A 72,089-nucleotide genomic window follows, 5' to 3' on the forward strand; every position below is an offset into this window, starting at 1 on the left:
GCCAAAAGGCCTAAACTTTTGCAGCGGTATTTTCTTTAAATGAATGAGTTTACTTATAACCAAAAGTGTGTGGTCTCTTCATTTGAGACTACAATTATTGATAATAAAATCTGAGCTAATCTTACCAATTAGCTTACTATATGTTTCAGCTGAATTCTTTACTGCGTTATGCTCGTATTGATGATTAACAACTTTAATATTTGCCAATTACGCATATTATCGTGCATTACTGAAATCTAAAGCCAAAATATAAATTTTCCTATCAAGTATACGTAATCATTTTTAAACAATATATTTGCAGCAAGAGCGACAATTATTAATTTTAATATTCTCGCAATACAACTTGCAAAAGTTTATTTTTTTTTTTGAATTGAATTTTAATATTTCCATTGCATAATTATAATGAACATTTTATTAGAAACATTTTTATTTACTTGTTGGTGGGTCTTATCATCATCTGCACGAATTTCAGTGGTTCATAATGCCATTGCATCCATTTGATTGACTTATAATGGTATCCTTCAGTTTTAGGGTGCACATAAACTTCATTAGGGTTACTATAGAAATATTTATAATTTAGCAGTGTGTATAATTTTTTAAAGTCATTTATACTTACCATGAATAACATTCATTGAACCACCAACCACTCTCGAATTCTGCAGCACAACTATAAGAAACTTTATCATTATCCCGATCTGGGGTTGAGAATTTCATATTCTTAGCGGTAAATCTATCTCTAGTATCGAGTGCGTTTCCAGCATCTCCAGAATATTCCCCCACACTTAATAGTTCGTAAGATTGCGCTTCAGTCCCAATTCTGAAATTGCTATAGAGTGCATATCGTTTTTGGTTTTTGAAATCCTCCAGCTGTATGTAGAGTTCGTGTGGCCGAAACTTCGTCATCAGATGAAGTTTCTCTAGCCCGAGCCAGAATTCACCGCGCAGGTCCCCAAAGCCATTTTTGTACTCCTCCCAGTTTCTATTGAAGTTCACGGAGCCATCCAACCTGCGTTGGATGACAGTCCATCCGTTGCCAGCGAACTTTGAATCACAGGACACCTGAAAGGGTTCCGCTCCAGGTACACGTAACGTTTGAATATCAACACCAAAAGTTACACACCTAGTCTGTTCAGTTGGATTGATCCGCATTTGTTTTTTGCAATCGAAATTATTCGTATCTTTAAGTGTCGTGATTCGTGTATTCAGTTTATTAACTTTAGTTAGAACCCTTTCAAGTTCCTCTTCGGTAGTGCCAGATAGAGAAGCGCATTCTCTCAAAGCTCCAGGATTAGCTTGCAGATTTTTTATTGTGCTTTCCATCTGTTTAATCTTAGCTTCATATTCAACTAATTCTTTTTGGATGTCTTCCCTTTTACAATCCTATGAATGGAAAAAAACATAAGTTTAAAATAAATAAACAAATGAGTTGCTTACCACTTCACTATCAACTGCTAAATTATATTCCACATAAAGCAGCAAAAACACAAATGATAAGAAACACTTTAATATATTCATGTTGAATTAATAAAACGAACTGAATTGAAATATTGAAGATCAGCAAGCTTATATAGTCGATGTGGTGAAAGTACACGTCAGATGATCTTTCACTATCGTTAATATTTTTAGTATTATCAGCATTATATGTATGCTATGGCGGTTTGATAAGAACTGATCTCTACCTTGAACCTTGATCAGCAAGCTCATTCAAATAAAGAATTGAGCAGCATTTACCGCAGAGTCATCCTGCTAAAGAATAAAAAAATTCATATTAAATTTATGTGAAGCAAACTTAAACTTTAATTTAAATTTTAAATTTAAAAAAATCATCAACGTTATCAACTTAGTTAGGGCCAAGGACACATCAGAATTTGAGCAAATGATCTCATTAACTAAAATTTGCAAATTTGAATGCAGTTAATTTGGGTTGCCTACTCAGGAGTATAACAAGCCATAGAAGTTTAAAATCGGACAGCTTTTCGCTGAGTTAGAGCTTAGGCCAGTTGAATATTTCACACAAATTTGTGCCGTTTGTTTACTCTTTTGTTTATAAATTGGCCAAATAATTTTGTAGAGCATACTTGTTGTAGCTCAATTGACTGTTTTGCCACGCCCAGTTAAACTGAATTTTTAGAATAGTTATAGCTGCTTAAACAAAAGGTAGCATTGATTTTATTGCCATGAATTGTTCGAAAAAGTTTTAAGATTCACGTTGTCAAACAATTTCAACAGAGAAAATAAATTTTAGCAAAAATAATTGCAGCTGCTTTAAAAAAATAAAAATGAGCGTAAATCGGAAATATATGCGCAATTTACTGCTTATAATAATAATCGGCTATAGCTTCTACTACTTTATGCTGAGAGCCACGCAGGAGACGCCGGAGTCTGCACATTCGGATGTGCAGCAAGGATATTTTGTGAACACCACAGGCTGCCACATGTTGGCCCTGAAACCGATGCCATGCAACATTGGTGAATATCTGAAGCCAATGCAGCTGAAGCCTTGCCGCGGCAAGAGTCTCTTTCGAGCCGAGACTGTCGAGGGGTCGCAACTACTTGATGTTGGCCAAAAGCGAAGCGAACATAATCAGCGCATGCAATGTGGCAAGCATCGAGAGCATAAGCTGCAAGTACAAGCGCGTTGAACGCCGCAACGATGCAGAGAACAGTTACAGCAATGCGAGTGTATTCAGGTTGCAGCCGAATGTGGCAGCTTATGCTGTGGCAAGTGGCGCGCTGATATTGCGGCTCAAATGTTTTGGTCGACACGAAGCTTTGATCTATCACGATGTGCATTTCTTTTTGCCTGCTCCAGCTCCGGCAGCGAATCAAACGCATGGCAAGCGACTGTCGGTTATGATCTTGGGGTTGGACTCCATGTCGCATATGCATTATCTACGCATGTTGCCACAAACGGCGTCATATGTGCAGCAGCTGCCACATGTCGAATTCTGGGGCTACAATCGTGTCGGGCGCAATTCGTATCCGAATCTGGTGCCTCTGCTGAGCGGACTGAGCGAGCAGCAGCTGGCGCGCAATTGTGAGAATTTTAATGCCAGCTATGATGATTGCAACTTCATATGGAAGCAGTTCAAGGCGGCGGGCTATAATACAACCTATGCCGAGGACAGTCGTGGCAGCACCTTCAACTACGCCAAGCCGGGCTTCAAACAGCCGCCTGCGGACTTCTATCTGCGTCCTGTTATGGTCGAGATCGATAAGCACACGCGCAGCAGTGTGGACAAGGAGGCGCTGATACACTGCAGCTGGGATCGCAGCTATGGCGCAGTGCTGCGTGAGTTTCTCTACAGGCTGCTGCCGCACCTGGCAGCCGGGCCGCACTTTTCGTTTTTCTGGGAGGTGCAGGGTGTGCACGACTATTTCAACTTTGCCCCACTGCTGGACGCGCACTACACGCGGCTGCTGCAGCAGCTGCAAGCCGCGGGCGTGCTCGAGCATACGCTGGTGCTTTTTATGGCTGATCATGGGATTAGACTTGGCGCGTTTCGCAACACTGGCCAGGGCATGCTGGAGGAGAATCAGCCCATGCTCATTGCGCTCTATCCGCGTTGGCTGGCCGAGGCCTATCCTTTGGCCCTGGCCCAGCTGCACGCCAATGCGCACAGTCTGGTCACCACCTACGATTTGCATGCCACCATGCTGGATCTGCTGGACTTGCAACAGCTTGAGCAGACACAAATCCAAGTGCGCACTGCTGCCCTGAGCAATGCTCGCGGCATCTCCTTGTTCCTGCCCATACCCGATGAGCGTGACTGCCATTCTGCTGGCATTCCCTCGCAGTTCTGCCTGTGCCACAAGCTCAGCAGCATCTCCACCAACGATGAGCGAGCTCAGCGTGCTGCGCGTTTTGTGGTCAAAAGCATTAACAATATTCTAGAGGATTACACGCTGTGTCATCGCCTGAGCCTGCATGAGCTGCAGGCTGCCTATCTCTACGATCTCAGCCTGGACATAGATCAGTTCGAAATCAAAGTGAGACTGCGCACTTGGCCTGGCCTTGGCGGCTTTGAGGGCACCACCAGATTCACACACAATTCGCTTACACTAATTGGAGCCATCATTCGCACCAATCGATATGGCAATCAATCGTATTGTGTGCATAATTATCGCATCGAAATGTACTGCTATTGTTTGTATCAATAAAGTTTAAGCCAAGCTCGTGCATTTATTGAAAATTCATTTTTTTAAATTTGTAAGTGATTTTGCTTTAAGAATTTTTTAATTTTCAATAGCAAATCTATCTAAATAGTTCGTAATTAGCTTTAAAATATTTTATATTTTATGTTATACTTTTGTTAATTATCTAATGCATTACAACAAATGAATCGAAACAAAATTATTGATGCCTTAGGCAATGTTTATTTCTATTGTTTTTAATATATTAAATGTCTGTTGTTTTCTATATTACACTTTTGTTAATTTACAACCAATAAAGTTGATGCCCCATTGTTTATTTTACAATAATCAAAAATAATTATGAGCTCTAATATTTTATTAGCTTGGCAAAAATTTCTGTATAATTTTTCTGATATTTGGCACACAACGAGAGTATTTAATAAAAGTAAAAGAAATAGGATATCTTTTGTTTAAGCCATTGCGTAAAGCTGCGCTTCTGAGCAAGTGCTCGGGGCTTGCGTGAGGCTAGAGCCTGTTGCTCCACTGACGCCTCAAGCGGAGCCTGCGCCAGCGTCACATCCGTTTTGCATATATCTATGGCTGGATTTTCAGCTTTGACCTTCACCAATATATCGCCGGCATAGCCAATGCGCTGATTATTATAGCTCAAGGCAATGCGACAGTCCAAGAGCGTTTCATACTTCAAATACATTAAATTTGATTTCGTAAAACATTTCTCGCCAATATGTCCAATGTCCAGAAAGAAGCGATAGACCAAATAAGCTGCGTCTGCCTGATAGCCACTGATTGAGATCCAGAACGTATTTTCTGCTTCTTCTTCTTCTAGCTCGCGTGGCATGCCACCAGCTGTGTCCGCTTGCTTGCTGGTCAACAACTCCAGCTGCTCACTCGCTGTGCTCTGGGCCAACATCGACGACTGTTGCTCCGCCACGACGCCCTGCAGGGTTGGACTCAACTTTTTTTTGCTTGCACGTGCTAAATGTGACTTAAAGTTCAATTGCTGCATATTGAGTGAAAATTTTCGAATAAGTTGACAAAACTAAATGAAAAGCATGACGTTAAGCCAAAAGCAATGTTTGTTTAGCAACAATAATTTTAAATGTTAACAAAGATAGCTAAATAAAATCTGTTAAAATACAACTATTAATTCCAACTTATCAAAGAATTTTTCTAATATTTGTATTTTTTCTATTTTATTTTTAGCGCACGATATCCGCTTACAATAGTCGGATTTACATCAGAGAGAGAGAAAGAGAGAGAGAGAGAGAGAGAGAGAGAGAGAGAGAGCGTAGCTTAACTGATAAACAATAAACAACAAATTGTTTCATTATTTACATTAAATGCTTTTGGTTTTAGTTTTAATGCCTAGCTGCTAAATTGTACTATTAATCATCAAAACATTGATTGACAATAAATAATATGTTAATATACATAAATGATTTGGCTGCGTTTTATTATTTTATGGAAAAGTAACTAAAAGTGAGAGAGCGGCCTAACTATTGTCATTAATGCAAAGACTACTTAACTTACTTATCTTGTATATCCACCATACTTATTTTATCTATAGTTTAGTTTTTATATTCAAAATTAAATTAGTTCGTTCTAACCAAAGTTATGAGCAAAGGAGTAAACTTTAACAAGCTCTAACTCTGCAAAAGTATGTCCGATTTCAAAGCTATATGCCTTGTTATACTCGTGAGAAGCTTTGCAATTAAACTGCATTGTAAGATTTTCGATATTTTGGGATTGACTATCAAATACCAATGCAATTCTCATATGATCAATGCTTTGATAATAAAAGTCCCATAGACTTTGTAGTTTTTAGAGTTTAAATTTTTATTTGTTATTATATAATCCATCTTTTCATTTTTAGTTTAATAGTTAATTTATATTAGCTGCTTATTGTTATAAAATCATGCCGAAGAGCTACTTTTTGTTTGAACTCAAGCTTTGCGCAGCTATAACTCAACTAAAACACGTCCGATTGGCATGTTTTATACTGTCTTGTGTGTGGGCGTGGCATTAACAATTAAAATGAGCATAAAAACGTTTAGATAACACACTTTTTTGCGCAGTTATGAACAAAATAGCAAACAAACAAGACAAATTTCTGTGAAGTATCGAACTTTGATAAGCCGTAATTCCTTAAAGTGGCGTCCGATGTCAAAGTTTAATGCATTGTTATACTCGTGAGAAGCCTCCCAATTAAACTGCATTAAAATCTGGAAAATCCAAGAGATTCGATTTTTTGACAAAATTCCTGATGGCCAAAAATCGAAAGTTGTAGAATGCAAATTGTAATGATGCAACTTTATTTTTAGCAGCATTACGAGTATAAAACAGTAAGTTGTTTTAAAGTCGGATGGGTATTAACAAAGTTATCGCCAAAAAACAAACTTGATTTTGGTTTATTTTCAAGCTTTGTGAGGCCATAACTCAGCTAAATACAATCCGATCGGGATCTTTTTTGCAAAGTTATGTTGGCGTGGAAAATACAAATAAAACGAGTATACATTTGTATGTTTTAAAAGAATATTTGCTCAAGTTATGAACAAAATACTAAACAAGCAAGTAAATTTATTGTTAATTTCAATCTTTCACAAGCTGTAAATTACCCAAATTCTATCCGATTTTAGAGTTTCATAGAGTTTTTACACTCGTGAGATGCATGAGAATAAAATTGCATTCAAATTCCTTTTAAGATTTTCGATATTTTGCCAAAAGACGTGATGGCCAAAAATCGAAAGTTGTAAAATGTAATAATGCAACTTGGTTTTTAGCATCGAAATAAGCATGCAGCAGTAAAAGAATCGGATGATTTTTGAACAAGATATGGCTAGAAAACAATGCTGCAGACTTGTGTTTGTAACTGATGTTGGTAATGCTTTATTTCACACTTTGTTGAGCTGTATCGCAGTTGAGTAATAATGAAACTAACCCAATTGCATTTCATATAAATATTCAATTTGAACTGGGCTGTGGCATCTTGCAAAACGTAAGTAGGGTAAGTATGATATGCTTGTTATTGTTGCTGTGTTGCTGTCCCAGTGTTGGCTGCAGATCTGTTGCATTGTAAGCGGAGTGTGAGCGCATTCGAGATCAGCAAGTGCAATAATCCCAAGGAATGCTCTTCTCTTTCTACAAATAAAAACACATATTTGTTTTAATTACAAGTAATATCAATAATAATGCTAACAACTGTCACTTGGCAATAAACAAAATTTGTAATTATATAAAAAGTAATGATTAAAGTATTAAATAGTAACAATATCAATGTGGACTGCAAACTATTGACTGCTCTAGATCAGCATTGAAGCTCGTTGTATTAGGTTTTTAGTTATTTATAGTTATATAATAAAAAATAATTGTAAAAATGTTTTTTTTTTTTAAGAATAAAGATGTAGATTAATTGCTTTTTGACTTACTTTCTTGCAGAGTTAGTTCATGGCTTGCGTGTCATTTGTTTGACGAGTTCCAGGGCTGGGGATATTGTAGCTCCTTGCTATAAGTAGCTTTGGTATATGATATGCGAACGAATGATAAAAGACAAACGCCGCTCTCAACTAGAGATCAAAACAGAGTTACATCAATAACAAAAGATTGTTACATCAATTAACAAAGCATGCGTTCTACAAACTTTTAGAAGCTCTAACTCAGCGAAACAAAATCCGATTAAACTGATTTATACCATGGAAAAAACAAATAAAATAGTTGCAAAAATTCATCAATAAACAAGTGGACAGGTTTAAAGTGGGCGCCACCAAACATTTAAATCCTTGACTAGGGTTATCGCAGAAACTACACGCATGCACTACAAACCATACACACAAAACAGGCTTAACGCGTCACAGCTCGCCTTTCGCTGGTAGCGTCAGCAGCGACGCCGCCGCTGCGGTCGGCAGCGACGTTTTGTATGGCGCGTCAAGCACGTGCACCCCGCTGTCTATATTGAAAATTGAATTTAGAAAATAATTCCTAAGTTATTTATCCGATTGTTCTGAAATTTTCTCAATCTGTCGAAAACATGACTAGGCATTTTGTGATTTATTTCAGATTTTTAAAGATTTTTGTACTGCCTTATATATAGTTTTTTTTTTTTTTTTTTTTTCGAAATATGCGGGGAAGCAGCAGAATAAAAAAAAATAAAAATAAAAGCGTAGTGTCTGGAATAGGAGCACCTACATACCAAATTGGTTGCTCTAGCTCTTATAGTTTCTGAGAACACGCACCCATACAGACGGACAGACGGACATGCCTATATCGACTCAAGCTCGCCGAGCTGATAAAGAATATATATTTATGGGGTCTGCCACGCCTCCTTTTCTCTGTTACTACATTTGAGCAACTTCATAATAACCTTTTTTCCATTTTTTACAAAATGTCAAGTGTATAAAAAATACTTAGCGAAGTTATCAACAAAAAGAGCGTACAAACACAGCACATTTCCTGTGAAATATGTTCATAGCTCGAATTCAGCCAAATGACGCTGCGACTTTCGAGTTTCATCGCCTTGTTAGATTCGTAAGATGTATGCTAAAACAAACCTGCATTCAAACTTGAGAGGAGAGAGTTTTTAAATATTTTGGGCAAATTTTTGCCAAAAATGAATGCCCCGTCTTCATTTCTTGCCCATTTCCAAACTTTGAGAAGCTATATCTCAGCCAACAAAAATCGGACTGAAGAAGTTTTAGCTTAATTACCTCATAGAATCTAAATAAACATATGCTGTTGTGTTTGATCAATGAAAAAATATTTTTGTCAAAGTTATGGCAATAGAACCAACTCTGCAGAGTTACTTTGTGTTTAATTTCCAACTTTGCTAAGCTATAACTTAGCTAAAAAAAATCCAATTGAACTGTTCTATACCATTTTATGTTTGTGTTGAAAACACAATTAAAATCAGTGCAATAGTGTATAAAATAAAAATTATTTGGCGAAGTTATGAACAAAATTGTAAGCATGCCAAATATTTGTGCAATACCAAGTTTTGATAACTGTAGAGCTTTATGCATAAAATTCAAAATATAATGATACAACTTTGTTCTTAGCAACAAAACAAGCATGCAGCAGTAAACCGTTTAGGAATCGGATGATTTTTGAGCAAGATATGGCTAGAAAACAAATGCTGCAGACTTGTGTTTTGCTCATTTCAATGCTGTAACTTATGAATAAATGTTTTATTTCAGACTTTGTTGAGCTCTATCTCGACAAGTTAATTATAAAACTAAAAGAATTACAATTAAAAAATAACTAAATTCATTTTGAATGTAATAATTCAATTTGAACTGGGTAAAACTTGCGGCTGGCGTAGCTAAGTATGACGGATGGAACAAGTAAGTATATATATGTATATTTATTATTCTTGTTGTATTTGTGCAGACACCTCCTTGTAAAGATCTTATAAAAAGCGTGCATTTTAAGAGAAGCGAAGGGTGGAGCGCAATTGAGAACAAACCTAAATCCTTAAGAATCCTTTCCTCTCTGCACAAATAAAAACACATATTGAGTTTGTATCTGGCGTAGTATTTTATTAACATTTATTTTTTTGAGTTAAGAATGAATATATACAAATAATATCAATAGAATAATTTATAATAATAATATTAACTAAAATAATAGTAATTATTTGGCAGTAAACAAAATGCATAATTATATAAAACTAATATTAATTGTATTATGTACAACAATAACGTAAAGCTATTACTTTGGACTGGCTTTAAATTTCATTTGTAATCACAATTATAACAAAAGATTAAATGTTAGTTGAACAATTGTTTGTCTATACTACGCCTATTAGTAATCAATAAATACAGCTAACTAAAGTTAAAGTTGCTTCAGAATCATTTCAAGCAGCAAAGTTATCATTGATGTCGACTGATCATTAGTCCAGATGGCTTCCGCTCTCAAGGATGTGGACTGCAAAGCGGTGAGGTCCGCAGCTATTGCCCTTGATGTTCTCCTCAAGCAGCGCAAGTACATTGGGCGGTAAATAAAATACAATAATTGTAAAAATGTTTCATTTTTTGATAATAATAAAGATGGAGTTTAATTGCTTTTTGACTTACTTTCTTTCAGAGTTAGTCAGTCATTTGTTCAACCAGTTCTAGGTCTGCATATTGTGGCTGCCTGCAGCTCATTCAGCCAAGTAGCTTTGATATGCTGGGCTAGCAGCTCCAGCCGTTTATTGGGCTGTTGGCCCCTGATATGCTCAGCGACTTCAAAAGTAAGCACTAAGTCCTCTAACTGCTTTTGTTGATATCTATATATATTTATATGATATATTCAGAAAACATAATGCAAACGAATGTTAACATTCAGTTTGAATTGAACGCCGCTCTCAACTGGCGGAACAAATAGAGTCCAAATGATTGCGGGCTGTAACTGCCATTAAACTGATTTATACCATTATAAACAAAGCAAGACAAACTTATGAAGCAAGACAAACTTTGATAAGCTGTAACTCAGGCTGGGCCAGCACAATTCAAATGAGCATAAGTTGTATTTTTTTTTTAAATATTATTGCTTATTTTCTTTCACTGCGTGCACTGACAACTGATTATTTGGCAATTCCACAATAACAAAAACAAAATATGAATCATTAACAAAAAGAATATATTGAAGCTTTATAAGATTGAACTAAATTCATTGTGAATGTTATAGTTCCATTTTAACTGCATAAAAGTAAATTGTGGATACTTAAGGTAAGGTTAGTATTTTCTCAACAGTTTGCTCACGTTTTATGTCTTCAAAGCTGATCTGGCAGATTTGATATTCGATAGAAAGTCTTTCTAATGGCGTAGCCTTGAAAATGAATTTTATTTAATTCAGCCGTCACCTGCTGATAAATTTTGTTTGTTTGCTAATTTCATTAAGTTTCCGATTTGCAAGTACAACAAAAAAAAAAAACATTTTAACAACAACAATGAAACTTTTTTTGTTGTTGTAAAATTGCTGGCTAATTTGATTGCTGCTAAATTGTTGTTATTGTTGTACCATAAATTGTCTATAAAATTTAAATAAATATTCAAGCTCAAAGGGATAGTTTATATATTATATTACTTATTTATATATATGTCGGAAGGCTCTTATGGCGTTGATTTTTCTGTTTATTGTCAGACATTTTTATGAGCGGAGCGAGTCTCAGCGTGTGCGTCCTTTCACTTTTCACAAATCAAGACCAACTAGGTTCTCAACTACTCTAGATCTTCTCGTTATCTCCTTATCTCAACGCCACACTGAGCCACACTGACGACTGCATATACAGTCCTCTTACTATTTTAGTACTGAACAATTACAAAAGGATTCACCTTTTGTAACACTTAACCATTCGCTTACATAGTTGCGCGCGCAATTCAAATCATTAACTACGCTCCGACATATATTTATATTATTTACCAATTAAAATGCACCCAATACATATTGCTTATCATTCAAAAATTATATATAAAATTCCAATGTATACATCTTACTCTTATTAAGTTATTTTTGCTCAATAACATTGCAGATATTGACAATAATATTGTTAGCATGCGAAAGTTCACTTCGGAGTGTGTAATGCATTTTGCTTTTATATATGTTTAGTCATTTATTTTATGCTTAAGCTGCAGGCCTTATTATACATTTAATTTCAAAATAATCAAACAATATGCTGCTTAGTCATATTTATATAAATGTAAAATATATATTTCTTATCTGCGCTTTGTTCGTCTTATCCATTCCTTTACATATAAATGCATTTATTTAAATTTATATAGCACTTCATCATGTTTATAATTTCGCCGTCTTCATGGCGCAGCTTCAGTTAACTTTAAACCTTACACTGGGAAAGTTCTTTCAATAAATTGAATATGTGGAACTCACATTGTGTGTTATCAGTTATAATGCTGCTGCTTTATATGCGACCCAATTGGGCAGCTGATGTTGTGGTAGGTCAAGTGCAAATAAATCAGTTTAAATATTATTAAGCAGCTAATGCTGCCAATTGCAGCCATGTCAACACTCAAGCGAATCATCCGAGGAGTGCAGGACGTATTGCTATAAAGTCGTGAAGCCTTTATTGCAGTATTTTCATATATCCTCCGCTAACCAGGAGCGATTCCATAAACAGGAAATTGCGTACAAGGAGCAACAAACTAAGCTTGCAGAACAACAAGAAGCTCTGAAGAAAAGCGACAAACTCAAGGATTCTTTAATTAGTGAAAAGGATAAACGCATCGATGACTTGGGTAAACGCATTATAGACTTGGATAAGAAACTAGGAGCTGGCGTTGAGGCACAAAAGGAAACTTTGAAGAAAAATGAGCAGCTTCAAGCGAAAGTCAATGAACTACAAACTCAACTTAAAGTACAGCAAGAAGCTCTGAAGAAAAGCGAGGAACAAGAGAATTCTTTATTAAGTGAAAAGGATAAGCGCATTGTAGATTTGGATAAACGCATTGCTAACTTAAAAGAGCAAATGAACGACATGAATAAAAATAAACAATTCGAAGATAAACTGATAAAATTTGTAGATCGAGCTGAATGGACTAGCTTAATGCCTTATGGCAATGATTTTCAAACGATAACTCTACCTGGTGCGAAGGCCTTCCAGGTGCCCTTTGTCTCAAATTTGCCGGGATGGGTTGTAATTCAACGCAGGATGGATGGCTCCGTGAACTTCAATCGAACATGGGAGGAGTACAAAAATGGATTTGGTAACCAACGAGGTGAATTCTGGCTCGGGCTAGAGAAACTTCATCTGATGACGAGGTATTGGCCACACGAGCTCTACATACAGCTGGAGGATTTCAACAACGACAAACGATATGCCCGCTACAGCAATTTCAGAATTGGGAGTGAAGCGGAATCTTACGCACTAATAAGTGTGGGAGAATTTGCTGGAAATGCTGGAAACGCACTACAAAATAATAAAGTCGAGTGGCGCCATATTTATATGAGATTTTCAACACCGGACCGTGATAATGATAATTTTGCTTATTTTAATTGTGCTGCTGATTACGCGAGTGGTTGGTGGTTTAATAAATGTTTTAGGTTGTAAGTATAAATGACTTTAAAAAATTATACAACCTGCTAAATTATATTTATTTCTATAGTAACCCTAATGGACTTTATGTGCGCACTAACACTGATCAACAACATGATCAGGCAATCAGATGGCTGGAGTGGCAAGATAGACCACTGAAATTCGTGCAGATGATGATAAGACCCACCAACAGTTAAATAAAAATATTTCTAAATAAATGTCAAGTATACTGTCAAGCGAAATACTAAAATTCAATTCAAATAACAAATAAACTTTTGCAAGTTTTGCCAGAATACAAAATTAATAATTGTAGTACTTGCAAATATATTGTTTATAAATGATAACGTATACTTGATAGGGAAATGTATATTCTGGCTTTAGCTTTCAGTAATGCGTAATTGGCTAAGTAGCCAAAGAAATGAAAGGGGGTAAGTAAAAATGCATAATTAGTAAAATATATAAATGTTTATAACAAAAACATAATTGATAAATTTTATACTAATTAGTATAGCATTAGCAAAAGTTAATTAGATGAAACACTAAAATGTGAATAATGAAAATATGTAATTGAATGGAATATAAATATTTTGGATGAGTCATAGCTGATTACAATCAGTGCATATAATTTTTATAAATTATAAGAATTATTATTAAATAAATATACATACATAAAATATATTTTGAGCACACATTTTTATTATTACAAAACACTAAAAAAAAATTATAACAATTTTGCATTTGTGACACAATTTGAAATATAAATTATGCGTTTTATTCGAGTTAAGTTCATGCTGCTGTTTAATTTTCCATATGCACGGCAAACATCAAACGCGCTTTGTGCTGTGTTTCTCTTTATTTACGCCTAATTAGAAACTATTTACGATACAATTGCGTAGATCGTAGATTATATTGTCTGGCTGGCGTACGCAACAAGTTCAAAGCATTTTGAGCTAAGTGCACTAAATAAAATATTAAAAATTGCTATTGTTATGAATAAGAACACATATATTTACGCTCAGTCTGGAGGTGGGGCGACGCCCACCCACATGCATTGGCGGTCTGAGGAGCGCAACAAAGACCATCGATACGGAAGTATCTTTCAGCTGCTCTCAAGATTAAAGGCGGCGGCTGTGGCTTCCTTAAAGCTTCCAACACTTCAAAGGTGTGACGAACCTGTTGCTGCCGCCGTCGCTGCTTATTATGCATAATTATAACAATTGAATTATATACTTGCTGCTGCTTTTGTTTATGTGTGTGTGCCCTTTGAACTTTGCGCTCTATTGTGCTCAAGTGTGAACTGATCCAGTCGAGTTTGCCTTTGGCCTTTCAAGTGTGCATAGGTGTTAATCAGCTGTGAATCATAAACTCTAGCTTAGATCAAAGTTTCTTGCCATTTTGCCAGCTGATAAAATAATATGAGCTATGTGCTAATGAAGCTTGATGCATTCGCCTTTTGTTATTTGTTAATATTTGTACACAGCAGTGTCTAAACATAAAACATAATGGAACTGTAATGTTAATAAAAAGCGTGTGAGAACTTTAATCGTAAGAATTTTGACCTAAAAACAACAAATTGAAAAAGTACAAACAAGCAAATGATAATTAAGCTTTATTAAACAATTAATTTATGTAATATTATTTTATGAAATAATAAAGCACAAAATACAACAATAACTAACAACAATTAATATAATAAAAAGTTTTACTTATTCTTATATTCAAACAAAATTTACAACTTGCTACTCATAATATAGCTTTGTTTTTTAAATATATTTCTTTAATTTAAGGTACACTAAGCAATTGATATCCTAGCATACGAATTTAGTTCTATTTTTTTATTTTTTATATTACAGCAAATAATAAATTTAAAATTTATTTATTTCGTGTTATTAATTTTGTACTTGAACTAATAAATCAAATAAGAGCTGCCTTCAACTATTTGCTTTCATTTGCTAATGCTAATGTTGTTGTTAACGCGTAGCTAAGAGTGTCTATGGCGGGAGGAGGGGGCGCAGCGCAAAGTGTTGATGTGGGTGGGCAAAGTAAACTGCGGCTGGCTTGGCAGTCGTTGTTGGCGTCGCTGTCAGCGTCAAGCGCTGACGTTTGCCGGCACATTGCAGCAACCCACACCAATGCATCGCAGCGCTCAGCGCTTCCGCTCTCTCACTTTGCATGCACTGCATGCATGAAATAGAGAGACAGAGAGAGCGAGAGTTCAAAACAAGCACGCTCTTGTTTTCTTATAAGTCTGAGAGCGTTAAATCCAATTGGCACTCTCTCTCTCTCTCATGCTCGCTCTCGCGCAGTTACATTGCCCCTTTTGCAGACGCTGCGCTGTTTCATTGCCAAAGCGTTCCGCGCTTCCCCTGCTGCCCCTGCTAAGCCAGCAGGCTCTCTTTGCGTTTGTCAGCACGCGCTCTCTTTGTTTTTTGCCAATTTGTGAGTTTTTATTTTAAAATTTTGCTTGGCCGCTTCCCCTTTGTTCTCTCGCACTTGCCGTCTCGCTTGTGCACCCAATGAGCTGCTCTGCACGTTTTTCTAGTGTTTAAGTTTCTGTGTGTGTGTGTGTGTGTGTGTGTTGCTACGGCGACAGCCAAAGAATATAGTTTAATTATAAATGTATTATTTAAAATAAATAAAATACTAACAAAAACCTATTTAAGCAAATTTATTTAGCATAATATTTGTAATAAATGCTCAGTTGATATTATTTATAATTATTGATTATACATATATTTTTAATAAACACTTTGTTTTGTATTACAAATTTAAACTGTCAAAATTTGGAAATATATATCAAGCAATGTCAAGATCGAGAGGCGAATGCGCTCAGCTGTGTGCGGCGGCGAAGCTGCAGCAGAGCAAGAGCACGCCGGACAATTTTCTACACAGAGGCGGCGCCACTTTGCCCCACTGTGGCGGCAATTGTCCGGCCAAGCAGATGAGGCCAAGACGCAAGTGCCGCAAGGCGGCAAAGCGACGCTCGAAGCGTTTGGACTTTATGCGCAGATACCGCATCGAGCTGCCGCATGCGAACAGCTGCTGCTGCGGCGAGTGTGGCAAGAGCACGCACCGGCAGCTGTGGCATGAAAAGAATCGCAACATAATCCAAGCGCTGGCCAAGGCAACCAACTGGTGCGAGAGCGACATGAGCGAATTTCTCTACACGCTGAGCATGCAAAACTTTGCCAAGCTGCTCCAGCCGCGACGCGCGGCAGCAAACACGTGCAATGACGTGCCACTGTGCAACTTCGATAGCTGCGACCACTACATGGGCATCTTCGATTGCCAGGGCAATCTGCGCAATCCGTACTATCCGGAGTCGCTGCTGAAGCTGCTGCGCATGATGCAATCGATGTTGCCACCGCAGCAGCAGCAGCAGCAGCAGCAGAAGCAGCAGCAATCGTTGCCGCAGCGCCAACGCCGACGCAGAGCAGAGCGCGCTGGCATTGCGGCGGCAAGACTGAACGGCCTGCGTCGCCGCTTTGGGTTGCATGAGAAGCACGAGCTGAACGCCAGCAGCTTGCGCTTTGGCCAGTCGCTGGGTCCGAAGGCAGCCAACTGTAGCAGCTACAATGCTTGCAACATGAGTCCGAGCTACGATCCCTACGGTCTCGGCTTGGCGGGCAATATCTTTGGCGCTGGTGGCAGCGTCTGGGCGGGCAAAGCAGCGCCCACTGCGCCGCCGCATGTTGTCGATGCTGCCGAATTGAATCGCTTGATACATGCGCTGGCCGCGGAGCGTGGCAAGCTGCAGCCGGCGTCGCCTGTGTTCGATGCTACAGCGCAGAGCAAGCAGCTGCTGCAGCTGATTGAGGCAGTGAAGCGCAAAATTGGCTTGAACAAGGATATTGGCGCGCTGCTGGCAGCGCTGCGGCAGCTGAACTTGCCACAAGACGGCACCGAGCTGCTTGCCAGTCGCCTTGAGCTCTATCAGCGGCTCAATGGCCGCCTGCCCGACTTGGATGCTGAAGCGGATGCGCAGTCAGTTGACGGCCGCGTTGGCGGCGTTGGCATGCCACAGTACTTGCAACACTACTTGCAACAGCAGCACAACTTGCGTCAAGCCGATTACTACAATCGACTGCTAAGCAATGCGCTGAACTACGAACGTTATGGCAACGACAAAGCGCTGGACGCCGCCGCCGCCACCGCTGCTGCTGCTGAGTTTGAGCAGCTGCGCCAGGCTGCATCCAGCATTGGCAGCCAGTCCTCCGCCGCTTCGTTTGCCGCAGCGCAGCCCAACTTTGAGCGCAATCGCCCAGCGCGTCGTCCATCCAAATATCCAGCGCAGAATCATTATTTCTATGCCGCCGCCGTGCCCGTGCTCGTCCACAAGCCCTTCGATCCCAAGCAGTCAAGCACTTGGCTACGTCGTCATCCGGATGCGGCGCGAGTGAACGATCTCGGAGAAATCATAGCGACGGACAACATCAAGCGCTATCGCCGCAACTCCGTGGAGCGGGAGCTGACAAAGGCGCGTCAGCTCTTCTCCGTCTCGAGCAGCTACTATGGAGAGACGCCGCAGCCGCCAATGCGTCCCAAATTCCAAAGCAATAGATTTCGCCAGGCAACGCGTTGACCAGTAAACATTTGAGGCAAGCCTATGGCACTATATACGATTTATTTAAATGCACATATCGAATGTTTGTTTAAATAAATTGTATAATTGTCATAAGTGCAGCTAAAACATTTTCTTGAGTTTCTTTAATTAATTAAAAAATATTGCCAATTGATTTAAATAAAATTAATATATTTTTTAAAATAAAATATAAGACAACTTTAGCATACAAATTGCAAATTTAAATGCAAATAATTTCGAAGATATTAATACGCTGCGTTTTAGCAATTTTTTTTTTTCAATATTGTAGTTGCGAACTTTTTTTTTGTGATTTACCGTGTTGTTGTTTTGAAATAAAAATAAATAAAATTTGCGCAATTTAGCTTGAGTATAGAAGCAACTATATGCAAAATTTGATTGCTCTAGCTCTTATAGTTGCTGAGAAACAGACGCTCATACAGACGGACGGACGAGCGAACATGTCCATTAGTCTTGCTGTTGCATATTATAGCGTCTGCCACGCCTTTTTTCTGTTTTTAACTGTTACATACATTAGCACAGCTCTCTAATACCCTTTTTCATTTTTCAAAGTGTATAAAAATACGAGTGCTAATTTTTAAATAATTTTTTTCATTTAATGCGCATACTTAATTTTTGATTTGATACTTTGTCTTATTATTGATTTATTTATATTGCAAAATATATGCCATTTGCTTATCAATTTTATACTATATTTCAAAAATCTTTTGGCAAATATAAATACTGATTAAAAGAATTTCATTGAAATAATACTTTTGCTCTCGATTATCATTATCATATAACATTCAATATATATAGCCAACCACAAAGTAAAGACTTATCAGTATTATATATAAAATATATATATACACACAGCTGTGGGACTAAATCATTTTAACTTCGTGGCTTATTTTGAGACTAAATATAATTTGTGATTTGATTTAATGACGTGTAGTAATTTGTTGGCTCATTAAGTTGCTTAAATAGAAACAAAAAAGGAATACAGCAATCAGTTTGGAGCTGATGCAACTTGCAATATAGATATGGCGTATATATATATATACATATTTTTAACGAGCAGCCAGAGCCAGCAACAAACAAAATGTTTTTTATTGCAGCAGCAACACTCAATAAAAGCGAATTATTCGTGTTATGTTTGGCTTTTGTTTTCCCCTCGTTTTCTACACTTTCTTTTCGTTTTTCTTTTTTGTGGCTACATCTACGAATGTGTGTGATTGGTAGAGTTTAATGCTTTAGCCCTTTAGTTTATCTACTAAACTTTAAAACAAGAGCGAGATAGAAAAACTCCATACACTAGGCTATTGTTGTCTAAATGCTTATGGGCAAATTTTTTAATTAATTTTAAATTTTATTTTAGCTGCAAAATAAATGTATTGCAGATTTAAATATTAATTTATTACATTTTTACTACTAACATACGCATACACATAAGCGATTAAGTTAAATATTACTTTTTATTTTCATAATTTATATGCAGTCTTAAATTCTAACATAATATTTCAAAACCATATTATTTATATCAATATAGAATAGATAATATAAGAAATAAAAGGTGAGGGGGGGGGGGGGGGGGGGGGGGGGTGGAGAGAGAGTGAGCACGAATTAATATTTAAGATTAGTTAAGGTTTGGCTTTGGATTATTTGGCTTCGGTCCGGGTTCACACGAGACTTTTATATAAAAATGCTGAAACAACAAATAAATTGTACGCATTTCAAAAAATTTATTTAAATAAGTAAATAAGTAAATAAGATTCCCAGAAAGTATTTATATATTTTAAAGACTATTTTTGCGCATATTCAGGTCAAAGATCACTTAATGTTATAAACGAGCATCCATTATCATAATCTATATTATATAAACCTTTATACAATAATGTTGATTATGCTTTCTTTATTTGAGTGTCAAAGATCATTTCCGCAAATGAAAATTCTGACGTGTACTTTTACCTCATCAACTATATGCTTGCTGATCCTTGAATACCAATTTAGTTCTTTTTTAAATAGTGCTCTGAATTCACAACATGCGTATTCAGTGTTATCAGTTATATTGTTGCTGCTTTATATGCGACCCAATTCGGCAACTGATGTTATGGTAGGTCAAGTGTAAATTTATGTTTTAAATATTAAAAGCAAATCAATGCTATTTTTGCAGTCATGCCCTGCAACAAGAGAACCAAACGAGGATTGCAGGACTTATTGCCACAAAGTCGTGAAGCCTTTATTGCAATATTTTCGTATATCCGCTGAAAAGAATGATCAATACGAAAAGCAACAGGGAAAGCTGGAGCAACAGCAAGCCACTATAAAGCGGCTTGAGGCAGAAAAGGAAATTTGGAAGCTTCAAGCGACAATTCATGAACAGCAGCTCGTTATCAATAAGTTTGAGTACAAGGAATTACTCACCAATTACACCAAGCAACGGGAGCAAACTACCAACGTTGAGGCCCAAAAGGAGTCTTTGATGAAAAGCGAGCAACTTCAAACTAAAATCACTGAGCTACAAACTAGACATGAAGCACAGCAAGAAGGTTTGAGGAAAAGCGCCAAACTAATAAGTGAAAAGGATAAGCGCATTGTAGACTTGGATAAGGAACTAGAAGCTCGCGACGAGGCACAAAAGGAAACTTTGAAGGAAACTCAACAACTTCAAGCGAAAGTCAATGAACTACAAACTAAGATTGAAGAAAGCGACAAACTCAAGGATTCTTTAATAAGTGAAAAGGATAAACGCATTGCTGACTTGAAGAGCAAATACAGAACATGAATAAGAATAAACAATTCGAAGATAAGCTGATTAAATTTGTAGATCGAGCTGAAGCGAGTTCCTGTCTCCCTTTTGGCAACTCTAATGACATTCAAACGATACGTGTAACGGGTATTGAAGCCTTCAAGGTGCCCTGTGATTCAAAGTTCGCTGGCAACGGATGGACTGTCATCCAACGCAGGTTGGATGGCTCCGTGAGCTTTGATCGAAACTGGGAGGAGTACAAAAATGGATTCGGTGACCTGCGTGGTAACTTTTGGCTCGGGCTAGAGAAACTTCATCTGATGACGAAGCTTCGGCCACACGAGCTCTACATACAGCTGGAGGATTTCAAAAACGAAACACGATATGCACGCTATAACAACTTCTCAGTTGGGAATGAAGCACAATCTTACGAACTCTTAAGTTTGGGTGACTTTACTGGAAATGCTGGAAACGCACTCGAATACGGTGATTGGGGGGGAGGTAAGGCAAAGAATATGAAATTCTCAACCCCAGAGCGGGATAATGATAAAGCCGATAATTATAATTGTGCTGCTGTGCATGCAAGTGGTTGGTGGTTTAATAAATGTTATTCATGGTAAGTATAAGTGATTTTAAAAAATTATACAAACTGCTAATTTCATTTATTTCTATAGTAACCCTAATGGAGATTATTTCAATACGAAAACTGATGAAAACCATATTCTATCATGGGATACATGGCATCATAAACCACTGAAATTCATGCAGATGATGATAAGACCCACCAACAATTGAATAAAAATGTTTCTAAATAAATGTCAAATATAATTATGCAATCGATTAATTAAAATTCTATTAAAATAATAAATAAAGTTTTGCAATTTGTAGCCTCAGATTAAAAAAAAATAACAATTGTCTGCTGTTTTTTATTTGGAAAACTGAATTATTGTTGCTGTTTGACACAGATTACGTATACTTGATATAAAAAAAGTTCACTTTGGCTATAGCTATCATTATTTTTCAAGAGCAATGAATAAATCAAAGCAATTGAGAGATTACTAGGAACGCAGCTTAATATGATGAGTATATATTATTAGTGCATAAATTGCTTGAACATTGTTAAAGTTGATGCCAAACATTATTTTAACACATGAATTTACTCAAATCGTCATAGCATGCGCATAATGCTGATAATACTAAAAATATTAATGATAGTGAAAGATCATTTGCGCAAATTCTGACGTGTACTTTCACCACAATACTTAAATTCATGAATTTATTAAAATGCGGGTTATCAGTTATATGGTTGCTGCTTTATATGTGCAGTCATGCCCAGTTTCCAGGGAATCAAATGAGGATTGTAGGACTTATTGCATAAATCGGTGAAGCCCTTCATTCTAATTGCACTGAAATTCCTGGCAGCCTGATAAAACCACAAGAATATAACAAAAATGTTCTAAATAAAATTCATGCCAAATTTCAAGTCCCTAGCTTTATTTAAAGACTTTTCAAATAAAATTAAACTTTTGTAAAATGTATTGTCAGATTAAAAATTGAATAAACTGCAGGCCTTATTATTTGCAATTCTTATAAATTTAACAACAAAATAATCAAACAATACGCTGCTTAATCAAATTTATATAAATGTTAAATATATATTTCTTATCTGCGCCAGTTCATGTTCGATTTGTTCGTCTTATAAATTCCTTTACATATAAATGCATTTATTTAAATTTATATTACACTTCATCATGTTTATAAGTTCGTCGTCTTCATGGCTTAAGTGAAAAGGATAAACGCATCGATGACTTGGGTAAACGCATTATAGACTTTGATAAGAAACTAGAAGCTGGCGTTGAGGCACAAAAGGAAACTTTGAAGAAAAATTAGCAGATTCAAGCGAATGTCAATTAAATACAAAATAAGATTGAAGAAAGCGACAAACTCAAGGATTCTTTAATAAGTGAAATGGATAAACGCATTGTTGACTTGAAAGAGCAAATAAGCAACAGAGATAAGAGTAAACAGTTCGAAGATAAGCTGATTAAATATGTAGATCGAAGCTGAAGCGACGAGCTGTGTTCCTTTTGAAAACTTCCAATGATATTCAATCGATACGTGTGCCTGGTGCGGAAGCCTTCCAATTGTCCTGTGATTCAAAGTTCGCTGGCCCGGGATGGGTTGTAATTCAACGCAGGATGGATGGATCCGTGAACTTCAATTGAAACTGGGAGGAGTACAGAAATGGATTTGGTAACATGCGTGGTAACTTTTGGCTCGGGCTAGAGAAACTTCATCTGATGACACGAACTCTACATATAGCTTGAGAAAATGCTGCAGACGCACTGACCAACATTAACGTCAATTATAAACATATTAATATGAAATTTTCAACACCGGACCGTGATACTGATAAATATTATGGAAAATGTGCTGGAAACAGTGGTTGGTGGTTTAATAGTTGTCATTTCTGGTAAATATAATATAATATATAACTTAAAAGTTTGCATTCGAATGATTATTTTCATCTTTAGTGATCTGAACGAAAGATATATATCCACCAATACTGATGAGGAAAACATTGTTTATATTGAATGAATGACATGGCATAAGAAACCATTGAAATTCGTGCAGATGATGATACGACCCAATATAAAATAGAAATTAAGAAATAAATTCTATATGAAAGTAAATCAAAAAATAAATGCAGTTGGACAAATTAGATTGGAAATACATAAAAGCTTTGAAAAATGTTAATTAAAATTATTATTTCAATAATAAAACTAAATAAATAAAAATTATATGGCACCTATTCGCTAATGTTGTCTTATTGTGTGTTGAGCAGAAAACTATTTTCAGAACATTTAATTGTTTAGATGGAGACTCCTCAAAATGTATTAAAAGAAAATTTAAGGGTTTGAACGTTCTATGGCTAACAATTGCATCATTTATTTAACACCCGACTGCATGAGCAATTTTACATTTTTTATTCATATTTGGTAATTAAAACGCTTCGGCAATAAATATTATATATGTATAATGCTTAGTTGGAAACTAAAATATATAATTTAACAGAAGAAAGCTTTGGCTTATTAAAAAAACAAATTATACTGCACCAAAAATTTGTGTAAATTGAGCTTGAAATTAAGGCTGGCAGATTAATTCAAAATATTAACTCAGGGGCTTTTAAATAGCAGCAAAGTTAATGCTGATGAGTAAATAATATTAAGTATGCGATTAAATGAAACATTGATAAACTATTGCTACTGGCTAAAAACTAAAACAAACATCAATCAAATAATGAAGCTTGACTGAGGGCGGAGGCGAAGTTTGTGTGGCGGAAATGAAATATTGTGCGACATTTTGATGCACATCCGCAGCCTGTGTGACGTCCAGCGCTGTTCGCTGTCAGTGTCTGACATCATAATAGTGTCATTGTCAGCAAAGCAATTGCAATGTCACTGTCTGCTCGAGTGGCAAGCGGGCAAAAAAAAAAGATATTTGCAAAACAAGCGAGTGAAATTTTTGGTGAAAGAGTCATAAATCAAATGGCAAAAAGCTAAACAAAAGCAATTAGAAAGTCAGAATGGCGCTACATATGCTGCCTCTATGGCTGCTGCTGCTGCTGCTGGGCATAAATAAACAATGCAACAAGGACAACAGAGCAAGAGCAAGAGCAACAGCAACAGCAACAATGACAACGACAACATTTCATCAACGCAAAACGAGCGAAACGTTTATCAACTGCTCAAATGGCCATTAAATGTGTTGCATGCATCAGTGTGTGCGTGTGCATGTGTGTGCATGTGTGTGTGTGTGTGTGATGGCATCAACACCCAGTTGGCTACTGCACAGGACTATCTGGCTGGACATTCATCAAACGATAAATTGAGTGAATGACTTCATGAGCTCGCTGCCAAAGCGAGCGCACTTCCGCCTACAATTGACCACGCCCACACACACACAAGCAGAAAATAAAAGTACTGCTTGCTTGCTGTCTGGACTTGGAATTGCCCACACATCCTCTGTCGCTCAGCGGCTGCATTGCAATTGTTTCACATCACACATACGCACCGTATGCTGTAGTTTATCCATTCGTCAGTCAGTCTGACTTTTCACTTGTGCCTTAGGCACATTCATCATTCGGCTTGTGTGTTAGCTGCTGCTCTTAATGGCGCACACTTTGTCCGCTTTGATCACTCTGCTGGACCCAACGCGTCGTCCTTGCGGCATGTCCTTTGCCCACTGCAGTCTTTCACTTCTGTCTCTCTCCCTCTCACTCTCTTTTAGTCACTGAGCACTGCAGTTCATTGAGTCATTTGCATGTTTATACATGTCCGAGTCAATTTATCTTGACCGAATAGTTTTTTTTTTTTTGGCACGCTTTGCTATTTATATTTATTTTGGTAAAATAATGCAAACATTTTGAATAAAAGCAAATAATCGTATATGAATATAATAAAAAAAACTATATTTAAATAAATCCTTTAGCTAAATCAATTACTATATTCATTGCTAAACAGCAATCATATATCTATAATTTCCTATTCATTTTCAACTCTTAGTTGAACTTTTTGCAATCTGACAATACGAGAATATTAAAATAAAATTTAAAAAATTATTTTGTACATTATAAAATATGCATACAAATATGAAAATATTGCAAACTAAATAGTTAATTAATTTTAGGTTAAATTTTTAAATATTCAAATGCCTAAATATAAAATTATAAATTGGCATATATGCAAATTATATATAGAAGAAAACAAATTTAACAAACTTCGGCAAAAACAATTTGTTAGAAAATATCTAATAATTTTATTTATTGCAACTTAATGTTTTGGGCTGAATAACTCCAAGATTTTATTTATTTCTATTCAGTTGTTGAGAAAATAATGTAATAGAAAATTAAATTTAGACTAACATTATTTTTATTTTGAAATAATTTAGTTGTAATTTTTTATTTATGACTCATGCATGCCATAATAGAAAACTAAATTTAGACAACTAAATTATTTCAATGAGTTTATAATTATTTTAATGCAATATAATTTAAATAAATTAACAATTAGTATAAATATATTTAAATATTTTAGCTAAATAATAATTCAATAGTTTAATTTTTTGATGCTAAATTAGCAACATAACTTTATTTATTGTATAATATTTAAGTGCTGTATAAAATATTTAAAAATTGTTACTAAGTAATTCAATTCTTTTAGCATTGTATTGATTTTATAAATAAACAAAATTATATACTCTTTAAATTGTTAACAAATTATTAGTTTTGTACTTCGTTTTAATAATTAAAATGTTTACTCATGAGTTGAATAACAACTTGGCCGACTTTATCACATTTCCTCTTTAGTCGAAGCTCAAGTTTAATACGCATATTTACTTTGAATATTTGTCATGTAGTTGGCAACAATATTGCAGCTAAATGCAGCTTAGAGTGCGACTTATGTCTGTAAACTTCCTGGCATTAATCAAAGCATAGTTGCTAAACTAATTGACACAGACTGCGGTTGTGCGCCTCACAGAGCGACAAGCTCGAAATTATCTAATGAATTTGCACTTAATCCAAATCAAGTGGCGATCAGGCGGCAATCAACGCCAGTTGAGAGTCCCCACGACTTGGCTTGTTTGGCTGCATCTGTTTTGGTGTCGTCAACAGATTTTGTCTGCAAATGCGCCAAAACGTGCAACTTATGAGTTGCAACAGCGCCGACGTCGTCGTCGTCGTCGTCGTCGTCATAATCCGATCAGGCGGCAGTAAGAGCGCAAGGGGGCAGGGCAGGCAGCGGGAAGTGGCGTGCTGATCTGCTGAGGTCGTCAGCACATTGCCATGGGGATAAATGACAGTCTGTTTGGCTTTCACGTTGATTTGCATTTCAGTCGCTCTCTCTCTCTCTCTTTCTCTTTCTCTGATGTTGCGCTAATAATTCACATGACAGATGTTCAGCCATAATTAGAGATTAATTGTTCTATTCATAATTGGTGCAGCGCATTTGCGGAAGATATTTTTGGATACGTCGACTCGTCGGCAGGAAAAACGCAATTACATCAAGGTGGCATAAATTATCTGCCTGTCAGCTAAAAACCAAAATATCTACGCTTAGTGCTCGCCAAATGAAGACGGACAGCAACAGTTGCCAATGGGACAAACTCACAATGCGGAATTCAGGAAAATTATGATGAGCTCTAACTAAAAATATAATATAATATAATCACACTGTGCTGCATTTGAATTAGATAGAAAGCTTAAATGGCTTCCAAATTATAAAAACATTAAGCACAATTAAATTTTCGATAATGCCAAAGCATTTTTGTTAATTCCTGTACATTTTTGTTCAATGCTTTTTATAAATTTAATATTTTTTATATTGATATTATTTGTGGTTTTATAATCAATAAAAATAAATATAATATGTAAATTAAATTCCAATTTTATCAAATAAAAACTAAAAGAAATTTTTTTGTGCTAACTTTAACATCAAATTAAATGCATTGAACGTTCAAAAAAAAAATGCGAACTTAACACCAATTAAAATATATTGAACGCCTTAAAATAAAAAATGCGTACTTGAAATATAAATAATAATATTTATTGCATATTCCAATATTTGTTTATCAAGTAATAAAGTTTCATAAATAAAGAAACATTCAATTGAGGTGCTAAATAAATTTTGGATTTATATACATTACTTTTTACTAAATAGTTATTTAATAATTTACGTATTTGAAAGACTATCTTAAAATCAAACTATTATGTTTTCAAATTGCTGCAATTTAAATAAAACGAAACCTGCGATGGCTGCCAGATCATAAAATTATAAAGTGCATTTAATTGCTTAGTAACTGGAACGTTACTTATTATTTATGTAAGCTAATAAATATTTTATTATAATATTTTAGTATGTTTATAAACTATATTTTAAGCTCTTACTAAAAATTGTAAAATTATAATTAATTATTTGTTGATTTAAGCTGTTAAACATTTTTTTAATATTTAATGGGTATTTATTAATTGTAATCTTTTGTATTGTATTTTAAACTATAAGATGTGCGCCTGAATTTTAATTCAATAATAAAATATTTGTAGAAATTTTTGCAAGCGAAATGAAGCATTTCAAAATTTTCAATTTTCGAAAAGAAAAAAATATTTTAATGCGAAATATAATATAAATGAATAAATTGCCATGCAAGCAGCTTTAATAGATTAACTTAAGCACTAGTCTAACTAAAACAACTCAAAAAACAACGATTTAGAGCAATTTATATGAAATATACTTATGTGTGCAGGCATAACATAAATTGTATACATAAATATTTATGCATTTCCAATATTGAGCTTGAGTCGAGCAAATCGACGCAAAGTGCTCTAATTTACGTCAATTTCGAACAAGCGGAGAGGAAAACAACGGAACAAAAAAAAAAAAAAAGAAACATGCGAGACAATTAGGAAAGAAATATGGAAACTGCGGCAAGAGCTTGAAGTACAAGTTCCAATGGCAGCCACGACGGCGGCTACACAAACGAAATAAAATTAATTTATGAAAACTATTTGCACACACAGCGAGTGCGAAACCGGGGGAGGGAGGAGAGTGGGCGAGCGATAAGGATAATGGCTGCAGAGAACCTTCAAGTCCATTGTCCTGGCTCGATGGATAGACACGCGCTCGTCATAATTCTGTATAATCTATGTACGATTTGAGTAAAAACAAAGGCAAGCCAAAGCATAAATTTCACATTTTATGTGCGCAATGTGCCCAACCACCCACCCAACCACCAACCCCACGCCAGCCACAATCGACTTTTGTTTTTGCCTTTGGCACTTGCGGAGACATTTTGCTGTGTGGCTATCATTAGGACAAATGAAATATGCGACAGACATTGTTGTTGTTGTTGTTGCTTTTATGTTGCAATAGTACACAACACTTGGCGCAAGTGTCCAAGTCCTGTGGACTGTCAAGCAAACGAGCCAAACATCAGCATTTTGATGGTCAACAAGCGAAACTGACGCTTTGTCAATAGCCCGAGAGCCCGCCAACATTTTGCTCAATTTATTTTTCGGCAAAAAAAACTCTCAATGGGCTAGTCTAGACTTAAGTAAATCTATATTTTGTCAGCTCTAAAATTAAATATATATTATTACTTTATTTATTGCTATGAGCTCAACAATAAGTTTGCAGCTTTTACAACTAAACATCAACTAAGATGGAATCGCTTTTCTATTAAATATATTATTGTACACAAGTAAACAAAATTAAACAAGCTTTAATAATTAAAAATAAAATAATTATAATTACATCATTTTTGAGCACAGACTTTAATTCATTTAATTCTATAAATCGTTTAGCTAAAAACAAAAGTGAAAATATTTGTTGGCAGCCAAGTTCGCTTAAGTTTGAATCAGCAGACATAAGTTTTGAACTATAGTATATTTAAGGAAGTTTAATCTTATTTATATTTTAATAAGAAATCAGTTGAGCTATATTTGCCATAGCTGCAAAATGTTTTTGAATAATAAACTTAGCTTAGGTTTTAATATTAATTATATATTTCATTATCAAAGCTGTCATTAGCAACAAATCGCATTAATCATATAACTATATATGCTAACTCAAGATAATGGCACATTTATTCCATATTTTTATTAATCTACATATATTTGCTCTAGCTTCAAAATTGTATTGTGGGCTTAAGTTTTTCTATATTTTATATCAACAAAATTTTAAGTTTACGTGAAGCTAAAATAAGTTTAGGTTGTTATATCTATAAGTATATATATCGTTAGCTATAATTTGCCTGATAGCTGATATATACAAAAGCAAAATAATGCTATTCCAACTGAATAATATGGAAAGAAATTCATTATTTTGGCTTATTTACTCCAAATCCAACTTGTCTTTAGGCTTAAGCTACAGTTGTAATATTTATAAAGAACTCATCCGAGATCTTTCTTTGCCTATTTTTAGCTTGGCAAAACTTTTCCCACGCATTAGCCACGCCCCTGCAGTAGTTTGCCATCCCTTGCAGCATTTTTTTTTTCGCTTTTTGATATAATCCAACTAGAATATGATTTGCCTTTTCGCTATGCTCATCAAGTGTTTGGTCCAGGCGTTGTTTGTTTTGATGAAAACCAGAGACAGAGTCTGGCAACCCAACACTGCTTACTAAAAGTTTGTGCGCATAACACACACACAGACGAGTGTGTCTGTCCTTTATTCTTGTGGCGCATGTTTGTCTTTCATCATGTGTTTTCCTTTTTTTTTAGCTGTTTGCTTTTTTTTATTTTCCATTTCTATGGAATTTATGTTTTTTATGATTTGCTTTTCATCTATTTTAGCCAACATTTTTGCTGACCACGGAACCTACCATATTTTGTTGTTGTTGTTCGCCCAATGTCCTGTGTCCTGTGTGTCCTGCCTTTGCTATTCGAGACTGCTTGACTCGCTTTGCGCTTCTCTGCTCTTCCTCTCTTCGGTCAGCGTCTGTCGCTCTATCTTTGTCTGTATGTGTGGTAAGCATTTTTCTTATTTGCAATAAATTTGGTTATGAATGTTCGACTGCTCTCTCTCTCTCTCTCTCTCTCTTTCTTTCTCTCTGTCTGTTTGCTGGGGAATTGTACATAATTTTCACAATTTTGATGTTAACTTGAAAATTTACGATACGATATTTTGAAATGATGGCCAGCTAGCCAGCCAGGCAACTTCTATTTGTATGCTCTATCTATCTGTCTATCGTTCAATTTACAATGGCTCTTGGTATTTGCCATTAGCATTTGATTTTTACGACTGGCCAGATCGACTGCATATATACAAATTATATAAAAAGGTTTACTTTGCTTTTTTGTATAATTTTTATTAATAATTTTCAACTAAGCTGCAAGTTTTATAAAATGTTTTAATAACTTTTTGCCATTCAATTATTTTTCTTTTACTATTTAATATTATCGAATTATGAAGCGTAGCTAAAACTTTAAGAGCTGAAATGTTCAGCTTTTGTATAATTTCTATAAATTTAATTAAAGTCTTTATTTTAACTAAGCTGCACGCATTTTAAATTTTATATAATTTACTTCTTACTAAATGTTTTAGCTTATTCTATAGAATAATTATATAAACCATTTTAAAATGTTCCTATTCATTTTTTAAATTTGCAGCTTTCTTTAAGATTCTTTTTGCCTTAACTTAACTTTACGCTCTCTCCCTCTCTCCTGCTGTTCTTGCAACTTCAACAGCTGCAAGCAATTGCTTTTCCCAAATAATTATTTGCCTCACTGACAACTGCTAAACCCTGAAAAAAAAACAGTATCCTAAGTAACTGTGGAGCGACTTGCATAAAGTGTCAGGCGTAATTATGTACAAGTGCCACGCCCTTTAAATGACACCACCCCACATATCAAAACATGAGTTGACAAACCCGAATTGCTATTTTAGAAACAATAGACAACAACAACAATAACCCAAAATGCAAACAAAACGAGACGAAATTTTTGTGTGTGTGTCAAAAAATTGTCAGCACGATGTGCGCTGCGGCAAATGGCAATCTAGACCATGCCCACAGCCCCCCTCACACACACACACACACACACACACAAACACACACATGTGTGACTTGGGCAAACTGTCATAGCAAATGTGAGTTACATTTGCCTGCGAAAAATTTGACAGTTGATATTTTGAAAAATGCAGCAAAGCCCCAAAAAAAAACAAAAAAAAAGAAAATACTCTAACGGCAAATGGCTTTTGAGCATTGACATCAAAATATACACACACATGTGTATGTATGTGTGTGTGTGTGTGTTTGCAAAACATTTTCGATTTATTTCTAATTAGAGACAACTTTTGTTCGACTTTTGTGTTTGTTGTTGTTGCTGCTGTTTCGACCGTTTTGTTTAATGAGTTAGCAACATTTGCTAGCAGCTGAATTTATTTGACAGTTGTCAGTTTGACAATATTTTTGTTTTATACTGCAGGCTAGAGCAAATAAAATAGAGGAATGATGGTTATTTAATTAGTAGAAATAATTGATTAGCTTAAAGTTTGAGAATCGCAAAGAAGGCAGCTTAGCAATAAAGCAAAGGACATCTAATAAAAAAAATATATTAAAAAATATTGTATAAAATATATGCAAATTAAATATATTTATTATAAATTATTGCAAGACTGCCATCTAACATGTATTTTAATAAAATTATATAAGCAAAATTTTTTTAGCACAATGTGTGAGAAGGGCAAAGATGTTAGCTTAGCAATCTAAACAAGGCTGTAAAAATTAAATTAAATAATTAAATAAATACCTACTTTAGATTATTGAAAGACTGTTATCTATATTTGAATAAAATGCTATCTATATTTTAAGAATTGATAATCACAAAGGCTGCTTATCAATCAAAAGCAAAATGCAAATATTAAATGGTAATAAAATATTTTAAAAAATTTTTTAACAAAAGCTTTTATGCAAATTATTGTTTACAAACTATTGTAAGACTCTTATCCATTTTTCAATAAATGGCTCTCTATGCGTAGCTTAATGTTTGAGAATCGCAAAGAAGGCAGCTAAACAATTAAAACAAAGTATACATTTAATTAATGCAACAACTGCGTAAATTCAATATAGATACAAATTTATTCAAAAATATATAATTTAAAATATCTATTTGAAGTTATTGCAAAATTGTTATCTGTATTTGAATAAAATTAAATCTCTAGTCGAGATTTATTAGTTTAAGGATTGATACAATTATTTAAAATTAGCTTTTATACAAATTATATATTACACATTGTTGCCAGACTCTTAACCAATTTTTAATAAATTTCAATCTATGCTTAGCTTAATGTTTGAGAATCGAAAGAAGACTGCTCATCATTCAAAGCAATTAAATTGAAAAAAAAATAAAAGAAATATTTAGCAAGAGCTAATAAGTTTCTTTTATACAATTTTACATTTTTTATTTACTTACATTTATATTATAATAAAATACGTAGCTTAAAGTTTGAGAATCGCAAAGAATTAAATTAAATTCAAAATTTAGAAGGCTGTTCGTCAATCAAAAACAACAATCATTGAGATATAAAAATGATTTTAAAAATAACTAATTAGTTTTTTCTCTATACAAATTGTCTATTATAAATTAATGACTCGCATTCATATTTGAATATGAAATATTTCTACGCTAATATTAGTCATTCCCATTGGATATAGAGATACAGATACGCGTTGATCTTCGTTGCTGCTTTCCGCGCATTTAGCGTTGACAAAAGCGCCGAAAATCCCATTAAACATGCTGTAGCCATTAAGCGAAATCATTTAGCCAAATTAATTAAGTTGTTGTTCTTAGCGACAACAATTATGGGGCGAGTGAAAAGAACGCTTCCATCATCATAAAATATTTGCCAATGATGCGTGAAAATTAATAAAAATTATATACATATATCGAAGGAAAATAAAGCTGAGGCGGATTTCTTTTTGTTGCACGCCATTAAATCATAATAAAAAATGATAATTGCGATATTCACCCGTAGTATCGTAAATAATTTTGCAGCGAGTGCCATTGGGTAGACAAGTGTAAGTCGTGATTCAAATTGACGTGTCAACAATTAACATAACTCTGCAGCACCCACTTCCCCAGGCCAGCCCAAAAGCAGCAGCAGCAGCAGCAGCAGCAGCCGCCTGCTTAAATTTTGGCTGCCCACGCATTTGAATTTCCGCATTTTGTGAAGGCGACAAGCGAGTTGCACTTAGAGCAGCAGCAGCTGATCTGCGTTTTTCGGGGTATAACGCTCTCATCAATATCTCTTTCCACGCAATCGTAAATTGGACAAATGTGCCGCAGTCAGTGGCATCCACGACCCTCTTGACACTTTTCGGATTTGTGCGTCGCGTGTGGGTGGCTTGACTGTACTACAGATCGCGCTGCTTTGCTTTGCTTTGGTTGCTCAAGAGCGCAAAAATCTTTAACATATTTAACACAAATAAATAAGCTAATAAATCATTATGTTAAATTGGCACAGTATTTATTTAACGCCTCGCTCACACTTTTTTTTTTGCCTTTTTCTTTTGGAAAATGAAAATAGAATGGAAACATGTGTATGTGGGAAATGCTTGGCATGTTCGCTGTCATTCTGGCAACTAGTTTACATGCTCTCTGGGCTGGGATAGACAGATGTCTGCCATTGGCAACGAGACTGCCGAAACTAAAGCAACATATCGACTAATCTATGAGATTAATAGGTGAACTTAGCGTGCTGAGCATTTTGAAATGGTTTTCAAAGGAAAACAAATGGCATTCCATGCTTTATTTATTTATTTACATATTTAAGCATAAGCTTTTTGCAACTATTTATTTGGTTGTAACATATTTATTATTAATTTACTGTTTAATCTAAGAAATTAAAGAATTAAAGTTATTTAACTCACTTCTTTATTTTTGTATTTTTTTGTATATTCAAACATAAACTATAAGAAAGGTTTATTTACTTATGTATCTTTTTTTTTATTATATTACCATTTTTAAACTATTTATTTAGTTATAAAATATTTATATTTTATTTATGAACTTATCTATTAAATCAAAGTGTAAAGCATTTTAAAATGATTTTCGTTATATTTTAATAAACTCACTTTTTTTTTTATTTATTATCATATTAAAACGTAAACTTAATGAAAATTTATTTATTTTATATTTTTGTATTAAATTATATATTTTTTTTGTTTTGCTAAAACATAATCTTAGGCATACACTTTTTTATTATTTTCTATATTTACATATTAACTAATCTATATTGCAAGCTTTATTTATTTATTATTTACATATTCAATTAATTTTTATTTCATTATTCAACTATTGTCTATTTGCTTTAAAATTTATTTTCTATATATCATTCTTATTGATTTATTTATGAGCATATATTTAATTTAATTGCGTTGTAATATATCTGAACTTACTCTACCAAAATCAGTCATAAAACTCAATCTCTGCTTGAGTATTTATGATATGCAGACACCAAGAGCTCAACTGAAAAAAAACTTGGGAGTTGAAATATTTTATGGCAATGGCAAATGCCAAATTTTATGTTATACTTCAATAAAAACTGCTGGGCGGCCCTGCCATACTACGCTTAGACATTTACATATATGTATGCATGTGTGTTTGTGTGTGTGTGTGTGTGTGTGGTGCGCGGTTGTATGTCCGCATTCCTGCATCGAACATTAATTTACAAAATATTAACAACATGCAACAACGCTGGCAACAAGAGCGCCAACTTTTTATTAATTGCAGCCAAGCGACAAATTTTTTGCGTTGCACAAATATGCAAAGCACAGCAAAATAAAGTTGCCCCGGCGAAGTGGCAACATCATCAGCAACTGCAACACATGCAAATTGCTCAACAGAACGTTGGCTGCTGCTGCTGCTGCTTCGGCTGCTGCTGCTGTTGCATTCAATGACAAGTGTATGTCATCTCTCCAGCTAGGAGATGTGGAGATCGTCGTCGGCGCGCAGACATTGACGCTGCTCACAGTTGACAGTGTGGCAGCCAATTAATAACAAGTGTTATACAAATGGAAATTATGAAAAAACACACACACAGACACACTGACGAATAGCTTGTCCCCCCCTTGTAGCACTAACAGTGGTACAAAGTCTGCCCAAATGAAAGACAAATGTATGCAAGCTGCGCACAGTGGTCAATTATGGCAAATAATATATAAGATAATATACAAATTCATAAATAATTGCACCATAGTTAATTTGAAAGACTCAATATTAAGTCAATTTTTCAAATAGTTTTACTATTTAAAGCTAAAAAATTTCTTTTTATAATTTTCTTTTTTTATTTGATCATATAAAATCTAGATTTAATTCTAGACTAAACTTACTACTGCTTAGTTACTAATAAACATAATTGCAACTAATCGTGCACAATTAGCTAAGGCACTTCGACTTGCAATTATTATAAATTAAATAATTTGTTGAGTTGAATGATTATTTAAAAGTATATTTAGCTTAAAATTTAATTATTCTGATAAGCTTTCCAATATTATAAATATAATACAAAAATTTTTGTATTTTTACTACGCACATTATTAATTATGGACCAGTGTGCTGCGCTGCGATTACAAGTGCCAAGCAGACAAGTTCAATGCTTTCAAGCAAGCGCAGGCACAGTGGTTAGCAGTCTTATAAACACGGCAATTAAAAATATAAACACAATGCGAACACTCAATCCAAATTACTCACTGAGCAGGTAACGTAAATAACAGTTATAAGTTAAAAAATGTAGTCCAAATAAGTCTTTAGGCTTAGTTATAAAAAATTGAGCATTTATTTAATAGGTAATGTAATTATAAGATTTTAATTCTTAAATCATAGCTTTTGTTTTTAATTTTTACTACAAAAGACAACAATACTTCTTAATTTCTTATCAAAATTTTGTATTGTTACGCTCTGAGTATTTAATTTCATATTAATTCTAGCAGCTCGCACCACTGTCAACACATTTACAGACTAACTGTATTTTGTTGTTCTTTGCTCTGCGCTCACTGCATTTGCTTGCGCTGAAATTAGTTTAGCATGAGCAATTGAGTATAAGAGAGAGAGTGCATGTCTTTATTAGTAGCGAGCAAAGAAAGTGAGAGAGGAAGCGCAAGTGAGTGTGCAAGCGAGAGCGCGCTAGCTGGCGCATGTATTTAAAGATTTTCAATGCTTGATTGCTGCATAATTTAATGCCGATGAAGCACGCTGATGGGCCATGAAAGGCACAGTTCATATATGTATATGTAAGTATGGAACACATTTAATGCATATATACAAAATTCGACAAAATATTAAAATAGCTGTAAATCACAATCAAGCCGACGCAACACCCACTATTTTGGCGTTTTTTCGGGGCTTGCCGGCGACAGTTTCATCATTTGTCTGTCCTAACAACAAATACATAGCAACAACATTTTAGTTTTTAATATTTATGATGCTGTCATATGTTTGTTTTATAGCGCATACAACAATTTGAGATTGACCGAAAAACATTTGATTATGAGACACAATATAAAATTAGCACAAGCAAAAAGCAACAACAAACACAAGAGGCATATGCTAAACAACAATTAGCTAGCTCACATGATGTTTATCAATAAATATATATATGTATATATAGACTCACCAACTGATCTATCGCTGACGGCAAGGGCGTCTAAAATTGTGGAGAACTCTCGCTTGGACTTGACGCGCGCCATAAATAATCAAATACCAAAAATAAATGCGCTGACATCGAAAATGTTTGTTGTTGTTACATTTTAAAACGAGCCATAAATTGTGCTGAAATTATAATAAAACAGTAGAGAATTCATCAAAATAAGCACAAAGTATTAGTCATGCATAAACTATGCTAGAAATAGATTAATTAAATATATACAGCAAGCGTATTTGGTAAGCATTCGATTAAAAAAAGTTTGATTTAATTTATATAATAAAATTTGTAAATAAAGTAAGCAATCAAGCTATAATTGTGCTAAATATAATTTATAATTTAATAAAAATATATTTATAGTAATAATTCATTCAAAGTTTAAGTTTTGGATGTATAAAAATATGGAATAAACTTAAACTATTTTTTAATATTTTATTTAATATATTAAGCATTATTTTAATTTATATAATATTTATTTTTAGCTTTTATTTTAAATAAAGGAATCCTTCAAGCTATAATTGTACTAAAAATAATTTATAATTTAATAATATTATATTTATAATAATAGTACACTAAAAGTTAAAGTGTAAATAGATTTTAAATACGCAACAAACTTTAATATATTTTTTTAATATATTTTAAACATAATTTAATTCGCTTACATTAGCAGCAATTTAATATTATTCTACTTGATATGCATATCGCTCAACAACCAGAAGAATTATCTTATTGCAACGCCTCTCTATGCGCTTCTCATGCAACTGTTGACCTACAACAGCAAACAATATTTATTTAACATTTTATTGAGTGCAAAAACGATGCCAAAGATTTGATGCAAAATATCTATGCATAGGCAATGAAGGCGAACGTTTTGCAATAATTTACTTTATTGCCGGTAGATCTTTGTTGAGAGTGTGGGGGCAACGAGAACATGCAAAAGATTTGAAATTCAAGCAGCAGCAGCAGCAGCAGCAGCGGCAGCAACGAAGCGTTGACCAATGGCTGCCATAGCCATAAACAAAACGTTGCATATACGAGAAAGAAAAATAAGCAATGTTACGCCAACAGCAGCAGCAGCAGCAGCAGCAGGCAGCGTGCAACAAAAAGTGGCAGACGCAACAAGGCAGCAAACATACTCAACATGAGCAGCTGATATTTCACATAAACGACATAAACACAGCAACGTTGGCGTCGACTGCGAAGGTGTAGCTGCTGCTGCTGCTCTGCTGCAACTGCCGGCAATTGCAACTGCAACTCAGCGGCAGCTACCAGCAACTCGCAACTGGCAACTGCCAACGGATGGCGGATGGACAACAAAGCAAAAACGGCAAAAAGTGCATGACGAAGGCCTGACGACGCCATCGCCACCACCACCACCACCAGCACCGATAGCACCACATTGCAGAGCCAAAGCCAGAGCCACAGCTCGAGGAGCAAATATATCAAATGCGATCGATCGCCAATGTCGGGAGCTGTTGTTGTGTTTTCAGTTTTTCTTTTTTCTCAGATTAACGAACAATTTTGTTTAAAAAACGAATTGTAAATGCGCTGCCAATAAAAAAATACACTTAACTAAATATTTTTAGACTTATTTGCTTATACGTCAATTGAAAATAAATGCAACACAAATTACTATCAAATAAAAAAAATCAATAACAAGTATAAGTATATACGTAAAAATAAATTATTTCTGAGGAAGTTTAAAGTATATATAACAAAATTGTTGAAGTATAAAAGTAATAAAACATTTTTGAAAAATAAAATACTCTACTTTTGAAAGAATAAAGTTCAAATGTAACAAATTAAAAAATACTTTTTAATCAAAGTATAAAAATTATTATATTTGAGTAATTTAATATAGTAAATATTTGAGGTTTTGTTTATATTATATTATACAGTATAAAAAAAATTATTTAAAATATTTTACACATATGAACTCAAATAAAATTATATTAAAAGATATTTTATACATATGAACTCAAATAAAATTATATTAAAAAGATAAAAAATATATACAATAATATATTTGAGTAATTTAATTATATAATAAATTAATATTAAATTGTGCAATATTTTTTTAACACAAAAGAGTATAAAAAAAATATTTAAAATATTTTATACATAAGAACTCAAATAAAATTATATTAAGAAGATTTGTAATAAAATATATTATTTTAAATACAGATTATTTGAAGTCTTAAAAAATATATAAAATATTATTCATGCTGCAAAAATAAAAATATATTAAACATATAAATTAATAGAAGATTAGTTCTTTAGTCCATAAGAGTTTGAGGTACAAGTCTATTTATTTTCTCGACTTACTTCCGCTTGTCTAGCTTTGAAGCATTCAGATTCTGCTTGCAACGTTGCAAATGGCAACGGGTAGTGAAGACACCTCTTGTGGCAAAGACAATTGTCCAATGTATATCCAATTTGATCTGTGCCGAATGCTTTTGTTTCAATGTGGCAGCCGCTGTTGCAAAAACTGGCAACTTTGCAACCAAGATCACAGATCAAGCGCAATTGCAACTGGGGCTGGCTGACTGGCTGGATTGCTGGCTCTGGCCCGAACGGTTGGGGCTACCTTATATGTATGCGGCCACGATCCGATACGATTGGCATTGGCAGCGGGCCCTCAAAACTTTGAACTGTTGCGCAGACGACTGCGGACTTGTGCCGCCTTTCAGTTTGTTGTGGTCATCAAGCGACGGACGGACGGACGGGCATTGGAACAACATGTATAAGCATTTGTGTTGCCTTGCAACGCGTTGCATGTGGCAACGACTGCATGGCGACACTTTTCTCTGGCATTGTAAACAGATTTGCAACTGCAGATATTGAAACAGATCCTCGGCTGCTGCTGTCAACGACATTAGCATATGTCCCAATAGCCAGCCAACCACGCATGATATTTTTTCACAAAAGAAAATTCAGAAAAGCAAACCCAGCAGCCCAGAAAATCTTTTCAAGCTGCTCGAAACTTTTTACAAAGCCAAACAGCCTCAAAAACAAAAACATTAACAATAATGTCTATAAAAGAAGCAGCAGTCGCCGCCGAAGCCGCCGCCGAAGCCGCCGCCGCCGCTGCCAAAGTCAGAACCAAATTCACACCCATTATCTTCACCAACGGGCCCCAACAGTCCGGTGAGCAGTCGCCCACAGCTGGGCGACAAGAATTGAAAAAATGGTTGGGCCGACTCATGCGCATTACGCTGAAGAACAAACTGACGCTCATTGGCGTCTTCAGCTGCACGGATCGGGACAAGAACCTGATACTGGCCAACTGTGATACTTTTCATCCGGATCGCGAGCTGCCCATTGACAATGGCAATATCGTTGTGCCTGGTGATCAGATTCTAAGCGTAGCCATCGATATGCCCGAGACTGTGGTGGAGCAAGAGCCAATGGAGCTGGATGAGGAGCAAGTAGTGCCCATGGAAGTGGATTAGGGCGCGCAAATTTAGTCAAAATTTGTTGGGCATTGCTTTGATTTTCTATAAAAATTTGTATAAAAACTTTAAAATTCAAAAAAAGCAATGAAACAATTTTAAATATGTACAACAATTAAAAGTACTTTAAGATGCTTGCAATTCTTTTAGAATTATCTCCACATATTGCTAGTAATTGGCTTTAGGTTTGTAGCATTTTAATTATTTGTAAATTTTCAAAACATGTTTGACAGTTTGTTAATTATTATACACAATACAATTTTAATTACTATTTTTACATAATCTATTAATTTGCACTTTTTATTTTTGTTTAAGATGTAATTTGATTTGTTTTTAATTTTTATATTTCAAATTACTTTGAAATTAATGTTGCTAATCAAAATAAATAAATGTGCGTGCAATAATTAATTCTTTTTTTATATATTTTTAACTATACACATTAAATTTTTTTTTTTTAAATATATTTAACTGTTTAAAAATTATGCTCATAATTATTTTTAATAATTTTCGTGCTAGTCCAAACAAAAATATTACCAAGCACAACAAATTTATTGCATACAAATTTGTATATAATTTTAGCATTATTAAAATATATAAATAAATGAATGTAAAATATTTTGCTGGCTTTGAGCCTAGAGCTGAGGCAATCAAGTCTGCTTTGTTGACTTGAGTTGAGTTGAGTTCAGTTCTGACTTTGGCTCTGCCACAATGTGTTGCAATATTTCATATGGCATTGGAAGTCAGAAGAAGTCTCATAAGACAGATTTATCTGTGGCTCAGCATAGCGATAACAATTTTTCGAAAAGCGCAGAGCATTGTGAAAGAGCATTGATGCCCCAATACGGACCCGTTCGTTGTCCATCCATAATATTGAACGATGCGGCTTCAAGTTGTATTGTGATTGTTGCTGCTGCTGTTCCGAGGGCTGCTGGCAATAGGTGGCTTTATTTATGTTTATAGCTTATGAGACACGACAACACTGCATTGCATTAGGGCAACGAAGCTCCTCCAAGCTGCTGGCTGCTGCTCCAGTTGGGCTACGTTGCCTTGGGTCATTGCAAATAATGGCGCACAATGTGATTTTGCGTTGACATCTTGGAATTTGGTAAGCGCGCGCGTTCATGTCTCATCAGCTTGTTAGCAGTTGAAAATGCCCAGACCCAGCGAGAGTGAGACAGCGAGTTGGTAACTGAGTTAGTAGCTACTCTTGGACTGCTGCTGCTGCTGCTGCTTGCAACGTTCTTCGTTGCGAGTCGCCACGCGTGCGCATTTAACGAAATTTATTGTAGCCACTGCTCTGGAATTTGGGCTTGTGTTTTCTGTCTGTCTATCACTTGGCTCTCCTGCTCCTTCTCCAGCTCTGCTGTGTGGGGCTCTCCATTGTTGTTTTTGATGCGATCGATTTTTAAATAAAACGCAAACGCGTTGCCAGCCAACCAAACTTAACAACTTTGCCTTTGCTTTTTATATTTATTTTTCCTCTTTTTTTTTTTTTGCAGCCTGTCAGCAAGAGCCTTGGTATTGGCTTTGGCTTTGCTGCTGCTCTTTTTTTTTAAATATTTTATCAGTTTTGCAGTTTGGTGGAAGCGCTGATAATGATCGCGCCACTTTTTAAGCGCTGGACTCAGTTCGCTTCTCCTCTTTGCGTAATGAGTTTGTTTCACAGCCATCGACGTTGCTGAAGTTTTGGCAGCAGCCATGTGACAATGTGATTAGTTGTGTGCAGTTTTATTTTCAATTTTATTGTTGCCTGGCATTGAAGCTTAAATTAGGCAGCGCTTTGCATATTAATAAATTGCACTTGTAGGCACAAGTTAGCTGGCTTAACTTTTTAAGCAGTCAAGTAATAATCAACTGACGTCTACAGCTTTAAAAAATATACTCATCAGCTGTCTGTATGATCATTCATTTTTGCATAGTCTTTTATTTACATATAATAAGTCTTGACTTGTAATTTAAACATAATAATGCAAACATTCAGTAATTTATCCACACTAACTTGAATCAACTCTTAAAAACTAACATTAAGCTTGTTCCGATTGTTTTTTAAGCTTTTCCCAATCCCAGCAACAAATGTTGCATCTGAGTAATACCAAAGACAAAAGAAATGTTTTCTGATAACAACTCTTAGTATTAAATAAGCCTTGATAATAATTCAAATTTAAAAAATGATTATTAGTATATACTAATATATTGTAAAAATATTGAAAATATATTATACAAATAAATACTTTTAATAAATTCGACACTCCATAGTCAACTTTAAATAAATATTATTAATCTTCAAGCTTAGCAAAACATTTTTCTTATGATTTTTAAAATAAATAAAAAAAAATACCATCACGCTAATTTAAAAATTGTTTGATTGAAGATACTAGCAAGCAGTCAGTAAATAAATAAGAATCATTAATAGTCTAAGATATTGGCAATTATGATAGCAAAAAATATTAAAAACTGATAAGATATTTATTTAATTTAAATAAAAATGCAATGCATTTGACATTATTTAATTAAAAAAAATTACTAAAACGGCTTATAGTTAATTAAAAAAATATACGTAAGCTTTTGCTTTTAACATTTTTTTTTTCAAGATTTAACAATTCTTCTTTAAATTCAAATATATGAAAATTTCGAAATTCCGTTAAACTTTGTGCATTGGCTACCGAAATTGGCAAAAAAACACAAAATTCAAACTACTGTGCTTATAAACTACAGATCGCTAAACAGCAAATATCGAATTTCCTATAATACAGTTGGGCAGCAAACTTTGTATTTAGCTTCTGTTGACTGCTCAACTGTTTTGTTGAATTTATTTTTAGGTTTTGCGCGTTGTTTTGTTTTTGGCATATCAAATGCTTTGGAGAGCAAAACTAAATGACGCACAAAATGCAGTGAACCAAATTAAGTTGAACATGTGTTCAGTGGGGGAAGAGGAGCTGGGAAGAGGGGGCGGGGAGAATGCCGACAAATTTAAAACGCCGGCAAAAGCAAAAATAGTAGTAGAAAGAGTGAAAGGCAGAATCAAGAGAATCAGAATGAGAATCAGAAGTGCTTAATTCCAAGGAGTTGGTGTCTTGTCTTCCAGACGAACTGACATTCAAATTAAATTGGATTAGCAGGGTTCCCTTGTCAATCTCACCAAAAAAAAAAAAAAAGAAGACAGAGCAGCAGAAAGAAAGAGAGAGAGAGAGAGAGAGTTGGAGGAGCAGCAGTTGGAATCTTGCAAATCTCTGGCGAACTTGACAGTGACATATTTTGTGACAGCTGATGGAATATGGTCTGGCCTGGTGTTTGCTTGGAGTTGGAGTTGGGTTGACGGAGTGACGTACCCTGGGGGTCGACGAAACAGCAGAAAAAAAAATAAAATAAAAATATCTGCGAATTATTCTCTGATCCATCATCATGGGGCCGCAAACAGTCAGTGTCAACTTTATTATAATGTGGAAGCTGCGATGGCGGCACCATTTGATCCGATCGCTCTGAGCTGCGTGCTAATCCTTTTCGCAATGACTTGACAGCTGGAGGCTGAGTAGGCATCCTTCTTAAATTTCGCGGTGCCATCAATCAGACTCCCAAACGATCGTCGCGCTAATTAGTCACTCAGCCATGCAGAGTCTGACTGACTGACTGACTGACTGGCAAACTGACTGACTGACTGACTGCTTGCAATATCAAATTCGCGTACTTAGTGCTCGCTTGCAATGATCAATCAATGCTGATTAATGCAAATTGCAAGGTCAGTGCTCAATCCAAAGAACTGAAACTGGAACTGGAACTGGAACTGGTATTTGCCACACACACACATCAATCATTCATTAGCAGCTCAAGCTGTCAGCTTGTCTCTGCTCCAATGCTGATCGCTGATCACTGCACTGTCCATTGCCTTATGCTTCATGATTTATAAATTGCCAGAGCTCTTGGCTCTCATCCATGTCTCAGATATCAACATCAACTTGAGTGCACCCCATGGCAATTGCAATTGCGCTTCTAAGATAAGCTTAGCTAATTAATTTGATAATTGCATGCCCATTGGCAGCTCTGACAGACAGGCCACAGATCAAAGATTAAACATACATATGAACATATGTGGACTGTATTATTAAATATCTTCTTTAATCTTTTTGCTATGACGCAAGGTTTATTTAACAACAGCTCAATGTCAGCTACTCTTACATTTTGATTGAATTTAAGCCGTCAATTCATTTACGCCAACAATTTGTTTTAAGCTTAAGCTCGTTCGCAGCATCTGTGAAAATCTCTCTAAATTGATTTGATTGAATTATAAACGCTGAAAGCTAAAGCCAAAATATATATTTTCCTATCAAGTATATGTAAGATTTGCTAAACAATATATTTGCAAGAACTACAATTATTAATATTGTATTCTGGAAATACAACTTGCAAAGTTTACTTTTTATTTGAATTGAATTTTAATATTTCGATTCCATAATTATATTTGACCACCACCTTCCGCACCAGGCCCACGTATCGTTTGAATATCATTTGAATTACCAAAGGCTACACAACTAGTCGCTTCAGCTCGATCTTTTTGTTTAGTCAGCTCATCTTTGAGTAGTTTCCATGTAGCCGAATTGCTCTTTAATTTCAGCAATGCGGTTATCCTTTTCACTTATTAGCTCATCGCTTTTCTTCAGAGCTTCTTGCTGTACTTTAAGTTTAGTTTGTAGCTCAGTTATTTTAGTTTGAAGTTGCTCACTTTTCATTAAAGACTCCTTTTGGGCCTCAACGTTGGTAATTTGCTCCCGTTGCTTGGTGTGATTGGTGAGCAGTTCCTTGTATTCAAGTTCTTTGACAATGAGCTGCTGTTCATGAATTGTCGCTTGAAGCTTCAAGGTTTCCTTTTCTGTCTTTAACTTGTCTTCACTGAAATTGCTTAAAGCTTCCTTATTTGCGTTAGCTTTACTTTCAAGACTCTTTATTGTGGTTTCCCTTTGCTGCAGCTTTGTCTGTAGCTTTTCGTATTGATCGTTCTTTTCAGCGGATATACGAAGATATTGGAATAAATGCTTCACGACTTTATAGCAAAACGTTCCGCACTCCTCGTTTGATTCCCTGCACTCTGTGCATGACTGCAAAAATAGCATTGATTTGCTTTTAATATTAAAACACTTGACCTACCATAACATCAGTTGCCGAATTGGGTCGCATATAAAGCAGCAACAATATAACTGATAACATGCACTTTAATAAATTCATGTTGAATTAAAATTAATCAAACGAACTATTCAAGAGCTAAATAGTAAAAGAAACTAAATTGGAATATTGAAGATCAGCAAGCTTAGATAGTTGATGTGGTGAAAGTACACGTCAGATGATCTTTCACTATCATTAATATTTTTAGTATTATCAGCATTATATGTATGCTAAGGCGATTTAATAGAAAATGATCTCTACCTTGAACCTTGATCAGCAAGCTCATTTAAATAAAGAATTGAGCAAAATTAAATTTCACAAAAAGCAGCACACACTTAACTAAATTCATATTGAATATTTGAAACAAACTTAAACTTTCATTTAAATTTTGAAAACCACCAACGGTATCAACTTTATGAGGGCCAAGAACATGTCAGAATTTCAGCAAATTAAAATTAAAAATGAAATTAGAATCGTCTTATTAACATTATGTGTGCTTTGGTTTTTGGCATACACTAATGGTCAACTGAATAGATTCAATCTATACCGATGTACATAATTTTCAATATCCTAAGTCAACAAATAGCAATAATTTCAATAGAGCTTGTGATATTACTAGATTGCAGTTTATTGAGAAATTAATAAATTTTATTTAATTTAAAGTTTTTAATTTCTTAATTAATTTTTTAATAGTCCATATAGGTATAGCTATCAAAACTGAAATTAGAAAACAAAATATTTGTTATCTTAAGCCATTAAATACAATATTAAATTCATACTCAATTCAGCACGTGTCGTACCAAAATCTTAAACCGAAAGATTCAGCGCAATGCTCAACATATTTATCATTATCACGATCTGGAGTTGAGAATTTCATATTCTCTTCAAATGTACAAATGCGGTATCCTTTATTATAAAGCAACTTTGAAGCATCAACAACTTTTACAATTAATAATTACAACTAAATCCGCATAAAAATTTTTAGTTTTATTTTAAAGTGCTGCAGCTTCAAATCACGCAAAGTATAAATGTTGCATTTTCTTTGTTTATTTTTTACTATGAATTTAAAATAAAATTGAGCCTAGTCAACGCTTTTTTATTCTTTTCTATTATATATTTAAATAATTTTTTTGCACATGACCTACCATAATATCAGTTGCCGAATTGGGCTGCATATATGTTTAGCTGATAACACAGAATACGAAATGTTCATGTTGAATTTCTAGAGCGCAGCTTATAATAAATTCAGTCCTGAAGCTTATCAATTGATCTTTGACACGCATTCATATTTTTATCTAAATCAAAACATAATCGTATTATCAGCATAATACGGATGCTATGACGATTCAAATGAATGAATAATATATATGAAACAATGCTCAAGCAATCTATGAATATTATAAACACTCTTCACATTTAGCAGCGTCAATTGTTTTAATTTATTCATTCGGAAAGCTATAGCCAAAATATACTTATTCATATCAAGTATATGTAAACAATGACGAACAACAATAAATCTGAACCAAGAACTGTCCTAAAATAAAAACCAGCAGACAATTGATATTATTTTTTAATCTGAAGCTACAACTTGCAAAAGTTTATTTATTTCATTTGCATTATTATATTTGACATTTATTTAGAAACATTTTTATTTATTTGTTCGTGCGTCTTATCATCATCTGCACGAATTTCAGTGGTTTATTATGCCATTCCCCCCATTTGATTGATTTATAATGGTATTCATCAGTTTTAGTGTCCACATAAACTCCATTAAGGTTGCTATAGAAATAAATATAATTTAGCAGTTTATATAATTATTTAAAATCATTTATACTTACCACCAAGTACATCTATTAAACCACCAACCACTCTCAAACATAGCAGCACAATTTTCATAAACTCTATCATTATCCTGGTCTGGGGTTGAGAATTTCATATTCTTAGCGTCACCTCCCTGTCCATCTCCGCTATCGAGTGCGTTTCCAGCATTTCCAGTATATTTACCCACACTTAATAGTTTGTAAGATTGCGCTTCATTCCCGACTGAGAAATTAATATAGTGGGCATATCGTTTTTCGTTCTTGAAATCCTCCAGCTGTATGTAGAGCTCGTGTGGCCGAAGCTTCGTCATCATGTGCAGCCTCTCCAGGCCGAGCCAAAAGTTACCACGCAGGTCCCCAAATCCATTTCCGTACTCCTCCCAGGTTCGATTAAAGCTCACAGAGTCATCCACTCTGCGTTGAATGACAGCCCATCCCGGGCCAGCGAACTTTGAATCACAGGGCACTTGGAAGGCTTCCGCACCTGGTACACGTAACGTTTGAATATCAACACCAAAAGGTTCACACCTAGTCTGATTAGTTGGATTGATCCACATTTGTTTTTTGCAATCGATATTATTCGTAAATTTAATTGTTGTGATAGTTGTCTTCAGTTTATGAATTTTAGTTAGAACCCTTTCAAGCTCCCCTTCTGTAGAGCCAGATAGAGAAGCGCATTCTCTCAAAGCTCCAGGATTTGCTTGCAGATTGTTTATTGTGCTTTCCATCAGTTCAATCTTAGCTTGATGTTCAACTAATTCTTTCTGGATGTCTTCCCTTTGATTTTTATAATCCTATGAATAGCACAAACATAAGTTTAAAATAAATAAATAGTTCACTTTCTTACCACTTCAGTTGCCGAATTAAATTCCACATAAAGCAGCAAAAACACAAAAGATAAGAAACACTTTAATATATTCATGTTGAATTATAAAAACGAACTGAATTTAAATATTGAAGATCCCCAAGCTTATATAGTTGATGTGGTGAAAGTATACGTCAGATGATCTTTCGCTATCATTAATATTTTTAGTATTATCAGCATTATGCCATGCTATGACGATTTGAGTAAATTCATGTGTTAAAGTAATTTGTGGCATCAACATGCGCACACCTAATCTGTAGAATATATCAAACAGTGTTCAAGCTATCTATAAGTAATACATATATATTCATCATATTAGGCTGCGTTCCTAGTAATCTCTCAATTGCTTTGATTTATGCATTGCTCCTGAAAAAAATTGAAAGCTAAAGCCAAAGTTTACTTTTTCCTATCAAGTATACGTAATCTGTGTCAAACAGAAACAATAATTAATTTTTCCAAATAAAAAAGAGCAGACAATTGTAATTCTTTTTTAATCTGAGGCTACAACTTGCAAAAGTTTATATATTATTATTTGTAGAGAATTCACTTGAATAATGATATTTGACATTTATTTAGAAACATTTTTAATTTAATTGTTGTTAGGTCTAATCATCATCTGCACGAATTTCAGTGGTTTATAATGCCATTTATCCCATGTGATTGACTCAAAATTATTTGTTCCAGTGTACGGCTTGAATGTACGGCTATATACTGCATTCAGGTTACTATAAAAATAAATATAACTTAACAATTTGTATAATTTCTTTAAGTCATTTATAATTACCCCCAAGAACATGCATTAAACCACCAACCACTCAAGTAAGCTGCAGCACAATTATTATTTGGAATATTATCATTGTCCCGCTCTGGGGTTGAGAATGGCATATTCTCAGCACTACCAGTCTTTCCATGGAGTGCGTCTCCAGCATTTCCAGTGTATTCACCCAAATTTAATAATTGATAAAATTGCGCCTCATTTCCAATTTTGAAATTGCTATAGCGTGCATATTGTTTTTCATTCTGGAAATCCTCTAACTCTATGTAGAGCTCGTGTGACTGAAACGTTGTCATCAGATGCAGTTTCTCTAGCCCCAGCCAGAGTTCACCTAGCAAGCTCCCAAAGCCATTTTTATAATCATACCAATTTCGATTGAAGTTCACAGAGCCATCCATCCTTCGTTGAATTACAGTCCACCCATTGCCAGCGAATCTTGAATCACAGGGCACCTGGAAGGCTTCCGCACCTGGCAGACGTATCGTTTGAATATCACTAGAGTTACCAAAGGGTAAACAACTAGTCGCTGCAGCTGGATCGGTATTGGACTTATCTTTGGCCAGCTTTGCTTCTAGTGTTGTTATAGTTGTCTCCTGTTCTTGTATCTTTGCTTGCAGCTTTTCTAGTTCCCCGGTTGTGTTGCCAGCTCCAGGATTAGTTTCTTGATTTTTTATTCTGCTTTCCAGCTGTTCAATCTTAGCTTCGTATTTAACTAAGTCTTTAAGCATCTCTTCACTTTGCTTTTTACAATACTATAATTAGCAAAAACATAGTTTTAAAACAAATGAAATTATTATTTTACTGCACTTGTTTATTACATCAGTTTTTTTTTTTAAGATCAGTTGCCGAATTAAATTCCACATAAAGCAGCAAAAACACAAAAGATAAGAAACACTTTAATATGCTCATAGTGAATTTATAAAACGAACTATTCAAGAGCCTTATTTAAAATAAACTAATTTGAATATTCAAGATCATCAAGCTTATATAGTTGATGTGGTGCGTCAGAATTTACGCAAATCATCTTTAACACCCATTAGCTTATATTTCTAGTTAAATTAAATCATAGGCGTATTGTATTATCAGCATAATATTTGCAACCATTTAATATAAATGATCTCGGAAATAATAAGTAAAATTCTCTGAATTTTTATGTAGATAATGCTTACGCTCTATTGTGTGAATGATTATCAATTATCAAAACCGAAGCCCCTAATATATGTTTATGTTTATTAATTTCCTTAAAAATAAAAAAAACTATTTTTTGTGGAAATTTGTTTTATTTATTTCCTTGCTTTAAAGTCAATACCTAATCAATAATAGAAATAGAAAAATCTTAGATATGATGCAAACTTTACTAAGGAAATGCTCAATTTCAAAGATGAAGGCTGTAAGACAAATTAAATTGAGGTCAATAGACCTCAATTAAATAAGATATTCATTTTTGCAAAGTATATATTCTGCTTAATTCAATTATCATTCGGTCCTACAGTGGGTCTAATCATCATCTGCACAAATCTCAGTGGTCGTGCAGACCTCGTCCACCATATTCCTGTATCAAACGTTATTCTTCCATTCAGATTGCTAAAGATAAAGCATATATAGCATTTCGTACACTCATTTTAAGTAACTTAGGCTTACCAACGCTCGCATGCACTAAACCACCAACCACCATAAAATTTACGGATTGAGAATTTTATATTCGTTCCAGTCTCGATTGCATTTTCCAAATTTCCCGTATATTCACCCAAGCTTAAAAATTCATATGATTGTGTCTCATTTCCGATTAAGAAATTACTATAGCGCGCAAAGAATGTTTGGTTGCGATAATTCTCCATATGTATGTAAAGCTCGTGTGGCTGAAACTTTGTCATCAGATGCACCTTCTCCAAACCGAGCCAGTGTTCTCCTCGCAAGTCGCCAAATCCATTCTTGTACTCATCCCATTTTCGATCAAAGTTCAGAGTGCCATCGGTTCTTCGTTGAATTACAGTCCAACCCTCATTGGACCCAAATGTTGAATTACAGCAGACAGGAAAGGCATCCCTGCCTGGTATACGTATCCTCTGAATATCATTGCCATAAGCTTCACAGCTTGTCGTTTCATAAATATTTATCTGCTTTTGCACATTCAATTCGCTAATGAGCTGATCCTTTTCAGCTATCAGTGTGCCGATAGTTTCCTCTTGTTGCTTAATCATAGTTCGAAATTTATCAAATACTAACGAGTTATTTGTGAGTAGTTCCATGTGCTCAACTTCGTGTATCTTGATGGAGAGTTCCTGTCCATGAGCCACATCTTGAAGCTTCTCAGTTTTCTTCAAGGATGCCTCAACCTTTGTTTGCAGATTCTCCATTGTGAGTTCGAGTTCATTAATCTTCACTGTGTATTCTCCCAAATTCTTCAGTAGCGTATCAGTTACATTATTGCAATCCTTTGAATAGCAATGACATAAGTTTTAAAACCAATGAACTCAATTATTTTATTCCTCGCTCTTACCACATCAGTTGCCGAATTCAATTTCACATAAAGCAGCAATAACACAATTGATAACACACAGTTTGAGGAATTCATGCTATAAAAATAAAACGAACCTTTCAAGAGCAAGCTACAGAATAGAATGAAACTAAATTTAGAAGACCACCAAACTTTCCAACTTGATGTGGACCAGGTATTTGTCAGATATTGAGCAATTGATCTTTGACATTCTAGATATTTTTAAATCAATTTAGCCCATCATCGTTTGATTTCGTTATATTAATGATAAAACGATTTGCATATATGCATGTTAATCAAAATGTTACAGAAACTAATTTAATTAAATGAATTTCATTTGTATTATAAATTTGGCATAGGCACGTGCCTCAATTACTATAAAAGTAACAATAAATCATTTGAAATAATGATGCAGAAATATATTCCTTTTAGTTATAATCTATATTGTATTTAGATTTCAGTCATTGTAATAGAATTTTAGTTCGAATGCTTTCCTAGAAGCTTTATAAGATATTCATTTATTTTCCATTTCCAAATAATTTGCATTTAGTTTATTTTCTAATTTCTTTGACATTTATTACAAGCTTTTATATTCTTTTCAGATTACTTTTTAATGGGTCTTATCATCATCTGCACGGACCTTCAGTAATTTTCTGGACACAACCGCCATACCAATGATTAGTAAGGAAACGTTGTACAATTCCATTCAGATTACTAAAAATTAAACAATTTATTTAGCATTTTAATCATCATGTGTGCGAAATTTATTTATGCTTACTTACCACCCTATGCAATGATCATTCTTATACCACCAACCACTTTCGTATACATCAGCACAATTATACCAAACTGATGTTTGGTTATTATTATCACGATCATTATGGTTAAGATTATTTTATATCACGATCTTTGGTTGAGAATTTTATAAAATGTCGTAGTCCGTGAAAATATCGCGTTCGTAATAGATTGTGAAATCAGCATCTTCCCGTATATTGCACCCAGAACTTAATATTGTTATAAGATTCTGACTCATTTCCAATTGAGAAATTGCTCCAGCTTTCAATTGAAAATTTCGCCCTCGTGATTCTCCAATTCTATGTAGAGCTCGTGTGGCTGAAACTTTGTCATCAGATGCAGCTTCTCCAGCCCTAGCCAGTATTCGCCTCTTAAATCGCCAAAGCCATTCTTGTACTCATCCCATTTACGATCAAAGCTCACAGATCCATTGAATCGCCGTTGTATAACAGTCCAACCTTTGATGGGCTCAAACGTTGTATGACAGGGAGCCTGAAAGGCATCAGCGCCAGGTACTCGTATCCTTTGAATATCATTCCCATAAGCTATACAGCTTGGCGGTTCAGTACGATTCATTTGCTTTTGCACATTTAAGTCGGCAATGAGCTTATCCTTTTCAGCTTTCAGTGTCGCTAAAGAGAGTTCTTGTTGCTTTACCGTGGTTTCAAATTGATCCATTATTAAAGAGTGATTTCTGAGTAGTTCTGTGTACTCAACTTGCTGTTGCTTGATGGAAAGTTCGTGTCCATGAGTTTTATTTAGAAGCTGCTCACTTTCTTTCAAGAATGTCTCAAGCTTAGTTTGTAGACTGTTCATTGTGAACTCTAGTTCATCAATTTTTGCTTTGTATTCTCCCAAATTCTTCAACAGCGGATCAGTTACATTATTGCAATGCTTGGAATAACAATAACATAAGTTTTAAGACAAATGAAATGAATTAATTTAGCTCCTACCAAAGCACAATCCGTTGCAGAATTCAGTTTCACACAAAGCAGCAAAAACACACAGATTGGAATACTCATGCTGAATTGATATAACGAACTTTTCAAGAGCAAGCCACAGCACAGACTGAAATTGATTTTGGAAGACCATCAAGCATATAAGCTTGATGTGTAGCAATTGAAGAATTTGCGCAATTGATCTTTGACATGCATAGATATTTAGTTTATAAAAATCGCTTTAGCTAAAGAAATTGGCTCGAATCTTTTGCTTACACTTTCAATGTCAACCTTTTGTTGGCCTTGCTAGTTTGTCTTTAATTATGAGGCCCCGCTGTGTGTCGAGCGTGGCAGAGCTACCTGCAAAAACTTTCACCAGGTTTGCGCTCAGCGTGAGCTGCTGCTGCTGTAATCCGCACTAATCCGTCGGAGACGGGGCCGACGTAATGTTGGCAAATGCAATTTGAACGGCAACTGCATCACTGTCAAAACACTTTTCCGACTCTTTGGCTAAGAGGGTCGTGCAATGTGTTGGCAAAACAGTTGCACATTTGCATTTGCCTGGGCCTGACAATAAACTGCACGCTCTGATTTTAAAGAACAATTGCCTTGACTAAATGACGGTTTGTCGAATCTCGCCCATTACACTTTCGCTTTTGCCTGAGATCTTTCATTCGGACAATAGACGAGACATCCATGTCGCTCCTAAATCACTCAAAGCATTGCAGCCGTGACTGAAACAATGACTTCTGTCCAAGCAGGCAAAGAATTTCGGCCCTAGACTGTAAGTGAAAGTGAAGATTATATAATACACACTTATCCACAAATAGCTCAAATAAATAACATACAAGAATGCATTACTTATAGACCTGAACAGAATTATTAGTAATTTTTAGTTTATATTGAAAAAAAAAACTTTAATTAAATTGAAATTATTTTCTCATATTATTTAACTGAGTGAGTTATTAAATACAATATTATAATAAATATATATTTTAATCTTCATATTGCTAAGTTAGTAAATTTGCTTTACTACTTTCAATAATTTAAAGAATACAAACACTTGATTTAAATAATTTATCTGTTAGCAAGTGTGCATTAAAATATGAATTTTAGTATTTGAACAACACTATACATTTTTTTTATATTTTTTTAAATACTTTTATGTGATATAATTATATTTAAAACTTATTTAATTAACCAACACTTTAGTTAAAACAAATCGAATTAATTTAAAAATTGATTTGCTTTTAGATTCAGTTACTTTACAATAATTTTAGATTATTTGCAATCGTTATTAATTTTTAATTAAAAGTGCACCTGAGGCGTTTATAAATAATTTAATTGATTAGCTGCATATATTAAATTAATTTTATTTAAATTGTATCAATGCCATATTTGTTTCATCAACTGACTTTAGCAGTTATTATGCTAAAAGTGAGAAGCTGTATTAAAATTTTATATAAAATATATTTGGATATTATTTTAAATTTATATCAATACCAATAATTAGTTAAAATTTATGACCAAATATATTTCCAAGTGTACATTACAATTGTAAAATATATGCATGCTTATTAGTATATTTTTTAATTAATTAAATTCACCGTTTTTACAATCAGTTTAAGCAAAAAATTTAATTTTATTTGTGCATGTCACACACCTGTTTTAGTAACTGTTGTTGTTGTTGTTGTTGTTGTTCTTGCTGATGCCTACGCTTACTTTTGTTTGTTTATTCTTTGTCGCTGCGTTGAGTTTTGTTTTTGGTTTTTGTTTTTGTTTTTGGCTTTGGTTTTATAATATTTTGACAAACAAATGCCGGCGGTTAATTTTAATTGGATTCTGACAACAGCAAACGAGAATCCTTTAATAAATTTAAACATCAAACATAGCGTGCAATTTTTTGTCGTATTATGCTGACAACACACAGCACAGGACGAGGACGAAACAGGACGGGGCCGCGGCACAGGATTTAATTTAAAAACACGCCAAGTCCAAACAGCAGCAGCCAAGCCAAACCAAGATCAAAAGGCATCAAAAATTGTTATGCAAAGCGTGCGCGCAGGTTCAACTTTGCCAAGCTGTGGGCTGTGGGGCCAAAAAACTGGCGGCGGAAACGGAAATCGACGCGCAAAAGGTTGCAGGTGTCATATGGCAAGGTCGTAGGGGGGGCGTGGCTGCAATTGATTAAGCGTGGGCGCGCACAAACAACAACAACAACAACAAAAAATATATGAAAGTGAGCAAGGCTGGCAAAATCAAATCAAAGTGTTGAAGCGGTTAAGCACTTGACTTAACGTTAGAGGGAGTGGGGGTGGTGCGGTAGCTAATGGGTTAAGGGTTGCGCACGGGGTTAATTTGTAGCCGCCGTCTCAAGGCATATGCGCGACGTCGACGTCGCCTTCCAATGAATTAGTCCCCAAAGGCTTAAGCAGAAATCATTAAAAAGGCAACAGCGGCAAAGAGAAAAATGTTGCACGCAGTTCGCTGTCTGGGTCTTAAATTAAGCGAAGGCTGCGCCCAAAGAAAGCGCTAACAAAAAACAATTGAGCCAAATGCCTAGCGGCAGGTGCCGCTTGCACACTGAGCGTGAGCGAGAGCGAGTGGGTGGTTGGTTGGGTTGGCAATTGGGCTGACAGGCCTTGCCATAATTTTAAAACGCGCCGAAAAACGCGCGCCCGCAGCAAAAGTCGCAGCAACAAAAACCGAAATGAGCGAGACTCACATCGAAGGCATTGGCAGAACGTCAGTCAGTTAGCCACCCACCCAACCAACACATCCACCCACCCCACCCCACCCCACCAGTTGCAACTGTTTACCATGGGGGTTGCTTGCAAGAACTATTAAAGTGTTTTATGGTGCTCGAGACAAGCCGAAGCTACAACCCCACACCACCCACCACCTGCTAGACTAGCGCAGAAATAATGGCAACACGGCTAACACACACACACACACACACATAGGTGTGTGTGCACTCATACTGCACTCTACATTTGGTTTTTTCCCAAAGATTTAGAGTTTTGCGCTTTGCTTCGTTTTTCTTTACCTTTTCTTTTTCTTTTTTTTATTTTGTTTTGTGGCACTTTGGCTACAACGTGAGTTTATCTTTGAGCAACGTGTTTCTATAAGTTATATAGACAGCAGACTGATGACTGCGCCCTGGCATAAATAATGCAGATTGTAATCATTGCTTTGGCTTTAAAAATTCCAAGCATAAATTTATTAACAATATGCTTCAAAAAGCATAAAAAAATTTTATAAAATAAAAAAAAAATAATTTACGCATTATAAAAAGTTTTACAACACTATTTTATATAAAAACTTATAATAAGTATGCAAAATATATAAATTTTTCGCTTGAACAACTATAAAAATGATACAAAATTTTTTAAGTTTTTTATTTAAAGAATAAATGTTTAAATTATGCTGTTTAATTATGCAAACTGAGTGAACTTTAGTTAAACAATAACTTTAGTGTTCCATAAAAAATATAAAAATAAATGAAGTTTTTAGCATACTTTTTAATTAAATAAATAAAGGCTATGGACACACGAATATCAAAATTTTTTAAAATATTAACGAAAATTGTACTTACGTTTGTTTAATAAAATTCTGCAAAAAATATTTAATTCAAGCTGAAATGCAACAATATTTTAAATTAAAAACACTCAACAATTTTTTTTGTATACAAATTTTATTTAAATTAATAAACCGTGTACACAAATTAAACTACAAATTATTCATATCATTATTACTTTCAGTATTATCATCAATATTACCAATATTGTCATTATTATCATTATCAACAATATTATCATTATTATTAATATTATCATTATCAACAATATTTTCATTACTAACAATATTATCATTATTATCAATATTATCATTATCAACAATAATTTCATTACTAACATTATTATCATTATTATTATCATTATCCATATCATCAATATCATTATCATTATCATCATTATCCATATCATCATCATCACATGAGTCAACATATATATCATCATTTAAATCATATATATCTTCATTATTATCAGCAAGCAAATCATCATCATTATTAGCATCATCATCATCAGTAATGAGATCATAAACTATATTATTATTATTATCATAATATATCATATCGTCATTACTATCATAATGCATATCGTTATTATCATCATATGGATACATATCAATATCATCATTATTATCAAGCAGTATATCTTCATTATTATCAGAATGCATATCCTCATTATTATCAGAATTATCATCATAAAGTATAGCTTCATTATTATCAGAATCCATATCTTCATCATCATCATCCATCATCATCCAAAGCATATCATCGGTACTATCATAGAACATATTTTCGACATTATAAGATTGCTCATCCTCAGCATTACTATCAGATTGCTCAGCCTCAGCATTATCATCATCATCATCATTATAAGCATTACTATCAGTATCCATATCATCGCTATTATCATAATTCAACATATTAAAAGTATTATGATCAATAACTACGTTGAATAGATCAGTGTCGGCATTTGAGGATACAAATGAGAAAATATGCAAGCGCTTCAATTCATTAAAGTTGCTCTCATTGATTTCTTCAAATATTCTCAGCTCCTCCTCAACGATTTCGAGATTATCCTCAGTTGCGCTGCAGTCCTTTGACTTCTCATCAAGCCGTTTGACCAGCTCCTGATTCTCAAGCTCCAGGCGTGCACACTCGCGTTCCATTTCCTCCAGTTGGCTACGCAACTCCAGCAGCTCCGCCTCGTACTCATTGCAAATGTCCTCGGTGCTCATCATATCCATCACTACTTTGCTTAGATTTTTATTTATTATTTATCACAATCAAACTTTTTCGCTGCAATCGCTGCACAAAATTAAAGCAAATTGCTGATTTTTGACAGCCTACTTGATTTACTTTGATTAAAAGGTGTTCATTAAAGTGTTAAGAATAGTGTTAATAATTTTTATCGATATTCTAAGTTTACGCCCAGCCCAATTCAATTAATTAATGATTATGCATTGTTTTCTCTGCTTAGTAAGATTAAATAAAATCTGCAAAATTGAATTTATGCTTATGATATGCAAATTTTTGAATTAAATTGTGACTGCAATAAAATGTACAACATTTTGCAGCAACTTTTGCCACCTTTCTTATTGTTAAGTGTGAAGCTCCAAGAAGAGCTGCGAAAGAAATTCATTTGGCTGAAGCCTTTGGCTGCGAGCTCATTTATTGCGCCTTTCCGAAACATTTAACAGAACCTGAGCGATTTGCTAAATTGCAATGCCAACAAATAAAGAATACGCCAAGCTGAGCAAAGCATAACAACAAAACAGAGCGAAAGTGGGTGGGTGGGGGGTGTCGCGTTGCTCATTTAACCCCAACCCATGAAAGAGACAGAGAGAGAGAGAGAGAGAGAGAGAGACAGACAGAATGCAAAAAGACCCAAGCCAAGCGAACCGCATTGAAAAGTACCTTCAGCTCAATAATTTAACGGATTTGGCCCAAAGGCGCGCTCAACTGGGTGGTGTGGGTGGCATTTGGCACAATGAGAAAATTTTTGGGAAAACATTAACATTAGCCTAAAATATTGTCCCATAATTTGCCGCGAGGCGAGCGACAACGCTCAACAGGGAAGCAGTTCTCTTATATATATATATGTGTGTGTGTGTGTATTTATATAAATGAAGCCACTTGCCACAGCTCAAGGGGGTGGCTCGCTGGCGACAATTTTAAAATGCCAAAAGCGGGTGGTCGGGCGGGCGTTCGTCGGCGTTTATCACGCTGAACGACAGACAAACATTTTCAGTGGCAAGCAACCCTCAACTTGGCTGCCACTCTGGCCCATCACTCAAGTCGCAAAATTAGGCAATTAAAAATATGCCAAAGGCGCTCGCTACTGAATGCCGAGTGTGTCTTCCTTGCCAGCCAGCCAGCCCAACATTAGAGCCAGCTTAGATGCGATGTCGCTGCAAGAGGCACATGAATCATCAGCTCAGTCGTGTGGCAGGGGAAATTGCCAGCATTTGCGGTAGACACATTAACTCAGCTCTAGCTCCAGCTCCAGCTCCTAGCTCCTAGCTCTAGAGTGTGGCTGCTGGCTTCTGGCTCGAGATCTAAGCTGCGACTGCTGCAGGGCTGTCTGATTGAAAGCGGCCAGCTGCAGCTTCAATAAATCTCAGCCAACTGCTATACTCAACTAACTTTAGTATATGTATAGTATACTATTTTATTTTGCATCTTAAGTTCAAAGAATTTTGTAAATACTGCAGCTGCAGCAATGAACAGAAACTTCCAACAATAATTATGCCAATTTTTTCTTTTCTCATTACTACTTCACTTGGGAATGAGCTGTCTGTTTCGCCTATATAATAATACCTAGATCTAATACTAAAATTTAACTAATTTTATTGGAATTGGAAATAAATTTCCACAACTTTCAGCAGTTGAGGCTTTTGCCATTGAATAGAATTGTATAAAAATAAATAGAAAATTGGCTAACAAATTTTAAAACTAAACAAATTAGTTGAATATTTTTAAACTATAAGTCAGCTTACATATCACTGCACCAAATAATTCTTTTCTAATCTTTCTGTAATATCTAATTTAAATATTCTTATTTAAAGCTAATACTTTTATATTGTTATTAAGACATTACGAGTATGGCAAAGCTAATATTATTATATCCAAAATTGACAGAAAGAATTTAATTTAGAAATTTATACTGTATATATTTTAAATATTATTAAATTATATACATATTATATAATGTAGAGAATTTTTTATGACTGTTATGCTTACATATTTTGTATATAGATAGCTCATCATATATAGAACAGATTTAACTAAAACTATTTGTAAGCAATTGTAAATTACTTAACAAAATTATTGTAGCAATATTTTTGTTATTTATTTTTATTTAAATATTTAGCACGCTAGTTGATTTGATATTTGAATTTTTATGCAGCGAACATTATACTGTCTATATAAATTTGAATATATATAATTATTTAATTTGCTTTTTAAGTTTAGTTTTTAGCAACGTTCTATTCATTAATTCTTGCCCACACTCAAACAAATTGCTGCATAATTTGGAATAACTAACGAAAGTACTACAACTTGTTTAATATTGTGAGTGTGTGTGTGTGTGTTGGCAAACTATAATAATTTTAACTTAATGCTGACACATGGGCAATTGTCAAGGAAGGAATCCCAAAACATCATTTGAGACCGTCAAGCAAATGGTGCCCATAGAATCAAATGGCAATTGCTTAGCGTCAATGTATGAGTGTGTGTGCCTGTGTGTGTGTAAACCACAGTTAGGCACGCCCACAACGCCCGCTTGCAATCCTTTTGGCAGCGCTAAGACGTTTGCCGATTCTAAATTTTCGGTCGGTGCTTCGTTTTGTCAATAAATCGTGAACTGCCAGTAATGATGCCAGGCGCTCGCTCAACTGCTTGGCAAGCTCTAGTATATGTATGTCCCAGCTAGCGCCCCCAACAGCTCATTCCCAGCAACCCTTAAGAGCGGGCGATAGCAGCCGTTAATGTCAGACGAGCGAAAATATATGGCTCAACACGCTTCAAGCTAAAGAAAGAGCAAGGGGCTGGGGGGTGGGGCTAGGGGTAGCCAGCAGGAAGTGTCTTCAACTTGAGGGTTTCATAAAACTTCAGTAGGAACAACGTTCATGACGCTGGCGTTGATGATGATGATGATGATGATAATGCCCAAAGGTTCGTCAAGTTTGCGGAGCAGGCAGCAGGAAGAGCTAGGGGGGGGGCTGTGCTTGGCTTGGATTTGTTTTATGCGTCATTCAGCCCAAAATATTTCCTGTCCAACTCGTTGCCGTTTGCCACGCCCCCTTTAGCTGGCTAGGCCAAGCGTCATTATGCGCCTCTTTGACTAGAACTCGGACTTGGACTTGGACTCATCATTTATAAGCAACTGCTAGCTTGGCTACCAGGCCGTTGTCAGTTGTGGAAGGATTTACGTCCGTCTGTCTGTATGTCTGTCTCTGTGTGTGTGTGTGTGTGTGTGTGTGTGTGAGTGAATTATAGCCATAGCTGATTTCTTTTCTTTTGCTTCGCCGCGTTCCTTTTTTGCTTTTGTCTGTGGTGTTCTTCAGTGGCAAATTTATTGACAGTTATAATTCCTTATGCGTATAATTAGAAATTCGGCAATCATTCGGATCGTCCCAATGCACGCACATATATCAAGTTAATGGCCCCATTGGCTACTAGATTCAATCTTCAGCACATTGATTCGTTTCAACGCTTTATTGATTTTTTTTCGTCGCTTCAGCTAATTAGCCTAAAAGCTTTTATATTTTAAATTTACGCAAATCAGTTTGAGTATAACTCACTATATTTATTTATAAATAACAACTTGATTTGCTGTCTCGCTCTTGTTCTTTTTTGTTAAGTTGTTGCCAGTGCCAAGCATAATTCATATTGAAGTTTTTGCAATTTAACTGGCATTTGCCATAAAATAAATTCTTTTAGCTACAATAAATAAATTACTTACACACACACACACACACTCACATACAAAAAAGACAATTACCAAATTTGCATTCGCGCGAAAATGGCAAACAAACAAATAAATTCAAACGGCTAAAATGACACATAAACAAAAAACACAACAACAACAAACACAAGCAACAACAACAACAACAAGAACAAACAACAACATAAAGCACAAGCATAAAAGTAAGCCAAATACAATTTTTTTGATTTAACAAATGTCAAAAAATATGAAATGAAGATGAGGCTTTATATACAACCTTTCAATGAAAGTGCACTGAGAGAAATTCTGCGCAGCTTTATGCTTAAAACTAAATTCAACTAAAGCTAAAGTCAATTATTTACAATTAAATAATATTTAGATTTAGAAAAATCATATTTTAAATGCATTAAAAAAATAAATATAAAATGTGACATAAAAATATGACTTTTAAATTCAATACAATAATTAATTATTGCAATAAATAACGTAAGTTTCAAAAAGAGTAATTTCCACTAAATTAATATTTTGAAAATAATTTATTTATTTTAGGATATAAGAATAAAAGTCTAAGAAAATTTAAATAAAAAGTTTTCTTACTTTGCTTAAATTTAACTCTGCTCAGTTATGTTTTTGATATTTACCAAACCAAAATATTAAATTAAAAATAATAATACTTTATACAATAAATAAGTAAGAAAAAATCTAATTTTTAATAAATGAATTTCTAAACAGCTCTTAAAATAAATGTAAAAAATATTTATAATAAAAATTAAATAAACTTTAAATTCTTATTATAATTTTTGCTTATATTCAATAAATAAAGTGTAAGAAAAATTTAAAGTTTTAATAAATAAATTAATAGCAGCCTTTAAAATGAATTTGTAAAATTTAAAATAAATTTTTAATTATTATTATAACTTTTTACTTATATTCAATAAATAAAGTGTGAGAAAAATGCAATTTTTTTTTTAATAAATAAATAACTAAACAGCTTTTAAAATAAATTTCAAATAAATTTTAAAATATAATATAATTATCACCTTGTATTTTTACTTTGGACAAACATTTCTTATAAATTTATTTATTTATATTTTCAATTACTAGCTGCTGCAACAGCTATTGCATACATTTTCGCTGAGTGTATTAAATAACTCATATTGTTGTAAAAGCCAGTTAGCAGTGTGGGTGAAGTTGGGGGTGTGGGGGCAGCAAGATGAACAGCGCCTAGTGGGCTTTGCAATGTACGAGTATTCTACATACAGAATATACATAAATAATATTTATTAATGTATTTTTATGTGCGCTAAGAGTACACAATGTAATAATTTATACAGTTGCCGTCGACATTTTGCCTGCTGCTGCTGCTTCTTCTTCTTCTCGCTGTTACAGTTACTCGTACATTATGACGCTTACAATTTACTGTCCATGTTTTGTTGTTTACTCTGCCGATGCTGCTGCTGCTGCTGATGATGATGATGACGATGCTGATGATGCTGATGGGCTGGTGGGTGGCTGCTGGGCTGTTGGTCAGGCAAGTGACAAACTTGCTGGAATTTTTCGTTGACAAGGGTGGCTCTCAAGCGGCGCCACAGCCCACCCACCCTACCTCTCATTCTCTCCCTCTCATTCGCTCAGCCACTGACAGGGCGCATTTCAAACAGAAAATGCCAACAAATGCGGCGGCGTGCAAATAAAAATGATTAATGATGATGCGCGCTGGCAGCAGCAACATCAACAGTAACAGTAACAACAGCAGCAGCAACAGCAGCAGCAACAACAACAACAACATAACCAGCAATGGCCGCCACGCAGGCGTCAACGTTGACCTCTTGCTGCCATTGTCGGCATCAAATGTTTTTTATATGCTCAAAAAAAATATATATATTCAACTTGTAAAATTTCACTTGATTTTATAGCAAGCATAGTATAAATTAATTTACTGTACAATTATTGCACAGCTAAAAATTATTTGTAAGTAAATACAAATATTTTATATTTATTTGCTTTGTATTTTAACTTTAAATGCTGTATGAATAAAATGTTAACTTAAATAATACACAGATATTTAATTAAAAATTTTAAAAGTAAAATTGATAATTAACTGTCATTCTTTATGCTTATAAAAATATTCAGTAATTAAGTTTTATATTTAATTTTTATAATAAATATTGGCATTTTATTTGCAACATTATTTTGAATTTAAAAAAAAATTAAATGATGCTTGAATAGAAATTTAACTTAAATGATACGCAGCCCCTTTCAAAAGAAATTTAATTTAATTTTTAAAATTAAAACAGATAAATACTTCTCATATTCCTTATGCTTACAACAATATTCAGCAATTAAGTTTTATATTTAATTTTTATAATAAAAAATGTCATTTTGTATGCAAAATTATTTTGAATTTGAAAATAAAAATTTTCATCTATAATTGTTTTATGCAGGTCATAGCATAAGAGTTAAAATAGATTTATTATTATAAGAAATAAAAAATAATTCTTATTTAATTTTAATAGCTCAAATTACAAATCCAATTGCAATTGCAAATAAACAAAAGTTCGAGCTCGAATTAAGCGCTAATAAAATTTAGCAATTCCTATTTAAACACTTAATAAAATATGCAAATATATAAATAATAATATTTAGACTAAAAGTACATTGAAATTATTTATATATTTTTTTTAAATGCTGGTTTTATAACTCAAAACCAGGCGCAAGTCGCAACGAGCTGCGATAATTAATAAGCAACATTAATGTCTGCATTAGTTGCTCAAAAGTAATAATTTAATAATCAATTTCTTAAGCGCAACCCACACACAGACATAAACGATAACGTTAGCGACCAGTTTGTTGGGTGTTGGGGCAAGTTAACGGCAAAAAAACAAAAACAACTGTGCAGAGTTTGTTTAATTTTAGCTACAACTGGCAAAAGAGCAAGAGAAAGAGCGAGAGAGAGAGAGAGAGAGAGAGAGAGAGAGAGAGTGTAAGCGAGTTAGGTAGCTAGACAAAGGTTAATAACTGCCAGAAGATGATGCATAGCATGACAACGTAGCCGGCGTAGCAGTTGACAGTTGACTGGCAGGGCGTTGGGGGCGTGGCAGCAGCAGCAGCTGAGGCTCAAGTGAATTTTTTTTGCTTGGCCTGAGCTGAGCAGCAAACGCAGCTGGCAGCCATTTTAAATGCCCACTGGCGGGCCAAAGCTGGAATTTGGCCAAGTTTTTGTAGCACCCCCACCACTTCCCCTCTCTCTTTCTCGACAGCACTGTGCGCGCGATAATCGCAAGTTCTGCACCTTCTGCCTGTCAGGCAATTGCTGTTGAGGCACAGGCTCAGACTCAGGTGTGTGTTGAGCTTCCCTCCAAAGTCAGTCGAGGCCAGGCCAGTCAGCCAGCCAGCCAACCAGTGAGTAGCGTTGTATATAAAGCAACTCTTTGCCAGCGGGGTGCATTTTCATTAAGAATGAAAAATGATGAGCAATCAATCATTGCCAATGGGGGCTGGTGTTTGTTTCCTTTAGCTGCAGCTATCCCGCTCTCTCGCTCTCGCTCTAACAGCAGCTTGTAGATTGATTGCATTTACCTGCCTTCTGGTATTCACTCTTGTCTCTCTCTCTATCTCTCTTTAACTATCTCTTGCTCACTCTGCCTGGCTGTTTGACCATTGAATGCTTCACATTTGGTATAATTTACATCTTCATTTTCAGCATTTTTTACTACTTACACCAATATTATTTGGCTTGCGGTCGAGTCCGGCGCATTTTGCTTTTCCTGCTTTTGCCATTTGAATATATTTCACACTTGATTTGTGTGCCCAGCCCTCTCTCTCTTTCTATCTCTCTCTCTCTTTGTAGTTTATGTGCTTGAACTTCCAGCTACAGCTCCAGCTGCTGCTAAGTGCTTTGGCCGCCTCTGGCGCGAATCCCAGTTAAGTAGACTGATGATCTCAAATTAACACTGCATTTGATATACATACATAATAAGTATGTAACTCTATATAGAAGCTGTGCGCAATATTATTAACGAGCTGGCTTAACGATCTGTTAAGCGAGCCTAATTCAGTTGCACATATTTTGGATATAATTAATATATAAAGGGCTTTGACTTACTTTTTATTTTTGTATGCACGAACAATCGATGCTAAAAGAAAAGAGAGTAATTAAAATTAATAGCGCTAAATATTAAAATTGAAATTATATATTATTTATATAGCAAAACGCATTACAATTTATTTAATTGGGGAAAACCCTATAGCTAAAGCAGCTTTGATTTAGTATTTGTTATTAATAGTTAAATAATAAAAATATTTACACAAGAAATAAACAAACAAATACTAATAATAGTAAATTTGCTTGAATCTTAAAACAAAATAAAGAAAACAAAAATGCTATATTTTCTATTCTAGCTATTAAATTTAAATTTTGTAGCAGAAGATGAAGGCGTAGTGCAATCACAAAATTAAAATATGCAAAATTTTTATTTATTTTATTTAAGTGCCAAATCTCAGCTCTGTAGCTTTTACATTTTTGCCAAAAATTCCGGTAAGAGCCTTAGAAAAATACAAAAATTACAAAACAAATTTTTTTCTTCATTTAGTTGCACTAATTTTTATTTATTTACAAGATTTATTATTATACAAACTAATATAATAACTAAAAGTGGTAATTTGCACTAAAAAATTATTGTTTGTATATTTAATGCATAACTAGCTTAGATGAACAGGGTCTTGAACTGTCAGTTGTGCCTCACAGCGCAAACTTCTTATTTATCATTATTTTTAAAATATTTACAAATATTATTCTTACAGCTGTTCTTAGAACTTAATTCATAAGTTAAATAATGTTTTCAATTTAAATTCCAATTTATTTTTAATATTTATAATTTGTAAATATTAGTCTGAATCATTCGTATAACCAGCTTAAATATATCTCTCTTTAAGCCATAACATAAATAAAGTTTTCCATCAAAAAATCTCAATGTTATGCAAATCAAGTCAATGGCATTTCCTAAAGAATTTTCAATTTGATTTGAAAGCGTTTAACGTTGAGATGTTTTTTTCTTGAAAGCATCACAAAAATAAACAACAACAACAACAACAACTAAAAGCAAAGACCGAGAAACCTTCTCAGACGTCGACATTTTTGAAGTCGTTGATTTGGTTTTTTATTTTTTGTCTCTGCGTTAATTTATAGTCATTGATTGGGGCGTTATTCTTATTGATCCAGGCCATAAATAAACAGAACCCCTGACATGCCACATACATTACCGACATTTTAGCGTTTGATTTGTTATTTATCATACAAACGAGCGAGCGAGATCGAAATATCAGCTCAAGAGTCAAAGCCAAGTCAGAACGAGCCGGCAATTACCGCCGGACGATGACGGCGAATCTGTTCGCATCTCAACGTATCGCTTACCTGTAAAACTAGTTTCCATTTTATATATATATATATACTTTTTATTGTGTTTATTATATTTTCGCCGCTGTATGCGTGTGCGTGTGTGTGTGTTTTATCTTTAATGATGAAATATACATTTTGAGTTTAATATATCAAGTCGAATGTTAATTTGCAAAGCTGGCGCGTTGAGTTTTTTGAGTTCCCAAATACGTTGCTGAGCTTAATTTTGATTTATTTGGATTTGGAAATTAAAACAAAATTGAGTAACGTTTGAGTTTTGCATTTTTAATTTTCAACATTTTTTGGTAGCGCTAGTTCGTTTAGTATGCTAAAAACAAATCAAACATTTTGTATTTTTTTATGTGAACTTGTTTTAAGATTGATTAATGAAAATTATGCGCCGAAAGCAAACTAATGAGTTTAATACGACAAGATGCATTAATTAAAAAAAAAAGCGTTGACATCAAGGCATCACCAGCTGGCTCGGCTCGACCTCTATAATTAAAGCGTTGAACCCCAAAGAGAGAGAGACAAAAAAAGGGCCAACAACGAAGCTTCATCAACAGCAGGCAAAGTTGAAAATGGAGCCCCCAAATGAGCGTTGATGAGTTCCATTTAAATAAAATCTTGATCGCCGAGACAGAGCTAAGAGTCTAGATATATATATACGATAATTTATGAAACATAAATAAGCAAAGCAACAAATACAAATCATTTATTGCGTTGACAGTTGCTGCTGCGTTCCAATAGCCTCGAGACTTTCAACTTCTGCTGCTGACCCCATCATCATCATCATCATTATCATCAAGTTGATCATCATCACGATCAATCGATGGCGGCAAATGTTGTTTTTTTTCTTCAAATTGATGGCGTCGCTTGCTCTTATGTCCAGCTGCTCTTCAGCCCTGTCTGGTCAATGGTCAGTGCGCTTTCTCGTTTTGTTTTTCATCTTCCATCTTCAATTTATGTAAATTTACACGCTCCACAAGGAAGCGCGATCGACAGCGCGATCTCGGCCACAACGAATTATGAATTTATTGTTGACTCGTCTACAAGATATGCGCTCTCTTTCGCTCTCTCAGTCTCTCGCTCTATTTTATTGCTTAGCGCGCAGTAAAAAGTCGACATGACGAAATGTTGAGCTTAGCTACATCAAATGAGCTTGGACTGTGATTTGATTTGTGTGATTTCTTAAACTGGAAAGCTTAAAATATTTAATCAACAGCTGGATTAGCGCATAACTTATGCTTAAGACAGTTAGTAAATACGCACAGCTTTGGGCATTCAATTTAATAAGTTTTCATTTTGTTAGCAAGAATTTTCAGAGACTTTAAAGCACATAGAATATTTCTAGAAAATTTTTTTGTTGAGCTCTAATAAAAATTTGATTGATTAAATGCAGTCAAATCTCTTAAAAATAGTTTGTTGTCTCTGCTTTAGAAATAAGAATGGAGCTCATCAAAGAATCCTTGAATTGCTTGTATTCAATTCGAAAGAATTCGGAAGAAAAGTGACGATTTATAAATTTAATAAGCTTTCATTCTGTTAGCAAGAATTTTCAGAGTGTGTAGAGCACATAGAAAATTTCTAGATGAATTTTTGTTTGATGTAGTTCCATTTACTTTAATTTTCGCCAAAGCTTGATAAAAATATTTTTCTGTTTTAGAGATGAGAATGGAGCTTTTCAACAAATCCTTGAACTGATTGCAATAAAATCAAAAGAGCGTCCGTTTGAAAAGGGACGATTTGCCATATTCTTTTGATAAAGTTAACACAAAAATTAGTATAATATAATATATTATATTAGTATAATATATATATATTATAATATATTAAAACAATAAATTATATTTACTGACTGACTGAATTTCAAGTCAACCATCAATATCAGCTTTGAACTAATTTCGTCTTTCCGACACTGATTTTCTCTTTGTTGCTAATCGTTGTTCTATCTTCTTAATAAATCGTTTCAACTCTTTGCTGAGAGCAATAAAATTTATCGATGTGCTGTGACTTTGACGATTTGACTTGAGAGATTTCAGACTAAACTTTCTAGATTTCTAGATTTTTAATTGAACTGAATTAAAATTTAAAACGTACCAAGTATGGAACGCAGCTTAAATATTTTTAACGCACCTAAAGCGGATGCTAAAATGAAGACCCATGCCCCATGCTTAAATACGTGTTTCCAAACATACAACTTAAATTTTCAACTTAAATATTAAGTTACTTTAGTTATGCAGTACCCCCAGCTAACTTTTTTTTTTTTATGTTGCAACCCAATCAACTTGACATTGTCTCAGAGCTTGAATAATAATAGTATTTTTTTTTTTTTACCATACAAATGAAATTATCAAAACGCAACTGACAATTGCCCAAGGAATAGACATGCGGACATGGCTAACACACACATGCATAAATGTCAGCTACAGCGCACGCACTTTGACACACGCACTATTTTTTTTCAAACAGGTGCCAGCAGTTTGGGTTGCTGGTGGGTGGGGGGCGGGGAGTTCAAGTTGATGTATGAATTGCTTTGAATTTAGTTGTCAAAAGCGTTCGTTGGGTTTTACACCCTGGGGGGTGAGCTGGGAGGGGGGGTGTTTGGTTGGGTCGGGAGCACATAAATTGTTAAAATGTGTCAGAATTGAACAAAACGCAAGACAAAAGCGCAAACTGAACAGTGGAAAACTTGCATAGAGCAGAGTTGACAGCCACAGTGGCCAACAAAAAGCGAACAGTGGAACCAGCGGACAGGCAACAGGCAACAGGAAAGGGCAAAAGCAAAATCAAAACAATTGCCATACACAAAAGCGAAACATGTTTAAAGCGGAGAGACAGAGCCAGCGCGAGAGCGAGCGAGCGAGCAAGCGACATGTGCGTTTAATTTGCAAGACACATGTTTGTGCGGTTACAGGTACAGCACCCAGCTAACCCAGTAACCAGAGGCCTACAATGCCTCAATGCAAAAAAATACAAAAAAAAAAAAAAGTAATACATGCTGCCAGCAATGCACAGTGGTGCAAAATGCATTCAGAATTTAGTTCAAAGCAAACTTTTAAAGCTTGCGCTATTAACAGCGATGTTATAATTTAACATAGGCAACAACATTGTATGTGATTACCATTGTCTAAGCTTTTGTAATGATATAATTTGAATGTTATTTACAGCAAACTGTTATTTTGTTCACATACATAATTTAGCATAGGCAACAATATTTTATGCTGTTAACATTGTCTCAGCTTTGATAGTAAAAATACATTTTATGTTATTAACAGCACACTTTTCAGCTACTAACAGCACATTGTTATACACAATCTTTAACTGTTATACATAACTTAGCAGCAGATTAATTTAAACCAACAGCTTAACATTTTTAACTTTTCGTATTAAACATATTTTATGTTGTTAGCAATATTAAATTAAAAGCAGCGCACTGCTTTATTAATATATGCTTAACAGCTCACTGTTATGGCAGTAATTTAATATTTTATGTCATTTACAATAAATTCAAATTTCAAAAGTATTTGTAAAGCCATCAAATTATTTTATTCGCACTGTTATGTAACTAACTTTTATGTTATGTACAGCAAATGTTAAATGCTCTTGCTATAAGCGCATTTTATGTAATTAACAGTACACTGTTACGCAATTAACAGCACAATGCTAAACTTTAATGCCATTAACAAATCCCTTTTCGCTATAAACATAAACCGTGTATATTATCTTTTCTTATGTTAACATAATGCCAACTATTTAATATAAATCTGTTATTTTACACAGAAGTTGAACATTTTAACAATAGCTTATGTAATATTTTAAATGCATATTTTGGAATTTTGTATATTTTAATTAAATTTTAAAATACATATTTTGGTACTTTGTATATTTTAATTAAATTCATTTTAAATGCAAATTTTGGAACTTTTGTAAATGTTAATTCGATACATTTTCAACTTTAACAAGTTATCCTTAGTTTTTAACCACTGTGCACAGCACATTAGATAGCCAGCAACATTCGTTGAGTCGCAGTGTGTCTCCTGTTTGACGTCAGCTGAGGCCAGTTGCATGCCGCTGCTGCTGCTGCTGCTGCTGTCGCCGCGATTTGTAGGCAAGTCGGAAAATGCATGTTACCAACAAATGACACCTTCATGTGCACGGCCAGCGTCACACACAGCTCAGCTCAGCTCTCAGCTCTCAGCTGAGGCGCCTCCCCCGCCACCGCGCTCTCATAACTGGTTGGTTGGTTGGTTTGGTTGGGCTGCTGCTGCGTTGCCAATTTGGTTGGGACAACGGGCCGCCAACTCATTGTTACAATGGACATTTCAATGCTTCCTTCATGTGCGAAGTTGCATGTTTCCCAAACAAAACAAAAAAAACAAAACAGTAAAAGAGAAATGTAGACAACAAAACAAAACTTTTACGCGCTGCCTTTTAAGGCCGACACCTTGCCACAGCCACAAGCCGCCACGAGTCGCGCCCAAAACACATGTGGCCAAAAGCTAGTGCGAATTAACCTGTTGCCTGCTTGCAGTTTATTTCAAGCTAAAAGAAAATATATTAAAAAATATGTTTTTGCTATATATATTTTTTTTTTGAAAGCTCAAGTCACCTTATTTTTGGTATATAATTATTCTTACATTTTAGTATATTTTTTATCATTTAAAAAACACATTTAATAAACTCGTTGCTACATTTTATATATTTTACTTTTCAAAAATTCAAGTTAAATATATTTTATTCTATATACTTGGTAATGAATAAATTCTGATTTATTTTAGTTTTTCTTTAATTTGAAATATTAAATTTGTGTAATTTTATAAAACTTTGAGCCACAAAACTATTTCTGAGCAATTAAGAATAAAATAAAGATACAAATATTATACTTAAAACTCAACAGTAATTTGAACTAAATTTATAAAAATAATTAATTAGTAAAAAGCACAAGAAATTTGTAAATACTCTTTGATTTACGCTCTTGACTCTTTAATTTAAATTAATAAAAATTAATTTTTCTTTCGTATATTAAATTATTAAGCAACATATATTAATATAGCATATTATATAGTCTATATTGTAAGCTACTAAATAAACTTTAAATAAGTGACAATTTAACGCTTATCAAGCCTTAACTTCTATTTGGCATAACTTTAAATTTTTCACAGCTACAAATTCTTATCG

At 34.5% G+C, this 72,089-nt stretch overlaps 6 protein-coding genes across 6 annotated transcripts; 3 read left to right on the top strand and 3 right to left on the bottom strand.

The window, feature by feature from the left end:
* Positions 1-2,241: 2,241 nt before the first annotated feature.
* On the top strand, positions 2,242-4,175 carry LOC108600667 (CG11630). The gene has a single exon (XM_017988366.2). It carries the CDS (start codon positions 2,557-2,559, stop codon positions 4,159-4,161), a length of 1,605 nt encoding a protein of 534 aa, XP_017843855.2. The 5' UTR covers positions 2,242-2,556; the 3' UTR covers positions 4,162-4,175.
* Positions 4,176-4,502: 327 nt separating this feature from the next.
* LOC108604203 lies at positions 4,503-5,212 on the bottom strand. Its single transcript, XM_017993567.2, has one exon. It carries the CDS (start codon positions 5,159-5,161, stop codon positions 4,571-4,573), a length of 591 nt encoding a protein of 196 aa, XP_017849056.1. The 5' UTR covers positions 5,162-5,212; the 3' UTR covers positions 4,503-4,570.
* Positions 5,213-11,997: 6,785 nt separating this feature from the next.
* Positions 11,998-13,408, top strand: LOC108594875 (fibrinogen-like protein 1). Its single transcript, XM_017980016.2, has 3 exons — positions 11,998-12,080; positions 12,143-13,188; positions 13,248-13,408. Exons 1-3 carry the CDS (start codon positions 12,003-12,005, stop codon positions 13,372-13,374), a joined length of 1,251 nt encoding a protein of 416 aa, XP_017835505.2. The 5' UTR covers positions 11,998-12,002; the 3' UTR covers positions 13,375-13,408.
* A 24,346-nt stretch (positions 13,409-37,754) lies between these two features.
* On the top strand, positions 37,755-40,153 carry LOC117134836 (N-alpha-acetyltransferase 38-A, NatC auxiliary subunit-like). Its single transcript, XM_033293949.1, has 2 exons — positions 37,755-37,904; positions 39,845-40,153. The coding sequence occupies exons 1-2, from the start codon at positions 37,755-37,757 to the stop codon at positions 40,151-40,153; spliced, it is 459 nt and encodes a 152-aa protein (XP_033149840.1).
* A 10,111-nt stretch (positions 40,154-50,264) lies between these two features.
* Positions 50,265-51,124, bottom strand: LOC117134838 (fibrinogen-like protein 1). The gene is made up of 2 exons (XM_033293951.1): positions 50,409-51,124; positions 50,265-50,319 (listed from the first exon to the last, which is right to left on the bottom strand). The coding sequence occupies exons 1-2, from the start codon at positions 51,122-51,124 to the stop codon at positions 50,265-50,267; spliced, it is 771 nt and encodes a 256-aa protein (XP_033149842.1).
* A 1,199-nt stretch (positions 51,125-52,323) lies between these two features.
* Positions 52,324-57,812, bottom strand: LOC117134839 (angiopoietin-related protein 4-like). Its single transcript, XM_033293952.1, has 2 exons — positions 57,516-57,812; positions 52,324-52,953 (listed from the first exon to the last, which is right to left on the bottom strand). The coding sequence occupies exons 1-2, from the start codon at positions 57,810-57,812 to the stop codon at positions 52,324-52,326; spliced, it is 927 nt and encodes a 308-aa protein (XP_033149843.1).
* Positions 57,813-72,089: the final 14,277 nt, after the last annotated feature.

This window comes from Drosophila busckii, chromosome 2L, assembly GCF_011750605.1.
Source record: "Drosophila busckii strain San Diego stock center, stock number 13000-0081.31 chromosome 2L, ASM1175060v1, whole genome shotgun sequence".
Taxonomy (NCBI): Eukaryota; Metazoa; Arthropoda; class Insecta; order Diptera; family Drosophilidae; genus Drosophila; species Drosophila busckii.

Excerpts from the sequence above, each read along its gene's own strand:
- LOC108600667 (XM_017988366.2), top strand. The coding sequence starts at position 2,557 with ATGTTGGCCAAAAGCGAAGCGAACATAATCAGCGCATGCAATGTGGCA.
- LOC108604203 (XM_017993567.2), bottom strand. The coding sequence starts at position 5,161 with ATGCAGCAATTGAACTTTAAGTCACATTTAGCACGTGCAAGCAAAAAA.
- LOC108594875 (XM_017980016.2), top strand. The coding sequence starts at position 12,003 with ATGTGGAACTCACATTGTGTGTTATCAGTTATAATGCTGCTGCTTTAT. Across the intron at positions 12,081-12,142 it reads ATTGGGCAGCTGATGTTGTG|CCATGTCAACACTCAAGCGA; the intron begins GTAGGTCAAGTG and ends TGCCAATTGCAG. Across the intron at positions 13,189-13,247 it reads TTTAATAAATGTTTTAGGTT|TAACCCTAATGGACTTTATG; the intron begins GTAAGTATAAAT and ends TTATTTCTATAG.
- LOC117134836 (XM_033293949.1), top strand. The coding sequence starts at position 37,755 with ATGTTACGCCAACAGCAGCAGCAGCAGCAGCAGCAGGCAGCGTGCAAC. Across the intron at positions 37,905-39,844 it reads CGTTGGCGTCGACTGCGAAG|TCCGGTGAGCAGTCGCCCAC; the intron begins GTGTAGCTGCTG and ends GGGCCCCAACAG.
- LOC117134838 (XM_033293951.1), bottom strand. The coding sequence starts at position 51,124 with ATGGAGAATCTGCAAACAAAGGTTGAGGCATCCTTGAAGAAAACTGAG. Across the intron at positions 50,320-50,408 it reads TTTAGTGCATGCGAGCGTTG|GAATATGGTGGACGAGGTCT; the intron begins GTAAGCCTAAGT and ends CGTTTGATACAG.
- LOC117134839 (XM_033293952.1), bottom strand. The coding sequence starts at position 57,812 with ATGGATATGATGAGCACCGAGGACATTTGCAATGAGTACGAGGCGGAG. Across the intron at positions 52,954-57,515 it reads CCGACACTGATCTATTCAAC|CATTGCAATAATGTAACTGA; the intron begins GTAGTTATTGAT and ends TGTTATTCCAAG.